Genomic DNA, 72,089 nt, shown 5'->3' on the forward strand with positions numbered 1-72,089 from the left:
AAGAAGTGTATTTGTAGATGGGTATATGACAACCCAAACTAATAATATGTGAAGTCACAAGATTCATCTAGAACATTCAGAAAGGTAGTGTGAATGAAAAATTTAGAATTTAACCTTGGGAAATGCCCAGAATCATATCAAATGAACTAATGATGGACATAGCAGAGAGAGTTGAAATTGTTTAATCTCTCAATTCTCATATAATCCACAATACCATAAATTAATCTCTAAAAATCTACAAAGGTAGACCTCCAGTCCACTATTAAGAACCTGAAGACACAGTATTTCATTTAAGCCAAAGCAAGAGAGAGAGAGTGGAAAAATAACAACTTTGATAGTTTACATTTTATGACATTGCAGAGGCTTGCCTAGACTGTATCTTTACTTCTGCAACAACTCAGTGAAACGACTGTTACTGTCCCCTCTGTACTGATGAGGAACCGAAAGATGAGCTAATTGTATACATTTCTTTAAAAATGAAAACAGAGTGGGGAAAAGTTAATTTGGACAAGGAAGTCATTTCAGAGAACCCTGAGTTTCTCAAATTTTACATTATGACTGGGAAAATTACTTCCATAAGCTATTTGAAGATGAGAACTTCTGCTCTCTTAAGTCTTATTGGTGTAAAACTCCTTAGTTTGTCATGGAACAATCTCTCATAATACAGAACAGTAATAAGCAAATCAAGATATCTACTCCATTCAAATTCTGCCAAGTTTATTATAAAAAAATATTTATGGTTTCAGTGGTGAATAAACTATCTTAATATTTTATTAATAATAAATGTATGTGTTTAACTAGAGATATTTCATTTTGATATAACTTTATATGTCTATGTCTGTAATTCTTGAGGAACTCCTTTTTCCACAAACTACTAACTGTAGATAGGGACTGTTTATAGAACATGCCAGGGAGAATTTTTATAATAGGGAAAATACAACTATCCTCATTTTGTAGATTCGAAGAAACACATGCTAATCCTCAGTGAAAGCTAAAATGTGTTTAGTCGCTCAGTCATGTCCGACTCTTTGTTAGCCCACTGACTATAGCCAGCCAGGCTCCTCTGTCCATGGCGTTCTTCAGGTAAGAATACTGGAGTGGGTAGCCATTCCCTTTGCCAGAGGATCTTCTCGACCCAGGGACTGAACCCGGGTGTCCTGCATTGCAGACAGATTCTTTATCATCTGAGCCACCAGGGAAGCCCACTAACCCTTAACCCCTTCTCTTTCTTCTATACTCTCCTTAACATTGTTTTCCATCCATTGTATTTGTCTTTCCCAGTTCACAGTATTTTTTTCTTCTCCCTCTCTCTCATTCATTCATTTAAACGTTTCCCAGAGTGGAAATTTTCTTACCATGGTCTACTCAGTCTACAAGGAATAGCTACTCAGATAATCACCTCAGTATGTGACCACAAGCAGCTTTCAGAGTTGGAAGATGGGATGTGAGCTGAGAGAGGCTTATTTTGTAAATTAAATGCAGCTTTTTACAAACAATTAAAAATGTTTTCCTTGTTATATTGCACTGACATATATATATATATACATATATATATATATATATATATATATATTCATCTATTTCTATTCAGTTCAATTCAGTTCAGTTCAGTTGCCACAGTCATGTCTGACTCTTTGCAACCCCATGGACTGCAGCTCGCCAGGCTTCCCTGTCCATCACCAGCTCCTGGAGCTTACTCAAACTCATGTCTATTGAGTCGGTGATGCTATTTCTATTATGGTATACTTAATCTAAACTTCAAAATACATTTGTGGATGCCTATTTAATCATACCATTCACTACTAGCCTGCCCCCAAATTATTTGTAATCTTTTTGAATTCTTAAAACCTACTTTTTTCTTGGTGTCCTCTATGTTTTCCATTAGTCACTCCTAAAAGCTACTCCTAACACTGGGAATATAAAATACTCTTTTGTGCTGATTTGCCAGTCGCTTTGTTTTTTAAATGCCAAAGACTCTAGATCCATGAATGTCAAACTGTACACCGAGGCACCCATGGCACTACAGTTAATTCACAGGTGCACTGCAGAGTATTTCGAATTTTTGAGAGAAAAACAGCGACATCTGTTGGGCATGACCTGAATTACCACTATTAAATTCTTGAGATATTTCTTCTAGCCTAGGTGAATAAGGAAGAAAACACTGCAACACTAAGGGCCCTGTAGCTGAGAAAGTTTGGAAATCTCTGCTCTAGGCTAAGATTTGTTATGTATTAAATATTTTTAGCATCACAATTATTTTTCTACACGGTTAATCAAAACGAATATATTACCCAAACTTCAATAGTTACTAGCTGCTGGGAGGGATTGGGGGCAGGAGAAGAAGGGGACGACAGAGGATGAGATGTCTGGATGGCATCACCAACTCGATGGACATGACTTTGAGTGAACTCCGGGAGATGGTGATGGACAGGGAGGCCTGGCGTGCTGCGATTCATGGGGTCGCAAAGAGTCGGACACGACTGAGCGACTGAACTGAACTGAACTGAAGCAAATTTGGAAAACTCAGCAGTGGCCACAGGACTGGAAAAGGTCAGTTTTCATTCCAATCCCAAAGAAAGGCAATGCCAATGAATGCTCAAACTATCGCACAATTGCACTCATCTCACACACTAATAAAGTAATGCTCAAAATTCTTCAAGCCAGACTTCAGCAACACATGAACCATGAACTTCCAGATATTCAAGCTGGTTTTAGAAAAGGCAGAGAAACCAGAGATCAAATTGCCAACATCTGCTGGATCATCGAAAAAGCAAGAGAGTTCCAGAAAAACATCTATTTCTGCTTTATTGACTATACCAAAGCCTTTGACAGTGTGGATCACAATAAACTGTGGAAAAATCTGAAAGAGATGGGAATACCAGACCACCTGACCTGCCTCTTGAGAAACCTATATGCAGGTCAGGAAGCAACAGTTAGAACTGGACATGGAACGACAGACTGGTTCCAAATAGGAAAAGAAGTACGTCAGGGCTGTATATTGTCACCCTGCTTATTTAACGTATATGCAGAGTACATCATGAGAAACGCTGGGCTGGAGGAAGCAAAGCTGGAATCAAGATTGCCGGGAGAAATATTAATAAGCTCAGATATGCAGATGACACCACCCTTATGACAGAAAGTGAAGAGGAACTAAAAAGCCTCTTCATGAAAGTGAAAGAGAAAACATTGGCTTAAAGCTCAACATTCAGAAAATGAAGATCATGGCATCTGGTCCCATCACTTCATGGGAAATAGATGGGGAAACAGTGGAAACAGTATCACAACTTATTTGGGGGGAGCTCCAAAATCAGTGCAGATAGTGATTGCAGCCATGAAATTAAAAGATGCTTACTCCTTGGAAGGAAAGTTATGACCAACCTAGATAGCATATTGAAAAGCAGAGACATTACTTTGCCAACAAAGGTCCGTCTAGTCAAGGCTATGGTTTTTCCAGTGGTCATGTATGGATGTGAGAGTTGGACTGTGAAGAAAGCTGAGCACCGAAGAATTGAAGCTTTTGACCTGTGGTGTTGGAGAAGACTCTTGAGAGTCCCATGGACTGCAAGGAGATCCAACCAGTCCATCCTAAAGGAGATCAGTCCTGGGTGTTCATTGGAAAGACTGATGCTGAAGCTGAAACTCCAATACTTTGGCCACCTCATGCAAAGAGTTGACTCATTGGAAAAGACCCTAATGCTGGGAGGGGTTGGGGGCAGGAGAAGGGGACGACAGAGAATGAGATGGCTGGATGGCATCACCGACTCGATGGACATGAGTCTGAGTGAACTCTGGGAGTTGGTAATGGACAGGAAGGCCTGGCATGCTGCGATTCATGGGTCACAAAGAGCTGTACACAGCTGAGCAACTGAACTGACTGACTGAAGCAAAAACGTACATTTTAATCAAAACCCATCTGTTAATGAGGTGCCTGGGACATTTTTCCCCCAATTAATTCACGTGTCTATATATGAATTTTACTGACTGACTGAGTCAATGTTTATTTGTATTTTTGTTTTGCTATTGTAAGCCCTGAGAAAACTTGTTTACAAAAGTAAATAGACAGAAATAGTAAGAGATTTATTATAGCAATGGCATTATGCTTTAAACTCCTTTTGAGTTATGTGCCAAGTATATAAGCAAGGAATTGAAAAACTACAATATTTATAACAAGATGTGTTGTCTAGACCTGTATTGACCAATAGGCATTAGACACATGTGGCTATTTAAATTTCGATTAATTAAAAGTAAATGTAATTTAAATTTCAGTCCCTCAGTTATACTGTCTTTTATTTCAAGTGCTCAAAAGCCATTTATTTAGTGGCTACTGTATTAGACAGTGCAAATGTCTAGACTAGCACTGTCCTATAGAATATTTCCATTATTCCAAAAACTTGTGTTGGACAGTGCTGGTCCAGACATTAAAGCCATCCTCTTTCTTAACACACCAGTATTTTAAGTAATTTCTGTTTTTGCTACCCCAGAGGCTTTTGCACCCCAGGGTGAATGCAACATAGTTATTTAATATACATGTTGTCATGTGCTGTGCTTAGTCACTCAGTCATGTTTGACTCTTTGCGACCCCATGGACTGCAGCCAACCAGGCTCCTCTGTCCATGGGGATTCTCCAGGCAAGGATACTGAAGTGTTATAATGCTAATTTTTTTTTTTAGTAAGTTGTCTCTTTTTTAGTGCATGTTAAGTGTTTATTATGTGTCATTATTTGTGTATGCATTATGCACATCATATTTAATCTTAAATGAAATCCTTTTTAAAAAAATTGAAATACAATATTACTTCAATTAACTTACAGTTAATTTTATTAGTTTCATATGTGCAACATAGTGATCAATATTTTTATAGATTACATACCATAAAAAGTTGTTGTAATATTATTGACTATGTTTCCTATGCCATACATTACATCCTTGTGACTTTTTTATTTTATAACTGGTAGTTTGTACCTCTTAATCCCCTTCATCTATTTTGCCCATCCCCCAACCCAACCCCCATTCTGGCAACCACTGGTTTGTTCTCTGTATCTATTAGTCTATTTTTTTTTTTTTTGCTGTGTTTTGTAGATTCCATATATAAGTGAAAACATACAGTATTTGTCTTTCTCTGTCTGACTTATTTCACTTAGCATAACACCTTCAGGTCCATCCATGTTGTGTCAAACGGCTAGATTTCATTCTTTTTATGGCTGACTAATATTCCTTTGCATGTATATACCTTTGCATGTATATACATTTTCTTTATCCGTTAGTAGACTTTTAGGTTGTTTCCATATCGTTGCTTTTGTGAACAATGCTACAGTGAACACTGGCTGCTTATATCTTTTTGAATTAGAAGTTTTTGTTCTCTTCAAATAAAATACCCAGGAGGGGAATTGCTGGATCACATAGGAGTTATATTTTTAATTTTTTAGGGAAACTCCATGCTGTTTTCCACAGCGGCTGTGCCAATTTACATTCCTACCAACATTGCACAAAGGATCCTTTTTCTCCATATCCTCATCAACACTTGTCATTTCTGTTCTTTTTGATAATAGTTGTTCTAACAGGTGTGAAGTTTTTATTTACATTTCCTTGATGATAAGCTATGTTGAGCATCTTTTCATATCTGTTGACCATGGACATCTCCATGTCTTCTTTAGAAAAATGTTCATTTGTTTCCTCTGCCCCTTATTTAATCAGATATTTTCACACTGAGTCTTAGGACTACTTTATGTTTTGGACATTAGCCTCTAATCAGATATATTGTTTGAAAATAAATGTCTTTTTCCATTTGGTAAGCTGCCTTTTCATTGTGTTGATGGTTTCCTTCACTATGCAATTGTTCTTAAGTTTGACTGGAGGTTTTTTTTTTGTTTATTTTTGTTTCCTTTAACTGAGGAGACATACAAAAAATATTGCTGAGACCAGTGTCAAAGAACATACTGCCTATGTCTTCTAGGAGTTTTATGGTTTCAGGTCTTACATGTAAGTCTTTAATCCATTTTGAGTTTATTTTTATATGTAGTGTTTAATGCCATATGTTAAATTCTAGTCTTCCACCTTTCCATAATTGAAACTCCCTTCTTCAACAATGAGAAATCTAGCTTGTATTATCCTTACTATTTACTCATTTGTTCTAGCCTAGAATTCACAAGAGTTCGTTTCAAATTACTAACTTGTATCATGGCAAAGAGCAAGCCTACCAGCTGGAATTTAATACTTTATAGCTCTTTTTTTTAAGCTAAAATTAACATACAGTGAAATGTGTATGTCTTAAGTATACAATTTGATGAGTTTTTCACTTGATAATTTTCACTTTTAGATTTATGTCTATAAATGAGTCTGTCTGCTATTTTCTACCTTTCTATCTGTCTTCCAGAATTTATAATTGTTTTCAGCTGAAAGATTTGCTTGATATCATTTATTCCACTACTGCCTGAAGCAGAAACCTAATTTTATCATTTGATAAGGCAGTGTTGATTTAGACATACCCATATCTAATGTTTACCTTTTTTGATTGTTCAGTTTTTTTGCTTGCTATTTCTTATTGCACCATATACTTTCTTTCTAGGATCATTTTTTTTAACTTCTTGAGGTATGTGTGTATATGTGCTCACTCACTTATATCCGACTCATTGTGACCTGCCAGGCTCCTCTGTCCATGGAATTTTCCAGGCATGAATACTAGAGCAGGCTGCCATTTCCTATTCCAGAAGATCTTCCTGACCCACGGATCGAAACTGCATCTCTTGTGTCTCCTGCATTGGCAGGCAGATTCTTTACTACTGTGCCACCTGGGAAGCCCCCCTTAAGGTACAGCCCTGAATAATTAATTCTCCAGTGAGAGTCAGCTCATAAACTCTCAGTTTTTGTCTAAAATGTCCTTATTTTAGCCTCATCCTTTAAACATAATTTCCTCAGAATATAATTATGGGTTGCAAATTATTTTATCTCAATAATTTAAATATATTGTGTCTTTGGTTTCTAGTTTCCATTGTTGCAGTTAGGAAGTCAGATATCAGTATTGTTTCTTCCATGGTAAATTGTCCCTTTGTTTGCTCTTAAGACCCTCTTTTCATATTTGGTGCTTTGTAGATTCACTCAGATGAGGTAAAATGTGCATGTAGATTTCTTTATTCTTCTCAGGATCACTATACTTTCTTATTCTAAAAATTCATGTAGTCCAACATTCCTGGAAAATTCTCAGTTATTATCTCTTTAACTTAAAGACAGTTAAAGAGATGTCTTTCTTACCTTATTTATTATCACACTTAAAACTGTGAATTTTAGGTTATTAAACCTCATTCTCCACATATCATAATTTCTTTTTCATATTTTCCACCTCTGTGTCTTGCTATGTTTTATTCTAGCTAACTTCTTTAGTTTTATCTTCTAGTTCACTAATTCTCCTTTTATCTACGTCAAATCTGATGGTTTACTTGTTCATTGCATTTTAAATTTTAATTATTTTTTCCATAAAAAATATTGTCTCTTTTAAAAAAACTCTCTTTAGTCTTTGGTCATATTTTGTATTCTCTTACATCTGGCTTATATTTCTGTTCTCTCCTTTATTTCTTTACAAATATTAAATGTACTTATTTTATAATCTGAATTATACAATTCCATTATTTGAAATACAGTATTTTTTCATCAGCTTTCTCTAATTGTTATTTATGTTGCGTCTTGCTTGTAGTATCTTGTTTCCTCATGAGTTTTGTGATTTTTCTTTTTGTTTTCCATCACAAGATCATGTAAACTGGGATTTTGAGCAAATTCTGTGAGGCCAGGGTTAAGGACACATTTTCCTAGAATGGATATACATTTCTTCCTGCTGGGTGCCTGGAAATAATTATCAACCAAGAATTACTCAGCTTGGTTATTTTTCAACCAATATAAATAGTGTGATTTCAGTCCCAATACTCATGTGACAACTAACCTGTAGTTATAATTAGGATGCTCATACATTCTGGTTTGCCCCAAACAATCCCAATTAAAATGTCCTTTGTCCTGATATAATTATTAATACAGTAATACCTTCTTCCACTCCCAAAAGATTCCCTGTTTGAATTATAAATTATATGTCATTCTATTAAAAAATACCAAGAGAGACTTTTTATCCCTTCCAACCATACCCAAGGCAAAACAGAAGTTTTATTATTTCTCTTTTGCAGGGAAAAATTTCTGCTTCACTCTTTCACTGAAGGTATATCTCCCAGAATCCTGATTTTACGTTGGGGTTTCCATTCCAACTTCTCAAATAAAAAGCTCTGGGTTACTGGGGATTGGCAGATGCCCTCAGGGCAGCCGCTGGCTTTAGCATGTTTACCTCTCTGGATTCATGCTTCTGCTTAGTTCTTTGCCTCTAAGGATGTTTCTTACTTTATTGTGAGCTCGGCTATATATTTAAAAGGATGTTGTAAATCTTTTATCCAGAATATTTAGTTGTTTGGTTGCAGGACACTTTTTCCTCCTAGTACAAAATCCCTGGACTCATCATAAATACTGACTTAACTGCATGTGGTATTGGAAGAGCCAATATTTCTAGTGTTGAGGTAGCCCAGAAATTTCAAAGAGCAGTTTTCCTACTTGAGAGCTCTGACTTGTCCCACTTTGTTGAAAATATGGGGACATTTTACTTGAAGGGAAAGATGTCCCCCCAAAATTATCTCTTAATGTTTTATATTCTACAGATAGAAACTGAAAACATAAAATCACTTCTGTTTTCTTTCCTTTTTAATTTTATTTTTTTAACGTTTATTTTTATTTTTTATTTTTTTTACTTCACAATTTGTATTGGTTTTGCCATACATTAACATGAATCCACCACGAGTGTACACATGTTCCCCATCCTGAACTCTCCTCCACCTCCGTCCCCATACCATCCCTCTGGGTCATCCCAGTGCACCAGCCCCGAGCATCCTATATTAGGCAGCGAACCTGGACTGGCAATTCGTTTCACATATGATAATATACATGTCTCAATGCCATTCTCCCAAAAAATCCCACCCTTGCCCTCTCCCACAGAGTCCAGAAGACTCTTCTATACATGCGTCTCTTTTGCTGTCTCGCATACAGGATTATCGTTACTATCTTTCTAAATTCCATATATATGTGTTAGTATACTATATTGGTATTTTTCTTTCTGGCTTACTTCACTCTGTATAATAGGCTCCAGTTTCATCCACCTCATTAGAACTGATTCAAATATATTCCTTTTTAATGGCTAAGTAACTGGAAGAAGCACAAACTGGAATCAAGATTACCAGGAGAAATATCAATAAGCTCAGATATGCAGATGACACTACCCTTATGGCAGAAAGTGAAGAGGAACTAAAAAGCCTCTTGATGAAAGTGAAAGTGGAGACTGAAAAAGTGGTCTTAAAGCTCAACATTCAGAAAACGAAGATCATGCCATCTGGTCCCATCACTTCATGGGAAATAGATGGGGAAACAGTGGAAACAGTGTCAGACCTTATTTTGGGGGGCTCCAAAATCAGTGCAGATGGTGACTGCAGCCATGAGATTAAAAGACACTTACTCCTTGGAAGAAAAGTTATTACCAACCTAGATAGCATATTGAAAAGCAGAGACATTACTTTGCCGACTAAGGTCCGTCTAGTCAAGGCTGTGGTTTCTCCAGTGGTCATATCTGGATGTGAGAGTTGGACTGTGAAGAAAGCTGAGCACCGAAGAATTGAAGCTTTTGAACTGTGGTGTTGGAGAAGACTCTTGAGAGTCCCTTGGACTGCAAGGAGATCCAACCAGTCCATTCTACAGGAGATCAGCCCTAGGATTTCTTTGAAAAGAGTGATGCTAAGGCTGAAACTCCAGTACTTTGGCCACCTCATGCAAAGAGTTGACTCATTGGAAAAGACTCTGATGCTGGGAGGGATTGAGGGCAGGAGGAGAAGGGGACGACAGAGGATGAGATGGCTGGATGGCATCACTGACTCGATGGATGTGAGTCTGAGTGAACTCAAGAAGTTGGTGATGGACAGGGAGGCCTGGCGTGCTGCGGTTCATGGGGTCGCAGAGAGTTGGACACGACTGAGCGACTGAACTGAACTGAACTGAGTGCTCCATTGTGTATATGTACGAAAGCTTTCTTATCGATTCATCTGCTGATGGACATCTAGGTTGCTTCCTTGTCCTGGCTATTATAAATAGTGCTGCAATGAACATTGAGGTACATGTGTCTCTTTCAATTCTGGTATCTTTGGTGTGCATGCCCAGCAGTGGAATTGCTGGGTCGTATGGCAGTTTTATTTCCAGTTTTTTAAGGACTCTCCACACTGTTCTCCATAGTGGCTGTGCTAGTTTGCATTCCCACCAACAGTGTAAGAGGGTTCCCTTTTCTCCACACCCTCTCCAGCATTCATTGCTTGTAGACTTTTGGATCGCAGCCATTCTGACTGGCGTGAAATGGTACCTCATTGTGGTTTTGATTTGCATTTCTCTGATAATGAATGATGTTGAGCATCTTTTCATGTATTTTTTAGCCATCTATATGTCTTCTTTGGAGAAATGTCTGTTTAGTTCTTTGGCCCATTTTTGATTGGGTCGTTTATTTTTCTGGAATTGAGCTGCAGGAGTTACTTGTATATTTTTGAGATTAGTTGTTTGTCAGTTGCTTCATTTGCTTTTATTTTCTCCCATTCTGAAGGCTGTCTTTTCACCTTGCTTATAGTTTCCTTTGTTGTACAGAAGCTTTTAAGTTTAACTAGGTCTCATTTGTTTACTTTTGCTTTTATTTCCAATATTCTGGGAGGTGGGTCATAGAGGATCCTACTGTGATTTATGTCAGAGAATGTTTTGCTTATGTTCTCCTCTAGGAGTTTAATCGTTTCTGGTCTTACGTTTACATCTTTAATCCATTTTGAGTTTATTTTTGTGTATGGTGTTAGAAAGTGTTCTAGTTTCATTCTTTTACAAGTGGTTGACCAGTTTTCCCAGCACCACTTGTCAAAGAGATTGTCTCTTCTCCATTGTATATTCTTGCCTCCTTTGTCAAAGATAAGGTGTCCATAGGTGTGTGGATTTATCTCTGGGCTTTCTATTTTGTTCCATTGATCTATATTCCTGTCTTTGTGCCAGTACCATACTGTCTTGATGACTGTGGCTTTGTAGTAGAGCCTGAAGTCAGGCAGGTTGATTCCTCCAGTTCCATTCTTCCTTCTCAAGATTGCTTTGGCTATTTGAGGTTTTTTGTATTTCCATACAAATTGTGAAATTATTTGTTCTAGCTCTGTGAAAAGTACCGTTGGTAGCTTGATAGGGATTGCATTGAATCTATAGATTGCTTTGGGTAGTATACTCATTTTGACTATATTCATTCTTCTGATCCGTGAACACGGTATATTTTTCCATCTATTAGTGTCCTCTTTGATTTCTTTCACCAGTGTTTTATAGTTTTCTATACATAGGTCTTTTGTTTCTTTAGGTAGATATATTTCTAAGTATTTTATTTTTTTCGTTGCAATGGTGAATGGAATTGTTTCCTTAATTTCTCTTTCTGTTTTCTCATTGTTATTGTATAGAAATGCAAGGGATTTCTGTGTGTTGATTTTATATCCTGAAACTTTACTATATTCATTGATTAGCTCTAGTAATTTTCTGATGGAGTCTTTAGGGTTTTCTGTGTAGAGGATCATGTCATCTGCACACAGTGAGAGTTTTACTTCTTCTTTTCCAATTTGAATTCCTTTTGTTTCTTTTTCTGCTCTGAAAAAGAGAAGCAAAAGAGTTTTGCTGTGGCCAAAACTTCCAAAACTATATTGAATAGTAGTGGTGAGAGTGGGCACCCTTGTCTTGTTCCTGACTTTTGGGGAAATCCTTTCAGTATTTCACCTTTGAGGATGTTTGCTGTGGGTTTGTCATATATAGCTTTTATTATGTTGAGGTATGTTCCCTCTATTCCTGCTTTCTGGAGGGTTTTTATCATACATGGATGTTGAACTTTGTCGAAGGCTTTCTCTGCATCTATTGAGATAATCATATGGCTTTTATATTTCAATTTGTTAATGTGGTGGATTACATTGATTGATTTGCAGATATTGAAGAATCCTTGCATCCTTGGGATAAAGCCCTCATGGTCATGATGTATGATCTTTTTAATGTGTTTTTGGATTCTGTTTGCTAGAATTTTGTTAAGGATTTTTGTATCTATGTTCATCAGTGATATTGGCCTGTAGTTTTCTTTTTTTGTGGCATCTTTGTCAGGTTTTGGTATTAGGGTGATGGTCGCCACATAGAATGAGTTTGGAAGTTTACCTTCCGCTGCAATTTTCTGGAAGAGTTTGAGTAGGATAGGTGTTAGCTCTTCTCTAAATTTTTGGTAGAATTCAGCTGTGACACTGTTTGATCCTGGGCTTTTGTTTGCTGGAAGATTTCTGATTACAGTTTCAATTTCTGTGCTTGTGATATGTCTGTTAAGATTTTCTATTTCTTCCTGGTTCAGTTTTGGAAAGTTGTACTTTTCTAAGAATTTGTCCATTTCTTCTTCAAGTTGTCCATTTTATTGGCATATAGTTGCTGATAGTAGTCTCTTATGATCCTTTGCATTTCTGTGTTGTCTGTGTAATCTCTCCATTTTCATTTCTAATTTTGTTGATTTGATTTTTCTCCCTTTGTTTCCTGATGAGTCTGGCTAATGGTTTGTCAATCTTATTTATCCTCTCAAAGAACCAGCTTTTGGCTTTGTTGATTTTTGCTATGGTCTCTTTTGTTTCTTTTGCATTTATTTTTGCCCTAATGTTTAAGATTTCTTTCCTTCTACTAACCCTGGGGTTCTTCATTTCTTCCTTTTCTAGTTGCTTTAGGTGTAGAGTTAGGTTATTTATTTGACTTTTTCTTGTTTCTTGAGGTAAGCCTGTATTGCTATGAACCTTCCCCTTAGCACTGCTTTTACAGTGTCCCACAGGTTTTGGGTTGTTGTGTTTTCATTTTCATTCGTTTCTATGCATATTTTTATTTCTTCTGTGATTTGTTAGTTATTCAGAGTGTGTTGTTCAGCCTCCATAGGTTGGAATTTTTAATAGTTTTTCTCCTGTTATAGAGATCTAATCTTACTGCATTGTGGTCAGAGAAGATGCTCGGAATGATTTCAACTTTTTTTAATTTACCAAGGTTAGATTTATGGCCCAGGATGTGATCTGTCTTGGAGAAGGTTCTGTGTGTGCCTGCGAAAAAGGTGAAATTCATTGTTTTGGGGTGAAATGCCCTATAGATATCAATTATGTCTACTGGTCTCTTGTATCATTTAAAGTTTGTGTTTCCTTGTTAATTTTCTGTTTAGTTGATCTATAAGTGTGAGTGGGGTATTAAAGTCTCCCACTATTATTGTGTTATTGTTAATTTCCCCTTTCATACTTGTTAGCATTTGTCTTACATATTGTGGTGCTCCTATGTTGGGTGCATATATATTTTATTTATAATTGTTATATCTTCTTCTTGGATTGATCCTTTGATCATTATGTAGTGTCATTCTTTGTCTCTTTTCACAGCCTTTGTTTTAAAGTATATTTTATCTGATATGAGTATTGCTACTCCTGCTTTCTTTTGGTCTCTGTTTGCATGGAATATCTTTTTCCAGCCCTTCACTTTCAGTCTGTGTGTGTCCCTTGTTACGAGGTGGGTCTCTTGTAGACAACATATTAGGGGTCTTGTTTTTGTATCCATTCAGCCAGTCTTTGTCTTTTGGTTGCAGCATTCAACCCATTTACATTTAAGGTAATTATTCATAAGTATGATCCCATTGCCATTTACTTTATTATTTTGGGTTCAAGTTTATACACCCTTTCTGTGTTTCCTGTCTAGAGAAGATCCTTTAGCATTTGTTGGAGAGCTGGTTTGGTGGTGCTGAATTCTCTCAGCTTTTGCTTGTCTGTAAAGCTTCTGATTTCTCCTTCATATTTGAATGAGATCCTTGCTGGGTACACTAATCTGGGCTGTAGGTAATTTTCTTTCATCACTTTAAGTATGTCCTGCCATTCCCTCCTGGCCTGAAGAGTTTCTATTGAAAGATCAGCTGTTATCCTTGTGGGAATGCCCTTGTGTGTTATTTCTTGTTTTACCCTTGCTGCTTTTAATATTTGTTCTTTGTGTTTGATCTTTGTTAATTTGATTAATATGTGTCTTGGGGTGTTTCACCTTGAGTTTATCCTGTTTGGGACTCTGTGGGTTTCTTTGACTTGGGTGATTATTTCCTTACCCATTTTAGGGAAGTTTTCAACTATTATCTCCTCAAGTATTTTCTCATGGTCTTTCTTTTTGTCTTTTTCTTCTGGGACTCCTATAATTCGAATGTTGGAGCGTTTCATATCGTCCTGGAGGTCTCTGAGAATGTCCTCATTTCTTTTAATTCGTTTTTCTTGTTTCCTCTCTGATTCATTTATTTCTACCATTCTATCTTCTATTTCACTAATCCTATGTTCTGCCTCTCTTATTCTACTATTTGTTGCCTCCAGAGTGTTTCTGATCTCATTTATTGCATTATTCATTATATATTGACTCTTTTTTATTTCTTCTAGGTCCTTGTTAAACCTTTCTTGCATCTTCTCAATCCTTGTCTCTAGGCTATTAATCTGTGATTCCATTTTGATTTCAAGATTTTGGATCATTTTCACTATCAATATTCGGAATTCTTTCTCAGGTAGATTCCCTACCTCTTCCTCTTTTGTTTGGTTTGGTGGGCAACTCTCCTGTTCCTTTACCTGCTGGGTATTTCTCTTCCTCTTCATCTTGTTTATATTGCTGTGTTTGGGGTGGCCTTTCTGTATTCTGGCAGTTTGTGGAGTTCTCTTTATTGTGGAGTTTCTCACTGTGGGTGGGTTTGGACGGGTGTCTTGTCAAGGTTTCCTGGTTAGGGAAGCTTGTGTCGGTGTTCTGCTGAGTGGAGCTGGATTTATTCTCTCTGGAGTGCAATGAAGTGTCCAGTAATGAGTTATGAGATGTCAGTGGGTTTGAAGTGACTTTGGGCAGCCTGTATATTGAAGCTCAGGGCTCTGTTCCTATGTTGGTAGAGAATTTGTGTTGTATGTCTTGCTCTGGAACTTGTTGGCCCTTGAGTGGTGCTTGGTCTCAGTGTAGGTATGGAGGCGTTTGATGAGCTCCTACCAATTAATGTTCCCTGGAGTCAGGAGTTCTCTGATGTTCCCAGGATTTGGACTTAAGCCTCCTGCCTCTGGTTTTCAGTCTTATTCTCAAAGTAGCATCAAGACTTCTCCATCTATATAGCACCGATGATAAAACATCTAGGTTAAAGATGAAAAATTTCTCCACAGTGAGGGACACCAAGAGAGGTTCACAGAGTTACATGGAGAAGAGAAGAGGGAGGAGGGTGATAGAGGTGACCAGAAGGAGAAGAGGGGAAATCAAAAGAGGAGAGAGCAAGCTAGCCAGTAATCACTTCCCTGTGTGCTCTCCACAGTCTGGACTGCTAAGAGATGTTCACGGAGTTTCACAGAGAAGAGAGAGGGAGGAAGGAGACAGAGGTGGCCAGGAGCATAAAGGGGGGAATCAAAAGGAGAGAGGCAGGTCCAGCCAGTAATCAGTTCCCTAAGTGTTCTCCACAGTCCGGAACACAGAGATTCACAGAGTTGGGTAGAGAAGAGGAGGGGGTGGGAGGAGATAGAGGCGATCTGGTGGAGAAAAAGGAGAGTCCAAAGGGGGAAAGAGCAGTCAAGCCAGTAATCTCCCAAGTAAAAATGGGTACTGAAGATTGGGTTCTTAAAGGTACAAATTTGATAACAAATACCAAAAAGCAAAGATTAAAAATCTAGAGTAGAGGTTGGATTCTCAAAAATACAATATTAAAGGAAAAAAAGTCACAAAATTATAAAATATATATGAGGTTTGCTTTAAAAAATAGGGTCTTTTTCTTTTTCAAAGTAATAGTTGGTTATAAAAATGAAAATTAAAGGAGTAATAGAGGACTTAAAAATAAAAAATTTTAATTTAAAGAATGATAATAGTAAAAAATATCTAGGACTTTCTCTGGTGGTGTTGTGGTCAGTGTGGAGTCAGTTCATTTTCAGATAGTTCCTTGATCCAGCTTATACTTCTCATGTAATCGGTGCCAACTGCAGAGTTTTAATCTGTTGCACCTGTCACTTCCAGAGTGGTTCCCTCTGTTCTAGCTTCTTCTGTTTGCTGGCCTCTTCAGTGTCTAATTTCCGCCCTGACCCAAGGGGGCGGTGGTGGACACTTTTTTGGGCTCACTTGTTCAGTCGTGCTGTGGGGAGAGAGGAACGCTGCAAATAACACTGGTGTGTGTTCACAGTGTCTCAGCCACCCTGGGCTTGCCCCTGCTCACAGCGTGTGTGCTTTCCCTGTCTACCCTGCTTAGGCTCTAGGTTGCTCTGCCAGGAACTGTCTGAGGCCGGCCCTGGGCTGCATGCACCTCCCAGGTCTAAGCCATTCAGGTTCAGGTACTGGGGTAGTCCTCAGAGGTGCAGATTTGGTTGGGTCTGCATTTTGTGCCCTTCCCAGGTCCAAGCTGCTCAGGTGACCAGGTGTTTGGCGAGCACAGTCGTTGCGACTTATCGCCTCCCCTGTCCCTGCCACTCAGTTTTCTGGGTGTACAACCGGCGCACCTTCTCAGGGGATGTCGACCATCCAGAATCCCAAGAAGTCTTGGTTAGCAATGAAGCCTGCTTGCAGTTTGGTAGATGATGCCTCTCTGGGACCACAATTGCCCCCTTCCGGCTCTGGCTGCCTTTGCCATCCTGTCTCTGGCAGAGATGGGCCGGTCCGTAGCTGGCTAGCTGTGCTCAGTCCTTTGGTCTGTGAGCGGGCCTGGCGGTGTCTTAATTTAGAGCTTTTCTCTGCGGTAGCTCTCCCACGGTCTGGTTTGCTATCTCAAGTTAGTTTCCTCAGATTGCCCTCGGGGCATTCAGGCCTGTCCTTACTCTAAGCAATGGAGCCCATGTCTCCCTGCCCATCTCCCGCTTACTAGTGGCGGATGCAGGCATCTGTGCTGCTTCTCCGCTGGGAGTTACCGTTGGGCACGTAATCTGTGGGTTTTAATTATTTATTTATTTTTCCTCCTGGTGAAGAGGAACTAAAAAGCCTCTTGATGAAAGTGAAAGAGGAGAGTGAAAAAGTTGGCTTAAAGCTCAACATTCAGAAAACGAAGATCATGGCATCCAGTCCCATCACTTCATGGGAAATAGATGGGGAAACAGTGGAAACAGTGTCAGACTTTATTTTTCGGGGCTCCAAAATCACTGCAGATGGTGACTGCAGCCATGAAATTAAAAGACGCTTACTCCTTGGAAGAAAAGTTATGACCAACCTAGATAGCATATTCAAAAGCAGAGACATTACTTTGCCGACTAAGGTTCGTCTAGTCAAGGCTATGGTTTTTCCGGTAGTCATGTATGGATGTGAGAGTTGGACTGTTAAGAAAGCTGAGCGCCGAATAATTGATGCTTTTGAACTGTGGTGTTGGAGAAGACCCTTGAGAGTCCCTTGGACTGCAAGGAGATCCAACCAGTCCATTCTGAAGGAGATCAGCCCTGGGATTTCTTTGAAAAGAATGATGCTAAAGCTGAAACTCCAGTACTTTGGCCACCTCATGTGAAGTGTTGACTCATTGGAAAAGACTCTGATGCTAGGAGGGATTGGGGGCAGGAGGAGAAGGGAACGACAGAGGATGAGATGGCTCAATGGCATCACTGACTTGATGGACGTGAGTCTGAGTGAACTCGGGGAGTTGGTGATGGACAGGGAGCACTGGCATGCTGCGATTAATGGGGTCGCAAAGAGTCGGACACGACTGAGCGACTAAACTGATCATAGAAGGTAGAATATAATATTATTATATATATAATAAAAATGAGGAAAATGAGGCAAAGAGAAGTTAAATAACTTATCCATGGCCCACTAAGAGTAAGTAATGGAGCTGGAATCCACAGCCAGCCTGTCTGTAATACTCATGACATCAACCACTACTTCTTATACTCCTTGATCCATTCATTTGCTTTCTTCTTATCATCTTATCATCATAAAATGAATGCTCATGGAGGAAGGTACTGCTATATTAATACCTATTATAGCCTTCCTAGTACTTGGCGAATGGAAAAAATATCCAAAATCCACTCAAGATATAAAGGATTCAAAAGCATAGGGAAAAAAAATGCCAATCTTGTTACATACAGATAAGCACTGTGGGAAAACACCAACTTTTTAAACCTAAGTCATAAATGCTTCTCATTTCTCCATCCCTTTTCTTATTCTGTTCTATTTACCTCATAGATGCTTTCCTTTGTTAAGTGACTATTTCTTGCTTATATTTTTAATACCACTCAAATATTATCTCCATTAAAAAAAAATCTCCAGTGAACTCATCCTCCGCATAGGCTTGGTCACTCATGGGTGCTATCACAGCATTTTTTGCTTACCTTTATAGCAACACTTAACTGTATTATGCTGAACCATATCAAATCATCATTTTTATAGGTCAAGGTTGAATGTCAGCAAAATCATATGGTTCAACCTAAATGTATTGTGCATATGTATACTCCACGAGATTCACAGCTAGAAACCGTGTGTACTTTTCTTCTTTAATTTAGTCCTAGATGTATGTTCAAAAAATGACTGCTGAGTTAAGTTAATGTCAACATACAAGTTCAGTTCAGTCACTCAGTCGTGTCCGACTCTTTGCGACCCCATGAATTGCAGCACGCCAGGCCTCCCTGTCCATCACCAACTCCCCGAGTTGACTCAGACTCATGTCCATCAAGTCAGTGATGCCATCCAGCCATCTCATCCTCTGTCGTCCCTTTCTCCTCCTGCCCTCAATCCCTCCCAGCATCAGAGTCTTTTCCAATGAGTCAACTCTTCGCATGAGGTGGCCAAAGTACTGGAGTTTCAGCTTTAGCATCATTCTTTTCAAAGAAATCCCAGGGCTGATCTCCTTCAGAATGGACTGGTTGGATCTCCTTGCAGTCCAAGGGACTCTCAAGAGTCTTCTCCAACACCACAGTTCAAAAGCATCAATTCTTCGGCACTCAGCCTTCTTCACAGTCCAACTCTCACATCCATACATGACTACTGGAAAAACCATAGCCTTGACTATACAGACCTTAGTCAGCAAAGTAATGTCTCTGCTTTTGAATATACTATCTAGGTTGGTCATAACTTTCCTTCCAAGGAGTAAGCGTCTTTTAATTTCATGGCTGCAGTCACCATCTGCAGTGATTTTGGGGCCCCAAAAAATAAAGTCTGACACTGTTTCCACTGTTTCCCTATCTATTTCCCATGAAGTGATGGGACTGGATGCCATGATCTTCGTTTTCTGAATGTTGAGCTTTAAGCCAACTTTTTAGTCTCCTCTTTCACTTTCATCAAGAGGCTCTTTATTTCTTCTTCACTTTCTGCCATAAGGGTGGTGTCATCTGCATATCTGAGGTTATTGATATTTCTCCCAGCAATCTTGATTCCAGCTTGTGTTTCTTCCAGTCCAGCGTTTCTCATGATGTACTCTGCATAGAAGTTAAAGAAGCAGTGTGACAATATACAGTCTTGACGTACTCCTTTTCATATTTGAAACCAGTCTGTTGCTCCATGTCCAGTTGTAACTGTTGCTTCCTGACCTGCATACAGATTTCTCAAGAGGCAGGTCAGGTGGTCTGGTATTCCCATCTCTTTCAGAATTTTCCACAGTTTATTGTGATCCACACATTCAAAGGCTTTGGCATAGTCAGTAAAGCAGAAGTAGATGTTTTCTGGAACTCTCTTGCTTTTTTGATGATTCAGTGGATGTTGGCAATTTGATCTCTGGTTCCTCTGCCTTTTCTAAAACCAGCTTGAACATCAGGGAGTTCACAGTTCACGTATTGCTGAAGCCTGGCTTGGAGAATTTAGAGCATGACTTTACTAGCATGTGAGATGAGTGCAATTGTGTGGTAGTTTGAGCATTCTTTTGCATTGCCTTTCTTAGGGATTGGAATGAAAACTGACCTTTTCCAGTCCTGTGGCCACTGCTGAGTTCTCCAAATTTGCTGGCATATTGAGTGCAGCACTTTCACAGCATCATCTTTCAGGATTTGAAATAGCTCAGCTGGAATTCCATCACACACTAGGGGCTATATTAAAAAAACCAATACAGTATTGTAAAGTAAAATAAAGCAAAATTTTAAAATTTTTTTAAATATCCAAAAAAAAAATATCTTAATCATTGACATCTATTGCATGGACATCAACCAGTCAGAAGAGATACTGGCCATAAACAGCTGCTAAAACTGCCCCCATTCTCTCATCTGCATATCTACCAAGCCTATGCCAAGGATACGTACAAGAATAAGACTTTGGGGTTGTAGAGAACCCCCAAATTGGATTCTAATCAACTGTATTTAATGTTTAAACCTTCTCTTTAACAGTGTCTTTCTCAAGCAAGAATTCTTAATTCCTAATTCCCTCCTTTCCCATGAGATTAGCACCATGTTGACCCCACAAGTGGTCATTAGCAGGACACAACAGCTACTGAGACAACACTTCTCCCTTTCCCCTGCTGCACTCACAGAATGCTCTGGATCTGTGCTTCTTACACCCTCAGATCTTACAAGCTACTTTGAAAAGTGGGAACATCAGAACTTCCCTAGTGGTCCAGTGGTTAAGAATCCACTTTCCAAAGCAGGAGATGTGGGTTTGATCCCTGGTCAGAAAACTAAGATCCCACATGCTATGGGGCAATTAAGCCTGTGCACCACAACTAGAGAGCCCATGCACCGCCACAAAGATCCCGTATGCTGCAAGTAAGACTCAACGCAGCCGAAATAAATAAATATTTTTAAAGAATGGGAACATAGATTTGCCAACCTTTCACATTACTAAGAGCATTCAAAAATTAAATCACATCTAGTATCATCATGAAAGAAAAAAAAATTGAAACACTAAAGAAGTACTATCAGGATAAATAATGCTACTATAATTAAGTTAAATCAATGACCTCTGTCTTTGTCTTTAACTGTAGTTTGTTTAATTGCATATTTTTATTAGCTACAAATCTATCTTTAGGAAATTTTATCATTAGTAAACATCACGTTTTTTGCCTGAAATTTCACTTGCAATTATAATTATAGCATATGCATAGAGAGACTTTAAAAATGGTAAATGATGCCTGAATTTTTTTTAATGCTACTTTTGATTTACAGCTAAGTTTTGACATATTTATAGGTCTGTGACTTTTATTTACCAAGTTGTATTTTGTTTTGATAATCTATTTTAGTAGAAAATTCAAGTAGCTGTAATTGCATGAAAAATAACATATTTTCCTATACGGATTTTTCTCATTTTAGCTAATGAAAATTCTGCCGATTAGGCACTGGGAAAGTATCTGTCAGTAGTTAATTCTAATAGAGACACCAGAGCATTCTCTCCACTATTAATCTGTGGATAATGGAAAGCCTATTTCTTAAGTACACACAGAAGAAAGAATAGAAAAAATACTGGCTATGACACCAAATGAATTGCCTTCCTCCTACACTACTGTGCCCTTGTAACCTAGGGCATGTAGAGCAGGCTGGCAGCCATTGCATTACAGATTTAAAAGCGCTGGAATCTCTCGGTCCTGTAGTAGGTTGCCTGATGGATTGGTGAGTAATGTACTTGAAGAGTGCATTACTGAGCTCTAGACTAATGGCCACCTCTTGCCCATGGCCTTTATGGTAGATCATTCATTGTGCTGCCTCATCAGCTTCCTGCCAGTCTGTATCTGGCATGAGCACTGGCTGTTCAAAAGCTTATTAATCCCCTAGGAATGGGTCCAACTGCAAATGTCACTGTGGATTACGCAAAAGTGGGGATGTTCTAGTACTATGGGGACAACACAGTTGTTCTTTGAATTCAAGAATCCTCATTTTAGAAGATGAAATTAGTTCACCAGTCAAGTATATTACCATCCATAGCAAATCTTATAAAAAGTAAGAAATTTCCAATAAAATGAATGCAATGAATGATGATTTCCAGGTTTTAAGTTTTACAGGGATGAAAATATCTTAAAGGGGATCTCTACAATGTTAACTAACAACATATAAGTCATCTAAGAAGACATCACATCACAAAATAACTTTATATTGCATTTTTATTTAGCTTTTCTCTTTCTCAGATGTTTTGCTGGTTCCACAATTTTTAAAAGGTGAAAGGTCTGTAATTTCCACCTGTAAAGTAATGTAGACTTTCCTCTGAAAGGCATATAATATTACCATAAAGAGTAAAATTAAATAATCACAAATGGTATTTGATGGCAGAATTTTATTCACTGAAAATGTGTGAAATATTTACTGTTGATTTAGTACAGAAAATTATTATTTTTTAACAAAAAAGATCATTTCTATATTGTCAAAGTAGAGGTCTACACAAATTACAGTTTTGCTACATTGTTATGAATTATAATTAGCATGTGAAAAGAACAATAACTTAATAAATATCTTAGGTCATTGGTGCTTTAATATCCACAACATCATCATGTTTCTTCAAATTCAGTGTCTGGAAATTGAGTGTGTAAAATAAGACAAAAGAAACCAAGCAAATAATAGATCACATGTTCTGCTTTATTGACTATGCCAAAGCCTTTGACTGTGTGGATCATAATAAACTGTGGAACATTCTGAAAGAGGTGGGAATACCAGACCACCTGACCTGCCTCTTGAGAAACCTGTATACAGGTCAGGAAGCAACAGTTAGAACTGGACATGGAACAACAGACTGGTTCCAAATAGGAAAAGGAGTACGTCAAGGCTGTATATTGTCACCCTGCTTATTTAATTATATGCAAAGTATATCATGAGAAACACTGGACTGGAGGAAGCACAAGCTGTAATCAAGATTGCCAGGAAAAATATCAATAACCTCAGATATGCAGATGACACCACCCTTATGCCAGAAAGTGAAGAGAAACTAAAAAGCCTCCTGATGAAAGTGAAAGAAAGAGGAGAGTGAAGAAGTTGGCCTAAAGCTCAACATTCAGAAAACGAAGATCATGGCATCCGGTCCCCTCACTTCATGGGAAATAGATGGGGAAACAGTGGAAACAGTGTCAGACTTTATTTTTTGGGCTCCAAAATCACTGCAGATGGTGATTGCAGCCATGAAATTAAAAGACACTTACTCCTTGGAAGGAAAGTTATGACCAACCTAGATAGCATATTAAAAAGCAGAGACATTGCCAACAAAGGTCCGTCTAGTCAAAGCTATGGTTTTTCCTGTGGTCATGTATGGATGTGAGAGTTGGACGGTGAAGAAAGCTGCGTGCCGAAGAATTGATGCTTTTGAACTGTGGTGTTGGAGAAGACTCTTGAGAGTCCCTTGGACTGCAAGGAGATCCAACCTGTCCATTCTAAAGATCAGTCCTGGGTGTTCTTTGGAAGGAATGATGCTAAAGCTGAAACTCCAGTACTTTGGCCACCTCATGTGAAGAGTTGACTCATTGGAAAAGACTCTGATGCTGGGAGGGATTGAGGCCAGAAGGGGACGACAGAGGATGAGATGGCCGGAAGGCGTCACCGACTCAATGGACGTGTGTTTGAGTGAACTCCGGGAGTTGGTGATGGACAGGGAGGCCTGGCATGCCGCAATTCATGGGGTCGCAAAGAGTCAGACACGACTGAGCAACTGAACTAAACTGAACTGTGATTCAGAACTAAGAACAGCCTATAATTCTAGGAGAATTTGGAGGAGAGGGAAGTCAATGATGACTTGAGAAAAAAGAAAGTTAACGGAGGAGCTGACTCTTAAGTGGACTAGAATTTGGGTAAGCAATGGGGAGAGTGAGTATTCAGGTTAGTAAAATAACAGGAGCAAAAGCACAGAAATGTTAAATTAGTATTAAATAAATATTGGGCTTCCCAGTTGGCGCTAGTGGTAAAGAACTTGCCGATGCAGGAGACATAAGAAATGCAGGTTTGATATCTGGGTCTCGAAGATCCCGTGGAGGAGGGCATGACCACCCACTCCAGTATTCTTGCCTGGAGAATCCCTTGGAAAGAGGAACCTGGCAGGCTACAGTCCAAAGGGTCACAAAAAGTCAGAAACGACTGAAGTGACTTAGCACACACAAGTAAATATTAAGGACTAGAAAGAAGTAAAGCCTGACCAGGGCAGAGGATTTGGGTTTGGAAGTAGTAGAAAACAGAGTACATGCTGAGGGGACTTATGAATCTGGCAATGTGGTAGACTAAATTGTCTAGAAATCCTCCTGGTACAATCATCTAGAAATGCTAAACAGAATAGAATGTATTTCTTCTGGCATATATATCTTACTTTCTAGAAAAATGACAAAAATATTCAGGATTCAGAGATGAGCTAGACACTTACAACCAGAGTGATAAACATGTGAATTGAGGTTGTGGTTGCCCCAAGAAGTTGGATATGGTGGGATGTGGAAGTTGTTGGCCTTGGAAATCTAGAAGCTTGAGTTAACAACCTTGAGTAGACGGAAAATGAGACCTTAAGCCAAGGAGTTGGAACTAAACACCACTTGCTTTACACCTTGTCCTTTAAAAGCTAGGACCTTTAAATCCATAAATGATACATCATTTTGAAAGGATAGATTAAGGGGAAAATATACCAACTGCACAGGGAAATGACAAGGAAGCTTGTCAGTCTTGGACTGAATTTTTTTAAGATTTTTTTATTTAGAATAATAACAATGATGTGCCATGTATGAGTTTGGGAATACATAATAAATAGTACCTGCATGATCTGGTAATTCCCAAAGGCAGAAATTAATAGAAAAATTTGCTGCAGAACAGTAAAACACCTAGAGAAAACTAACACAAAACTCTTTGGAAGTAAATTTTACAGATAAAAGCCATTAGCTCTTGATTCAATAATATATAATGCCTAAAGAAACTATCTACAATAAGTAGCAGTCATTAAACATAGTGTTGCTACATAGCAGGATTAAACTCCCTATGTAGTCAATCCAACTTCTTTAGGAAAAGATTAGTGCCAACGGAGAGAGGTAATAATCAAAGAGATAATGATTCAAAATTTTCCAGTACAGATGTAAGGCATGAATCATCAGGTAATATAATAAAACCTTAGTTTTATTTACTTCTTCCAAGATACTCTGTAGTAAAACTGCAGAATACCAAAGACTAAGAGGAAAAATTTTAAGCAATTAAAAAATTAGATCACTAATATCTACAGCAGATTTCACAATAGTAGCAGCAGAAAATAGAGGGCTTAATGCTACAGGAAAAAAACCCTGTCAATTTGAAATTCTCTGTCCTTATAAATGTTTATTCAAGAGTGATGATTTTTTAAATGACATTTTCAGACAAATGAAAACTTGGAGTTTACATTTATATACCTTCACTGGAAAAAAAATTAAAGAATGTTCTTCAGAAGGAAGGGCTTTAAAGCTAGAAGCAAGATGAAGACAGGAAGAAGCAATGCTGAAGAAAGAAAATGACCAACATATAGGTAAATCTAAATAATTTCTACTTATATAAGAAAATAATAAAAATAATATGTATTTTGGAGGGTACAAAAAAAGGAACTAAAATACTAAGGAACTAAAAATAGTAATATTAAAATAAAAAAAAGAAACCGAGTCCTTTTATTTGTGGAGAGTGATTAGTTACAGACTCTCTTAATTCAAATGTATGTGTTCAAAAGATGAGAAGACAAGCAAACAAGTGAAAGGTATGGATTGGAAATAAGTAAGTAGCAAACAATATAACTATTCATATAGAAATGCCAAACGAATCTAACAAAGTATTAAACCTAATAAAAGAGTACAATCAGATTATTTGACACATGTTTGATAAGCAAAAAGTCAATCACATTTCCATATATCAGCAACAAACTGTCATAAAATGTAATTTTAGGAAAAAATATCAATTTACAATAACATAAATCACAGTCATCTTGGCATAAGTCTAACAAATATTAGAGGAACTTCAGGGAGATTATTGGGGTTTTCCAGGTGGCATTAGTGGTACAGAACCTGCCTGCCTTTGCGGAAGACATAAGAGAAGCAGGTTCCATCCCTGGGGGAAGATCCCCTGGAAGAGGGTATGGCAACTCTGCTCCAGTATTCTTACCTGGAGAATCCCATGGACAGAGGAGCCTGGCAGGTTACAGTCCATAGGGTCGCAAGGAGTTGGACATGACTGAAGCAAGTTAGCACACACGCATGCAGGGAGAATATTGATCTCCTAATTACTGTCTGAAGCATCTGTCAACCTACTTCTTATTGTTTTTTTCTCTTGATTGTACATCATGTTTTCTTGCTTCTTTACATGTCTCGTAATATTTTATTATATGACAAACATTGTGTGTAGGAAAATGGATAGAGAGAGACTGAAGTATATTTTCTTCTGTTTAATTTGGGTTTTTCCCCAAGAGGGTAAACTCTATGTGTGGCATCTAAGGTGAAGAAGTGATCATTCAAACTTCAAAAGAAGTCAAAGCTTAATCTGTAACAGATACAACTTTAATAAAGATTAATCTCATTTTGTATAGCCCAATGTTCAATCCCCCTAGGCTGCCTCCTACCCACTCCAGTGTTCTTGCCTGGAGAATCCCAGTGACGAGGGAACATGGTAGGCTGCCGTCTATGGGATCGCACAGAGTCAGACACGATTGAAGCGACTTAGCAGCAGCAGCAGCAGGCTGCCTCCACCTAGAAGCTAATCCTTTTTATCTTATCAGTATAAAGTTTAGAGGGGTTTGGCCTGCAGTTGCAGCTAATTTCCATTCATCTTTGTTTTTAGCTACACCAAAGTCCTAAATTCCAGGATCTCAAGAATGTAAAAGATTACTCAAATTCTTTATTATTTTAAGCCCTGCCTTCACTGATGCTCTATCAACAAAATTTGAGGTGGAGAAAGAATTATTATGCCAAGTGAACTAATAGTGTGTATGGGGTTCCTACAGACTCCAATCTGCCCCCATTAGCCCTCATTATTCCTGATAGCTTCATTGGTTTCCTCTTGACCCTATAAAATCTCTCCATTTTTCACAGATTTTTTTTTTTTTTTACTAACCATTGAAGGGTTCCTTTCTTCGTTCTTCCTTTTGCTGCTTATCTTCTAAACGAATTCATCATGACTACCTAGCTTGTACCAGTTTGTATGATTTTAATTTTATCTGTCTCGTTGTTGTTGTTACCATGGGACAAAGTGTAACAAGATTTATAATTTAGGAAAATTTTCTAGCAATTTTTTGGCCCCTAGATTAAAGTGGTAAGTGAGTAGAGACAGTGAAACTTGTTGGAAGGTGATTGTTTTAGTGTGGACTAAAGATAATAACCTTAATCAAATCTTTCAAGAAAGAATGTAGAAGAGTGAGCCAATCTAAGAAATCAGAACTTATAGCAATGTGTAAATGCTGTGGAATGGAAAATAAGATTATAAGATTGTCTAGGACCAGTTTATGACTCTAAGCATTTTTTAAAATTCAGCAGACCTTGAGAAATTTCAAGGAGTGGATTTTAAAGGGCTTCCCGTGTAGCTCAGTAGGGAAAGAATCCGCCTGCAATGTGGGAGACCTGGATTCAATCCCTGGGTTGGGAAGATCTCCTGGAAAAGGGAAAGGCTATCCACTCCAGTATTCTGGCCTGGAGAATCCGATGGAGTATATAGTCCATGGGGTCACAAAGAGTCGGACACGACTGAGCAACTTTCACTTAAATATTAGTCTAGAAATGACAAGGAGAACAAATTCAGTTCAGATCATTCAGTTGTGTCTGACTCTTTGTGACCACATGGACTGCAGCATGCCAGGCTTCCTTGTCCATCACTAACTCCTGGAGATTGCTCAAACTCATGTCCATTGAGTCAGTGATGCCATCCAACCATCTCATCTTCTGTCATCCCCTTCTCTTCCTGCATTCAATCTTTCCCAGCATCAGAGTCTTTTCTAATGAGTCTGCTCTTCATATCAGGTGGCGAAAGTATTGGAGCTTCAGCTTCAGCATCAGTCCTTCCAATGAATATTCAGGGTTGATTTCCTTTAGGATTGACTGGTTTAATCTCCTTTTAGTCCAAAGAACTCTCAAGAGTCTTCTCCAGTACCACAGTTCAAAGCACCAATTGTTTGGCACTCAGCTTTCTTTATGGTCCAACTCTCACATCCATACATGTCTACTGGAAAAACCATAGCTTTGACTACCTTGTCAGCAACGTAAAGTCTCTGCTTTTTAATATGCTGTGTAAGTTTGTCATAGCTTTTCTATGAGAACAGATTAGAAAGGGAAATAAACTTTAGAAAGGGAAAGTCAAATGGGAAGAATGTTGACATAATGCACAGAACTTATTAAAGTTCCAAACTAGAGTGTTATAGCAGGAATGGAAATGAAAGAATAATGATGGCAAGAAATAATAATCTTAATAAGTTTATTCCTTTTCGTATTATGAAGGGGTACATCATTACCTCTCAAAGGATTAATTTGAATCTATATCACATTTCATCATTTTCAAAGTTTTTACTATGTACTTCCAGCACTTGGTACCATCTTACTAAGTGATTTCTCAATAGATAATAGGAGAATAAAAGGAAAATTAACCAATTTAAATGATTAAAAGCGTCATAGCATCTGGCTACAGTTAGAATCCAAGCTAATAAATAAAGCCTCATAAATTCTAAAAAGTGTGTTCTATTAAAAATACTTTACATGGGAACAGAATTATTGTTTCAATAATGTAAATGAATAGTGTGGTTAAATACACAATTATAAAAGGTAAAGGATTCTAATCCTGATTTTCAGCTATCAAAAGAATATTTTTCTAGATATGGTCAAACTGTAAACAAAGGCTTTCTCCAGTCTGACTATGAGTTCTAAATTATCCTGAAATAGAAAACAGACCTTAGCATCTTCCCTCTACAGCAGGGTTCGGCAAACCTTTTTCAAAAAGAGCCAGATAATAAAAGTTTTAGGCTTTATGAGTCATACAGTCTCTGCCATAATTACTCCATTCTGTCATTGCACCATGAAAGTAGCCATGGACAATGTAAAAAGAACAAACATGGCTGTATTCCAATAAATATTTTTTTTTATAAAAACAGGTAGTGGGCCAGGTTTGGCTGGTGGACCATAATTTCCCAGCCCCTGCCACACAGAATATGTCTGTATAGGAATATCCTGGAGACTTTATTAGTATAATCTGGAGCAGCGCTCTCCAATAGAAATGTAATATAAGCCACATAAGAATACTAATTTTCTAATAATTATATTTTTAAAATTAATTTGACCATATGTTTTTAACCCAATCTATCTAGCATGTTATCATTTCAGCATATTATCAACATTTTAAATTTATTAATGATATATTTTACATTCCTTTTTTCAAAGGAAGTCTTCAAAACCTGTTTTGTATCTTATGCTTACAGTACATCTCAATTCAGAGTAGCCACAATTCAATTGCAGATAACATATTAGACATTTCATATCCAGAGACTTCATAGTTATCTAAGCTCTAACTGCTTCTTTTCCATCTTGGAAATTACCCACTGGTAAGACTATTTCTCACCTAGCAAGGTCTTCCCAGAACCCTCTTCCTTCTCTAGCTTCAACTTCATCAGCCTTACCACTAGAAACTATCTCAAGCATTGCTTCTCAAACTTTAATATACATAAAACATACTGGGAATCTTATTAAATTGTGGATTCCGTTTCAGTAGGTATGGGACAGAATCTGAGATTTTGCATTTCTAACAAGTTCCTAGGTGGTGCCACTGCCACAGATCCAAGGACTGTACTCTAAGTAGCAAGGACAGAAAAGACCACTCCCAAAAGGATAGCCGTAACTGGAATTAATGTCCTAAATTCCCCTAAGAAGCTATCAGATCTAATCCCAGCATGCCCAACATCCCTGTTCAGGTCACCACCAGAAATGGAAGTTTCTAAAGCAGTACCACCCAATGAGAATATAGTACATGTTATATATATAATTTACATTATATTACATTATGAAGAGCTAACTAATTGGATAAGACCCTGATGCTGGCAAAGACTGAAGGCAAAAAGAGAAGAGGGCAGTAGAAGATAAGATGGTTAGACAGTATCACCGACTCAATGGACATGCTGCTGCTGCTGCTAAGTCGTTTCAGTCGTGTCCGACTCTGTGCGACCCCATAGACGGCAGCCCACTAGGCTCCCCCATCCCTGGGATTCTCCAGGCAAGAACACTGGAGTGGGTTGCCATTTGCTTCTCCAATGCATGAAAGTGAAAACTGAAAGTGAAGTCACTCAGTCGTGTCCGACCCTTAGCGACCCCATGAGCTGCAGTCCACCAGGCTCCTCCATCCATGGGATTTCCCAGGCAAGAGTGCTGGAGTGGGGTGCCGTTGCCTTCTCCGCAATGGGCATGACCTTAAGCAAACTCCGGGAGATAGTGAAGGACAGGGAAACCTGGTATGCTGCAGTCCATGGGGTCGCTCAGAGTCGGACATGACTTAGCGACTGAACAGCAACAACATATATGTAATTTACGGTTTTCTAGTAGCCACATTTAAGTTTTTAAAAAGTGAAATTAAATTTTAATAATGTATTCTCTTTAACACAATATGTCCAGAATACTATTTTAACAGTTAAATCAATACAAATATATTAATGATATATTAAAAAAAATTTTTTTTGGTACTAAGTCTTCAAAATCCAGTGTGTGTTTTATATTTCAGCACATCTTAATTCTGACTAGACACATATAGCTAGTGGCAACTGCACTGGACGCTATAAGGTCGTCATCATGGTTATCTCTGTGTGGCTCTTTATCTCCCCAAGCCTGACCCAGCTTCCCTTCCCTTTCTATTTCCATCAAACCCTCCTACTATATTTTTTGGAACACCTGGTCTGTCATCAGGTTAGAAAAAGAAAAACCCTCTATTACTAACCTCATCTCAAAAATGTTCATTTCAATCTCTTGCTATGACAATAACCTGGTTATTCCGTGTGTGCTCAGTTACTCAGTCATGTCCAACTCTTTGTGACCCTTTGGGCTGTAGCTCGCCAGGCTCCTCTGTCCCTCAGATTCCCCAGGCAAGAATATTGAAGCAGAGTTGCCACGCCCTCCTCCAGGGGATCCTACAGATCCAGGGATTGAACCAGAGTCTTTTGAATCTCCTGGATTGGCAGGCAGATTCTTTACCACTAGCGCCACCTGGGAAGCTCTAGATACCTACTATATCACTTCTAAAATCTAGATTTAATAATCACATTTAAAAAAATGTTTGTTTCCAGCTCACTCAAACTTCAGTACCCATATGCCAACAATTTTTCAGACCATTGTACCCACCCATCAATTGATTTAGCTGCATACTTTTCTCATACAATCAATCCTCATATCATCAATATAATATCCCATGGTCCATCACTGTAATCATTGTACTATATATTGCCTTGCCCTTATTTTCCTTATTTAGCTTGCTGATAAACCCAATATTGGTAAATCCATCATACCACCTACTTTCAACCCTAACTGAAACAGATAAATGTGGTTAGGGGAAAACATATGATCATGCTGACTAATCACATTTAAATTGTTTCACTATGAATGTCAAATCATCTTGTATATTACTGTTAGTTGACAATTTCAGTCATTTCATTGAAAAATTAAAAGCTATCAGAAGAGATAGTTTCCTCCTATAACCAAATCCACTACCTATAACCACTACCTTCCCCTTCTATTAATCATATAACCAATTCTCAGTTCTTATTTCACTCAAATAACTGGTGGCATTTTCTATTATTGGTTATTCCCTCCTTTTTCAAATTTATTTTTGTTGTTGTTTGATGATGTTTTCTGGGTTGTTCTGCTACAACACTGGTTACTCCTTTTCAGTCTCCTTTGATGCCACATTCTCTTCTTTGTGACCTCTGTCTTTTGGAATGTCCCAAAGCCATCTTTGGGCCTTTTCTCTGTCCAAATTTAATCCTATAATGATCTCATCCAGTTACATGGCTTGAAATGATATTTATAAGTTTGCAGTTACAAAATGTTTCTCTCTCAACTCCAGATTTCTTTGTGAGTCCCACACTGTCTACTCATGGATATTTAATGGTCATCTCAAATTTAACCTGACCAGAATGAAGTTTTTATTTCATTTTCAGTCTATTCCACTTTACTCTTCTGCCACTCAGTTAAAGTCATCATCACCCTTCTCTTCCTCATCCAATTCCTTAACAAGTTCTACTGCTCTGTCTCCAAAATAGATCCTGAGTCCCACCATGTCTCATCTCCACTGCTATGGTTCAGATACCTTCTATCTGGTTTCATTGCTTTCATTCTGCTTCCCTATCTTTCCCCTCGAGTTTATTCTTTACAAAGCAGCAGGAGTCACCTTAAAGCATAAACACATAACCTTCAATTGCTTCCATCATGTTTAGGATAAAATTCAAGCTCCTTATTATGACCTTTCAGAGTTTACTCCTGGTCACTACTTATTTGTCCCAGTACTTTCTCCTCTGTCACTCCACTCCAGCCACAAAAGCTACATTTAAATTTTAATATGCCAATATGTTCTGGTCTCCAGGCCTTTACATTTCATCTGGAACATTCATCCCCAGAATCTTCAGCGGGCTTGCTTCTTTACATCATTAATGCCCCAGCTTGAAGGTCAACTCTATAACAGATCACCCTGTATCAAATAATTCCCCCTGACACTCTCTAATCTTTTAAATGGCTTCATTTTTCTTCATAGCACTTATAGCTACCTGAAGTTGTATGTGTGTGTGTGTGTATTTATTGTCCCTGCTGGGTCTTCGTTGCTTCATGGGCTTCTCTCTAGTTGTGGCAAGTGGGGCCTTCTCTTTGTTGCAGTATGGGGGCTTCTCGTTTCAGTGGCTCTCTTGTTGCTGAGCACAGGCTCTAGGGCACATGGACTTCAGTAGTTGCAGTGCATGAGCTCAATCGTTACAGTTCCTGGGCTCAAGAGCACAGGCTCAATCAACAGTTATAGCTCACGGGCTTAGTTGCTCTGTGGCATGTGGGATCTTCCTGGACCAGGGATCAAACCTGGGTCCTGCATTGGCAGGCAGATTCTTTACAACTGAGCCACCAGAGAAGCCCTGAAGTTATATTTTTAATTGTCTCTTTCCTTTCTGTTGTTTCACTCCCTTAGTAAAAAATAAGTTCATCCAATGAAGGGATGTCATGCTACTCACTATTGTATCTCCTGCATTTAGAATAATATCTGGCACACAGTGAGTACTGAGTAAATGAGTCTACAAGATTTCAGGAGACAATTCAGTTGTTCTACCAAATCAGAATTAGCTACTTCACTTGTCTTCTAATGCTGACCTGGGTCATACTAAGTCAAAGAGACATCTGAGAATGAAAGGTTCTAGTATAAACAAATCCTGTAATCTGTTCCATACCAGGGAGCTTGTTCCAATGCTTGTTAGTAGTTGGATGCAGAAATTCTCAGTGATCCCTGCTAATCACCTAATTTGCCTATTTCTATCAATACTTACTAGCTATTAGTTTCTGCTGGCCAGTCTCCACCTAACTTCCCTTACAAGAGCTTGCTTTTAAGTCAGGAATTTTCTTTGCTGGCTTTGCCATCTCCTTGCTTGGCTTTTCTTTCTTTAACAAGCACAACAGCATGCTGCTGCATCTTCAAAGAGTAAATTAATTCCGTCCGCAAAAGGGTCAAGTGCTAGAAAGTGCATAGCCATGCAGTTTGCATGGCAGGATACAGAAGATATGATGCTAATAAGATTCTAAGATGAGAACAGCAGACTGTCTCTGGGGATTCAGATGAAGGGGTCTGTAAATTTTAAAAGAAATGGTCTCCGAAAACTAATGATGTCTGCTTTCCAATTCATTAATAATGTGGAGCAGGGAGATGGGAGTGAGATCCTGGCCATGCTTTGAAATATCAAAATGTAACGAGGAAGAAAACAGTAAGAGCGATCTCAATGGGGTCATAAAGCTGGGAGAAGGAGGCAAACTGTAAGAAGATGCGGTGGTGCTGGATGGAGGGGAGGGAATCAGTCTACCCCATGTGTGTATATTTATGTGCATATAGTACCTTTATCTATACACGAGTAGATAAAAAGTTCTTCTGCTAGGAGAAAAAAAACACTGAAACATTGATAAGGCTTTTGCAATTTTCATATTTAAGGCGACTCAGAGAGAATATTTCAAGTATTGTAAAAACACATCTAAGCTGTCTGCCTTTCTGTATTTACAAACCCTGCCCTTCACCTCTTTGTATTGCATACAAGAAACGGAGTAACAAGAACCTCAACCTTGTTTGTAGTTAATCGTGGAAGAAAAAAAACCCTCAGGCAAAGCCTAATGAACCAAGAGCAATTCTGAGCTCTCCTCTGTAATATCTGCCGAGGCAGTGTCTTTCCAAGGGCTGCCTGGACATATCGTGTGACCTTGCTGCTTTACATCATTAAAATTTCCCATTACTGGAATGGTGTTTGCATGGAGGGGCCGTTGTGCAGATATTATGGCTGAGTTTCTCCCTGCTGCATTCGGAGTTTGTGCTAATAGAAAATGCTTCTCTGCTTGAACAGTTCCCTTGAGCTGGGAGGTATGCAGCAGCAGGAGAGTTTAGCTTTGGCTTTTATTTTGACAAAGCTATTATATTTTGCAGATTGAGGTTATGGTCTTTTCTCCTATCTCTGTATTTTATCTGCATGATATTTTCTGATCTCCCTTTTAAAACCCCCATTAGATACGATTGAGGCTCTGGGGTGGCAGCCTGCCTTGAAGCCTTAATATCGTCAGCTATTCTTACAAGCCCACTAAATAGACTGACTGATTCAGTAGTGTTTAGTCATGTGTAACCTTTCCAAGGGGGGCTAGCTTCAGAAGGAGGACATATGTGCCAGACAGACACTTGTGTGTATATGTGTGTATGAGGACCACAACCCGAAGGTACCAACAATCTTAAAAGAGCAATCTCATTTTCCAGGCCCACAGTTTCTGTCTGCCATGTCTTCCTTCTGAGCTTCCTTCTCCCGCAGGTGGCCGACTGCACCATGAAACTGTGCAGGCTGACAGCACTGGTGGCATTTCTGAACTCCAGGACACTCTCAGCCTGTTTTACTACCCTCTTAAGAAGCTTCTGTTCTGGCTATTCTGTTCTACACTTTGTTTCATCCACAGTCATAGTGTTACATGTTTGTGCAACTCTAATCTTACAGTTTTAGCAGAAAGTTCACAATAATGAATGATGTTTGCCTAGAGGGAGTGGAAATACTTCACAGCACTGGTTATACAGTCATAAACTGTTTGAAACTGACTGAAGGGGTGAGATTCCTTGGTCAGCCTTCCTAAATCTCTAAGCAAACCATAGCTGATTGAGAGACTGAATCCGTAGTGCGCAGATTTCTAAAGTAAAAGAATGTGACCGTTTCTTTCTCTATGGCTTTCCTGTTTTAAGTAAGCACAGTGAACTCTTCCCAATAAATCCTTCTGAATCTGGGAGCGTAGCACAGCCACATGCCTTAAACACTTCACTTTGTCCACCTTCTGTTGACAGTGTGGGACGTCGTGGTCTAGAGTGAGGAGAGTCACGGAGAGCGGTGGTAGAGGTGAGGAATTTATTTCCCCAGGAAATCTCATTAGCGATGCAGTGCCTGTTTTTCATTGAAGTTTCTGCTCTTCGGCTTTGTTTTCGGCTGAGTAACAGAGCCTGAAAGCAGTCTGGTGACTCACAAAAGGTCACACTGAGAGTTGGGGGCACAGACCGGAGCACGCTGCCTACCTGTGATTGATGTGTATTAAAGCTGTCTTGAGCCACTCATAAACACAGCAAGAATCCTGTTCTCTTTTCATCAGTGCTCTTGACCAAGACTTGATTTACTGTTTTGAAATCAGCTGCTCCTTCAGTCCTCTACAATAGCTTCTTTAATAGCTTGTCATAACGGTTGATGACAATTTGGGAAAGCTCATATATTCAATATATTTTTTAAATTGACTTCACACTATTCCAGGTACCAAGGCTTTATAAACAGTCTAATTGTTCCCTGAGTGTTTGCTGACCTAAAGGAAAGTGTTGATGAATCAGACCCTCCTTTTCTATCTATGAACGTATTGAGATGTGTATTCAATATCATAGCAAATTGCTACTGAAAATTGGTTCCATGTCCCTGAGGCTACTTACCTCAAAAGGTGAAACAGCAGAAGTACCTGCTAGACAAGACTGACCAGCTTTGCTATTTCTTTCTCTTTTTTTGAGATTTCTTGATATTCTTTTAAAGTTTATCCTGACAAGGGATTGAAATTGGATCCAAGTGTTATAAGAGACTGTACAGTTCTTATTCTAGTAAAGAATTATAATAAAGAATTTATACCCATTGAGTGTGTTTGTCAGTTCGATATCTATGATTGTATAATAATGAAGTTTAAGACTGATGTCAATTCGATTAATTCTTTCTCTATGACTTTCCTGTTGTGTAATCTCAGAAGAAAAGGTGTACACAGCATATATGACTTTACTGAACACAGCAACAATTTAAAGCAAATCTCCAGTTCTGATCATTTTGTTACCTTTTGATAGCTTGGGAAAGTTGAACTAATCCCTGACCACCGGATAACCACTTCCACAGCTATGTCCAGGAATGCCTACTGGGGCGATCTTAAGAATGTCTAACCTCCAATTTGCCAAGTACAGCGACCACTGAGAATGGATTACCAGTCACAGAGAATAGATGCTGGTGCTGCTATACTAGAACATCTCACTGAACATCAGTTCTGTTCCGTATTCCTCTCCACATGTACGACTTCTCCCTATCCTTAAATTTCACTTCTTACGTGAATCCTTTCATATTCCATACAGTTCTATTTCTTGATTCTGAGTTCCTACAGTATGTATAGCCTGTACCTTCCAACTGTCCCTATACCATGAGCTATCTTCTATTATTATTCTACTTTTTTACTTCCCCACAGCACAGTGTTATGGTACATATATTTCAAAAATATTTTTGAACATAGAATATTCTGATGAAAATACTCAGAGATAATGTTTGAAAGTGCTACATTTAGCATAGACCTAATTAGAATTTCCTTTGTGGACTTGAACTTGGTATCCAACTCCCATTTTCTTTTAGAGGGGCCGCCTGAAACAACTACATTTCAGCAAAGAACTATAGCATCAAGACACTTATCAGTATCTTTTCCACAGTAAGTTTTATTTTCTCATATTCTCTGTTTTCCAGATGTTGAGGCACTTTGCACTATTACCTTGAATTTGGAGTAGAATTGTGTGTGCAACTGCTATAGCAATGGAAGAGTTTAATTTCCCCCGAAACCTATGGAGAGCTGTGCACAGAATAGTTGAATTTATATATATATATATATGGTCATAGTTTCAGATTCAAGAGGCATATATCATTCCTTTTCAGAACATTAAAAAATTACATAATCAGATAAATTTATAGAAAGTCCCCAAGTATTTGGCTTTTTGTTGAAAGTTGAGTTTGATTATTTGGAACTAGGAACATTTTTTTCCCACATACATGATATCAAGAGAGTCAAGGTTTCCATCTAGCCCTACAGTAAATCATTATTAAAGCCTCTGGTGAAGAAGAGAGCCTGAACTCTGCCAAGAGGGTTTTGGAAAAGAAAGGTGAAGGATTCTCTGAGAAAGACTGTGAGGGCAGCACCTCTGAGGTCTTGGGTATGTCCCCAGGTGATGCTAATGTATTTCTTTTGTAAAGCTAGAGTAGGATATAAGGGGTCATAAAGCAAGTGTGAGTAAGTGGAAAATTGCAGGTTGCTTTCTGAAAGCAACTTGGGTAAGCCATGGAGGACAGTAAAATGAGCATCAGAACAGAATTAGGAGAACTAGTTCTAGTCCTAGCTTTTTTACAGTTTCTCTGGTTACCTTCAGTAAGTCACTGCACCCCTCTGGACCTGTTTCGTCATCTACAAAATGAATAGCTCCTTTGTACAAGGCTTCTTTAAGCTAGAGCAAACCATAACAACCATCTTCCCTATAAGTCTATCGAAATTTTTGTTCTGTCCTCTTCACGCTGCCTCTGTATCTTCTTATATTTATTTCATTCTACGGAATCCAGCCAGTCCTTCCATTTAACCCACTTCTTTTCACCTCCTCTTTCCCACAGGCTAGCCATAATAAAATAGAAGGGGAGGAGGGAAACACCTCCTGGTTATCATAGACCGTATACTATTTATGATAAATATATTCATACTTTTTCTCTCTCTTAATCTAAAAACCCCTTGTGTTTTTAAAACAAAGAATATATCTTCTTTTGTTTATTTCTATAATATATCTTAAAAAACCTCATAGATGTAGAAAATTTAATGATGACAATGATGTTGAACCCAGGTCTCCTGCATTACAGGCAGATTCTTTACTAGCTGAACCGTAAGGGAAGCAATGATGTTGACACATTGAGTAAAAAAGAAGTATTCCCCACAGTTTTTAAAAAGTGTATTTACAAAGAAAAAGGAACTATGATGCCTTGCTAAAATCATTTAGACCAATGAAGCTCTTGGGGAAAACAACTGGGATTTAAGAGGGCAGGAAAAATATATGATAGTTGGCTGGTTCACATTTGATGTCTTCATGGCGTTCTCCCAAGTGAAAAAACCTGGCTTACTGAGTGAGACATATTAGCTGGAATTTGGATTCACTTCCAGAATGTTGTATTTGGGGATTACTAAGGTGCATAACGAAACTTTTTAGGGGCTGGAGAAGGGATAGAAATATTGGATACCTTGACTCTAGCAGCTGCTATACAACTATATAAATTTACACCTCAAAAGAACAATGTTATTGATGTAAGTTATGTTTTAGTAACTCAACATAAAAAGATCATAAAATATTATCTCATGATGTGCTCTGCATATAAGTTAAATAAGCAGGGTGACAATATATGCCAAGGAGCCTTGGCTTACTCCTTTTCCTATTTGGAACCAGTCTGTTGTTCCATGTGCAGTTCTAACTGTTGCTTCCTGACCGGCATACAGATTTCTCAAGAGACAGGTCAAGTGGTCTGGTATTCCCATCTCTTGAAGAATTTGCCACAGTTTATTGTGATCCTCACAGTCAGAGGCTTTGGCATATCAATAAAGCAGACATAGATGTTTTTCTAGAACTCTCTTGCTTTTCTCATTATCCAGTGGATGTTGGCAATTTGATCTCTGGTTCCTATGCCTTTTCTAAAACCAGCTTGAACATCAGGAAGTTCACGGTTCACATATTGCTGAAGCCTAGCTTGGAGAATTTTGAGCATGACTTTACTAGCATATGAGATGAGTGCAATTGTGCGGTAGTTTGAGCATTCTTTGGCATTGCCTTTCTTAGAGATTGGAATGAAAATGGACCTTTTCCAGTTCTGTATCCACTGCTGAGTTTTCCAAATTTGCTGGCACATTGAGTGTAGCACTTTCACAGCATCATCTTTCAGGATTTGAAATAGCTCAACTGGAATTCCATCACCTCCACTAGCTTTGTTCATAATGATGCTTTCTAAGGCCCACTTGACTTCACATTCCAGGATGTCTGTCTCTAGGTGAGTGATCACACCATCGTGATTATCTGGGTCATGAAGCTCTTTTTTGTATAGTTCTGTGTATTCTTGCCACCTCTTCTTAATATCTTCTGCTTCTGTTATGTCCAGACCATTTCTGTCCTTTATCAAGCCTATCTTTGCATGAAATGTTCCCTTGCTATTTCTAATTTTCTTGAAGAGATCCCTAGTCTTTCCCATTCTGTTGTTTTCCTCTATTTCTTTGCACTGATCGCTAAAGAAGGCTTTTTTATCTCTCCTTGCTATTCTTTGGAACTCTCCATTCAAATGTTTATATCTTTCCTTTTCTCCTTTGCTTTTCACTTCTCTTCTTTTCACAGCTATTTGTAAGGCCTCCTCAGACAACAATTTTGCTTTTTTACATTTCTTTTCCATGGGGATGGTCTTGATCCCTGTCTCCTGTACAGTGTCATGAACCTCTGTCCATAGTTCATCAGGCACTCTGTCTATCATATCTAGTCCCTTAAATCTATTTTTCACTTCCACTGTATAATCATAAGGGATTTGATTTAGGTCATACTTGAATGGTCTAGTGGTTTTCCCTTACTTTCTTCAATTTGAGTCTGAATTTGGCAATAAGGAGTTCATGATCTGAGCCACAGTCAGCTCCCAGTCTTGTTTTTTCTGAGTGTATAGAGCTTCTCCATTTTTTCCTGCAAAGAATATCATCAATCTGATTTCGGTGTTGACCACCTGGTGATGTCCATGTGTAGAGTCTTCTCTTGCGTTGTTGGGAGAGGGTGTTTGCTATGACCAGTGTATTCTCTTGGCAAAACTCTATTAGCCTTTGACCTGCTTCATTCTGTACTGCAAGGCCAAATTTGCCTCTTAGTCCAGCTGTTTCTTGATTTCCTACTTTTGCATTCCAGTCCCCTATAATGAAAAGGACATCTTTTTTGGGTGTTAGTTCTAAAAGGTCTTATAGGTCTTCATAGAAGTGTTCAACTTCACCTTCTTCAGTCAGAGCATAGACTTGGATTACCGTGATATTGAATGGTTAACATCATGAGAAACGCTGGGCTGGATGAAGCACAAGCTGGAATCAAGATTGCCGGGAGAAATATCAATAACCTCAGATATGCAGATGACACCACCCATATAGCAGAAAGTGAAGAAGAACTAAAGAGCCTCTTGATGAAAGTGAAAGAGGAGAGTGAAAAAGTTGGCTTAAAGCTCAACATTCAGAAAATGAAGATCATGGCATCTGGTCCCATCACTTCATGGCAAATAGATGGGGAAACAGTGGAAACAGTGGCTGACTTTATTTTTCTGAGCTCCAAAATCACTGCAGATGGTGATTGCAGCCATGAAATTAAAAGATGCTTACTCCTTGGAAGGAACGTTATGACCAACCTAGACAGCATATTAAAAAGCAGAGACATTACTTTGTCAACTAAGGTCCGTCTAGTCAAGGCTATGATTTTTCCAGTAGACAGGTATGGATGTGACAGTTGGACTATAAAGAAAGCTGAGTGCTGAAGAATTGATGCTTTTGAACTGTGGTGTTGGAGAAGACTCTTGAGAGTTCCTTGGACTGCAAGGAGATCCAACCAATCCATCCTAAAGGAGATCAGTCCTGAGTCTTCATTGGAAGGACTGATGTTGAAGCTGAAACTCCAGTACTTTGGCCACCTGATATGAAGAGCTGACTCATTTGAAAAGACCTTGATGCTGGGAAAGATTGAGGGCAGGAGGAGAAGGGGCTGACAGAGGATGAGATAGTTGGATGGTATCACCAACTCAATGGACATGGGTTTGGGTGAACTCCAGGAGTTGTTGATGGACAGGGAGGCCTGGTGTGCTGCAGTGCATGGGGTTGCAAAGAGTTGGACATGACTGAGCAACTGAACTAAAAATATTATTTATGCTAGAACAAAGATAATCAAGTAAAGTGATTTGTAGACTTATTTTAAACTTATAAGAGGAAACTACAAGAAAATATAAGAAATTACATTTTAAAATTTAAACAAATTGACTAGGTAAAAAGTAGTATCCCCTTTTCTATTCTTTTAACATTTCTGAAAGCATATCAGAATATTGCTACTTGTGCATACACTTGTCATTAACTCTGTGCTAGTTCTAGTAGATGGGCTTCCCAGGTGGTTCAGTGGTAAAAGAATCTGCCTGCCAATACAGATTCAGTCCTGATTTGGAAAGATCCCTTGGAGGAGGAAATGGCAACCCACTCCAGTATTCTTGCCTGAAAAATCCCATGGACAGAGAAGCCTGGCAAGCTACATACAATACATGGGGTCACAAAGAGTTAGACATGACTTAGAGACTGAACAACAGCAACACATACAGTTCACGTGGATATAGTTGATATGAACCAATGCTAATTGTTTTCATAACACTGCTAATTAAAGCCAACTGTAACTATCAATTTGGTTTGAGTTATATGATTTCATAGTGAATTGAGAAGCCACTGAGTTGTATGCCAGTGTATGTATGTGATTACCCCTCCCTTATGGAAATCTAAATAGCCTTATTGATTCAAGTTGGCTGCTTAGACTTTCCATCAGTGGTTGCTTACGTTTGATTGTTGTAGCTCAGCTTTTTGTCCTTTTTTCAGATAAGAATGCTGGTGACATCATCTAATATTTGGATGAGTTCAACTTTTTTTCATTTAGTTCTCTTAAGGATTATAGAACAACTTACCAGTTTGTGCTTTCATGAGTAACTGATATTCTTAACTTCTCTGTCATTGTATGTGTGAAAGGTTGCAAGTAATGGCTAATCTATTTTCCAGATCTGTTCTTTTCTTCCATCATAATAGAGTTACAAGTGACATGCCTAGTCACATTTCCCAGCCCCCTTTGCAGTTAGTATGATTAAATGAGTAAGTTCTCTCCAATGGGCATGATGTATACAACTTTTAGGGTGGGGCTTTTAAGAAACCAGATATGCCATTTCTGTGCTGTCTTTTTCCTTCTACTAGTTAGAAAGAAAGAGAGAGGGTTGATGTGTGTTTCTCTGTTTTAGGGAGCAGTGGGAGAAAATCTTTCCCATTGTGCCCCTAGAAAACTTCCTCGTACATCTGGAAGACATGGGATACCTAGCTCCAAGACTGTCTGGAAATGGTTATCTAACTATTTCAGTCTTTAGGAAAGGGATAAGGGGATTAGATATGGGTAGCCAATAAACAATGTCTCAAATAATGGCCTAAACAGATAGTGCAATACATTAGAAGAAGAAAAACCAGTTTGGATGAAGAATATGAAAAAGTTAAAAAGCAGAAAATAATGAAATAAGCAGAAAACCCAAAAAGACTACTTCGTTCTTTAAAATTCCAGCATAGTTGTGCAATCTCTGGCAATTCTGATCAAGGAAAAAATAGAGGAGACAAAAATAAACCACAGAAGATAGGTAAGATAAATATAGACATGGAAAAAATTTTTGAAGTGTGAGAGAAAGGTAGGTTTCAATTAATGCTAACAAATTTGAAATCTAAATTAAAAGGTTGATTTCTCTAGAAAAATATGTATAACAAAAATATGTATAAGGAAAAATAGAATAGGGTCATAGAAGAAATTTTTAAAGTAGTCAAAGATACATCCCTTAAAAAAAACAGATCAAATGACATTATGGTTAACATATTAAAATCTAAACAGATAATTCTTAGGTTAAAAAAAAATTCCAAAATATAAAAAGACAGAAAGCTTCCCCAGTAACTCCAATTGGTATATGGTTAGCATAATCTTGATTATAAATCCAAATAATATCAAATAATAAGTGAACAAGCCAATTTAATCTATGAATGTATCTTTAAATCCTAAATAAGTGAAACTCTACACAGCTTTAAAAGAAAATAATGTATTTCTAACAGGTATAAGATTCATATTTTGATTAAAATTTAATGTCTGGAATGCAAGGATAGTTTAACATTAATAAACCTATTAATACATTACATTATCAGATTAAAGTAGAAAATCACACAATCATATCAAAAAGATGCCAAAGAATAGTTTAACAACTATCCCTAATTAAAAGCAATTAAAAAAATCCTTTTGCAAGCTGAGGAAGATAAAAACAAACACCTTATCCAATAAAGGTATATTTCAGAAACCTATAACAAAAATTATAATTAAAAGTGTTTGGCAGAGATGGCTTCCTGTACCCTACTACCAGTTCTACTCTTCTTCCTTAGTAATATAACCTGAATTTTTAGTCAGGCTTATGGTTACCTGGAATAAAAAACCACATTTCTCAGTTGCCCTGGCCACTAGATATAGCCATGTGACTAGACTGGCTATGTTTAACCAATGGATATAAATAAAAATACTGTGAGCAACTGTCCTTGTCAACAGGATGAATTTCAAAAGCCTGCAGTATTAAGTTACAAAAGACTACAAATGTTTTGATACTATGTAAATGTTAAGAAACACACCAGATAATGAGTATAACTTATAGCTGCACATTAAAATCATAAAGTATTTAAACTGTGCATAAAAGTGAAACAAACAAATGTCAGAGTGAATGAGAATGAAGGAGTTGGTGCTTTATCTTTATTTATAATATTTTATTTCCTTAAGATTAATAACAGAAGCAAAAAAGTCCTGAACCAAATATGGCAAGAAAACAGCTATTAAACTTGAGTCATATTAAATGACTTGGCTATTAAATTAAGGTTGTATTATTTTATGTGCTTTTCTATGTGCATAATTTTTAAGTTTTAGTTGTATAAAATAAAGACTTGAAACAAAAGGAAGTCAAAATAACAGCAGGGGTGAATATGGAAAGAGGAAGGAGAAGTCCCAGCCCCATTGTTTTGTTCTTTCTCCGATTCCAGGATGATTGACCATACAGGAGCTCCAGGGCTTAGCCTAATTGCCTCCTCCCTGAGTAAATAAATGTCCCAAAGCAAAGGCTAAAGGTAGCCTCTTTGATTTGTCATATCCCAGACATAGTTCTGATGCAGGAATCAATTCAGATGCTCTATTGGTAGCAGAAGATTATTAAATGACTACAATCAGTGTAAAACTACCCTTATATTTACTGCAAGGCTTGGTTTTTTTTTTTTCTTCTAAATTTATCTAATAAAGTTAAATCAAGATATTAGAAAATAAAATGTAATACAAAATCCCTTCATAAACAGAAACACAAAGCAGAAAAAGCCTAAAAATAAACTTAACAAGAAATATGCAAGACTTGTGTGGGACAAAACTGTAAAAATGTACTGAAAATCATGACAGGAAATCTAAACAAATGAAAAGATCTATTCCCTAAATAAGAACACTCAATAATTTACCGATGTTAATTCTCCTCAAGTTACCCTCTACATTTAAATAAAATCTCAGTAAAATGGACCTTGATAACCTAACCCTCAGATTCATCTGAAATAGAATCTCCAGGAATATTTTTCAAAAGACACTGAGAAAAAGTGACCCATAAAAATATCTAAATAAACTATAAAACTTTAATACTTGAAACAATGTGGTATTACAGGTAAATAGAAAAATGTGACTGAGTGGACAGTCCAGAAACAGATTAATATAGATGAGATTTTAATATAATAAATTTTGTATTTCAAATCAGAAAAGGAAAATACGTATATCTTAACTGTGACATTCACAAATACAAATCCCAAATGGATTAAAGTGTTAAACTTAATGAACACCAAGTTTATAAAACCATCAGAAGGAAATATAGGAAACTTTATTTTATGATGGAAGAGAGTGTCCCTAAACTAAAAATAGCATCAAGAATTCATAAGTATAATGTAGAAGTTGGGTTTCATAAAAATTGAGACAAATTGTGAGAACATATTTGCAAAGATGTATAACTGAAACAGGGTTAATAATCAGAATATATAAAGAGATCCTAAAAATCAATAAGAAAAATCTAACTGAAAGTGAGAAAAAGATATAAAAAGACAAATGTAGAATAAGAACGAAAACAGCCAACATACATGTGAAAAGATTCTCCATCTCAAAATAATCAGACAGAATGCAATTTTAAAAAAGAAAGATTTGCCAGTAGGTTGGCCAGCACTTTAAAGATGAATGTTTCTTGGTAATAGTAAGAGGCTGAGAAGATGGATACTCTTGTACATCCATTACCTCTCTCTTCCCCTTGCTAACTCCAGTCCTGCCGTACTGCCTCCTTTTTTTCTTAGTACACACTATATACTGCCTCCTTTTTTTCTTAGTCCACACTAACTTTTGGTCCTCTTCAGTTACTTTTACTTGCTGTTCCCTCTACCTTTATCCTTTTCCCTCAGATATGTTAGTATGTGTGACTTGCTCCAGTTCTTCAGTTCAGTCGCTCAGTCGTGTCTGACTCTTTTCAACCCCGTGGACTGCAGCACGCCAGGCTTCCCTGTCCATCACCAACTCCTGGAGCTTGCTGAAATTCATGTCCATCGAGTCAGTGATGCCATCCAACCATCTTATCCTCTGTCGTCCCATTATCCTGCATTCAATCTTTCCCAGCGTCAAGGTCTTATCCAATGAGTCACCTGTTTGTATCAGGTGGCCACAGTATTGGAGCTTCAGCATCAGTCCTTCTAATTCTTAAGCTCCAGTTCTTAGTTCAAGTTTTTCTCAGAGATGACCTATTTTTTAGCCAGATAAATGTATGACTTTCCTATCACTCCTAAAACCTTTCAGTCCATTTCGGTTCAGTCACTCAGTCATGTCCGACTCTTTGCAATCTCATGAACTATGGCACACCAGGCCTCCCTGTCCATCACCAACTCCCGGAGTTTACCCAAACCCATGCCCATTGAGTTGGTGATGCCATACAGCCATCTCATCCTCGATCATCCCCTTCGCCTCCTGCCTTCAATCTTTCCCAACATCAGGGTCTTTTCAAATGATTCAGCTCTTTACATCAGGTGGCCAAAATATTGGAGTTTCAGCTTCAACATCAGTCCTTCCAATGACAGGACTGATTTCCTTTAGTATGGACTGGTTGGATCTCCTTGCAGTCCAAGGGACTCTCAAGAGTCTTCTCCAACACCACAGTTCCAAAGCATCAATTCTGTGCTCAGCTTTCTTTACAGTCCAACTCTCACATCCATACATGACTACTGGAAAAACCATAGCCTTTACTAGACAGACCTTTGTTGGCAAAGTAATGTCTCTGCTTTTAAATACACTGTCTAGGTTGGTCATAACGTTCCTTCCAAGGAGTAAGCATCTTTTAATTTCATGGCTGCAATCACCATCTGCAGTGATTTTAGAGCCCCCAAAAATAAAGTCAGCCACTGTTTCCGCTTTTTCCCCATCTATTTGCCATGAAGTGATGGGACCAGATACCTTTAGCCCTGCTTTTCTTCCCCCCAACATGTTAGATAGGTGGTGGGTAGGTAGGTAAGTAAGTAGGTAAACAGACAGGTAAGTAGATAGGTAAGTAAGTAGCCACTGTGTAAATCTTTTTTGAATGACTGAAAAAATACTACCTTTGGAGAAAGTATGCTGCTGCTGCTGCTGCTGCTAAGTCACTTCAGTCGTGTCTGACTATGCGACCCCATAGACGGCAGCCTACCAGGCTCCCTCATCCCTGGGATTCTCCAGGCAAGAACACTAGAATGGGTTGCCATTTCCTTTTCCAATGCGTGAAAGTGAAAAGTGAAAGTGAAGTCGCTCAGTCATGTCCAACTCTTAGCAACCCCATGGACTGCAGCCCACCAGGCTCGTCCGTCCATGGGATTTTCCAGGCAAGAGTACTGGAGTGGGGTGCCATTGCCTTCTCTGGAAAAAGTATAAATTGGTACAAATTTTCAGAATATTTTGTATTTAATTAAATACTAAAACGAATAAAATGTGGGTACTCTTTAATCTAGCAATTCTACTTCTACATATCTGCTCTTAGTAAATACATCCGTGCGCAAAGAAACATGAACAAAGATAAACAAATATGTTCAGCACAACACTGTTTTTCATAATAAAAAAGAAATAACACAAGTTGCCACCAATTGAAAACAGGTTAAATAAGATGTTAGATATTTATGCAACACAATACTATGCAGCTGTTATAAAGAACAAGATGGGTCTGTATTGTACCCATATGTAAAGATATTCCAGTGTTTTGATGTTCTGTGGAAAATAAATCACAGAAAAATAGCTAAAATATAATCTTACTTATGGAAAAATATCCAATATGTGTGGCTATATAAAGATATAGATAAACACATGCATACATATGAACATATAAATGCAAATTTAAGATATAAAGGATGCACACCAAATTGTTAATAGTTTATTCACTTCTCTCTGTGGAGAAAAGGAGCTTGGGTATAGGAGAGCTGGTACAGGAGTATATCCTATGTATTTCCATATTGTTTTAGTCTTTCACAATGAGAATATATTCATGTATCACATTTTTAATTAAAAAATAGAATGTCTTCAAGGTTATCCTCTTTCAATGTCAGTCTCATTCATTTGTATCCTGAAATGCTCTCTTGGGTGGCAGTAATGGCCAGTGTGTTGGGAATTACGTTTAGAAGCGCATTGTGCTAGGGAACATTAGTCAGTGCCCCCGTAGAAAAAAAGGTTGAGAACTATGTTCATGCCCCATTGTTTCATTTCCTCCAGCAGCATCTAGAAACAAAAGAAGCTTCATTTTTCCTTTACTGTGGTCACATGTCAAAAGTGCAGGAGACGGGTTTTTTGTTTTTTGCAGTTTGGACATATTTCATACCTGCAGAATAGTTCTTTGTGCTATATTCCGAGTAATTTTAAATAAATAAATCCTTCCCTGCTAACATCAAATACAGTGAAATAAATTGCATGGTTCAGGGTGCATAAATGAGTACGCTGGCAGTCCCTTCTTTTAACTCTCATATGCGGATTAGAAAATACAATATATAGCACTCTGACTCACCTTTGCAGGAATTTTTAAATATTTCTTTATGTGCGTTCATTCTTAGTTTTATTGTTTCTTTCCAATTTATAAACAAGCCTGTATGTGCTAACACATGAGAACACATACGCACACCCATGCATGCACACACCCTCACATAGCCAGAACTGCCTGTCTGAATCCCAAGCTTTTTTCTGGATAAGCATTGCTTGACCTTGTGTCTTTTCGCCATCAACATCCTTTAATGACTACCTGGGGTTACAACTCACTGACCCATGGGCCAGTGACAACCTTGCATGGCAGCTCTGTTTAAATGAGATCCTCTCTCTTCCTCCTTTTCTGCTTGGTTTGACAGGCTAGAACTGAGCTGATAGGGTATGAGAAGGAGGAAGGTGATTTCCATAGAGATATATTAATAATGATAGAAATAACCAAAATAATGATAATAATGACTAATATTATTGAGGACTTGCTATTTGCTAAGCACTATTCTAAGCACTTTACAGGTTTCATTTCATCTTCATAATAACCTACAATCTAGATATTATCATTGTTATTACTAAGGCCATTTTATAAATGAGGAAAATAAGGTATAGAGAGATTAAGTAACTTGCTCGAAGGTCACACAGCTAGTAAGTGACCTATATCTCTATCTCCACACATAGTGGATTATTTCTCCTTAATAAGATTATATTTTAGATATTTTTCCTTGACTTGCTTTTTTCCAATTGGGATAGCTTTCTGTATGTGTACATACAAACACATCCTGTTCTTCATAACAGCTTCACTGTATTATTAATACATTGCATAAATACACTGTATTATATTTAGCTTCTGGCCACATCCCTCCACTACCATCTCCCCGATGAAACCTGGGGTATATCTTTCCATGACTTTTTCCTTATTCTTGTCAACATAGAGGTATAACCGGTGCTTCCCCAGTAGCTCAGCAGTAAAGAATCTGCCTGCAGTGAGGGAGACATAAGCTATATGGGTTCGATCCTTGGGTCAGGAAGATTCCCTGGAGGAAGGCATGGCAACCCACTCCAGAATTCTTGCCTGGAGAATCTCATGGACAGAGGAGCCTGGCAGGCTGCTGTCCATAGGGTCATGAAGAGTCAGACATGACTTTGCATGCACACAGAGTATACACATATTTACATGGGCTTCTTACTTGTTTGTGTATGAATTCCCTTTTGTGTATGGTTTTGAGCTAAGATTGGCCACATAGAAATTTTCATGAGATGTGAAAGCCTAAAAATGAAACAGCAAGAATGATTAGATTGAGAAGGTTGGTATAGGATCAGGTACTGTAGCAGTTTGTATACTTTCTTTATGGATCTGGTCTCTCACCTTGTTAACATGAGGTAGCAACTGAGCCCACAGAGTCTGTCTCTCATAGGATCTCCTCCTTTAGCTTCTCCTGCTCTTAGGTCACCTGTATGCTCTACTCTATGACTGAGGTTACCCAGCAGGTCACCAACATCATCAAAGTTGGAAGTTTGAAGGAAGTGAAAGAGCCATTTGATTTTCAGTTCATCTTCCTGGGTTCCAGTTTATCCTTGGAATGGCAGACCACTTCATGTACATATTTCCCTTCCAACTTCATGCACATCTTTCCCTTCCAACTTCATGCACATCTTTCCCTTCCCTTCCCTATCCTGAAGACTTCAGGTCCAATGCTGGGCACAGAAGCAAGTCATATATAAACTGTTTAACTAGCTTTAACATTGACCTTCTGTGCACGCTCAGTTGCTTCAGTTGTGTCCGACTCTTTGAGAGTCACCACTGTGGACTGTCGCCCCACCCCATGGATGGTCGCCATGGACTGTCGCCCACCAGGCTCCTTAATATATGAGGATTCTCCAGGCAAGAATACTGGAGTGGATTGCCATGTCTTCCTCCAGGGGATCTTCCCGACCCAGGGATCAAACCCATGTCTCCTGCATTGCAGGAGGTTTCTTTACCACTGAGCCACCTGGGAAGCCCCAACATTGACCTTGCATGAGGTCAAATCCCTATGATAAATTCCTTATTCTACAACAAGGGTCCTCAACCTTCAGGATCTAATTCCTGAGGATCATCTGAGGTGGAGCTGATGTAATAATAGAAATGAAGTGCTCAATAAATGTAATGTGCTTGAGTCATCCCAAAGCCATCCCCCCACCACCACCATTCTGTGAAAAAATTGTCTTCTGTGAAATTGGTCCCTGGTGCTGAAAAGGTGGGGGACCATTGTTCTATATAACACCTAGAAGTTTTCCTTCTCTGATCAAATCTTGATTAATACACTGTGTCTGTTTGTTTTTATCTGTTAATAAAAAGAATCAAATTATCCCCCTTGGTCTTTAACTTGCTTTCTTCACCGATAGACCATAGAGATTCTTACAAGTTGTCACATCTCTCCTCCACTCCCATACATTTCTCCGTATATTCACATGATCACACTAAAATATTATATTTTTTATTCTGAGAATCTGATTCTAGAAATAAGATTCTAGAATATAACTCTGGAAATCAAACATTTTAAGTTTGCTTGATAATTTGTTATTTTTCTCTTTGTCTCTTCTCATTCATTCCTGCCTTAAGTCCCATAGCCATCCACTAGACAACTTGCATAACAACTGTATGTATCCTGAATTTTTCTTTGTGCTCTTAGACCAATATATGAACTAATACAAACACTCTTGCTTATGTATACTTTCCCCACCAAATTGAGCTATAAATTTTTCATATGTTAAATTCTCATATATATTATGATCTATTTCTGGATTTTCTATTCTGTCAACTTACCTATCTGTTCTCATGCTGATATGATATTGACTGATTACAAAAGCTGTGCAATATTTTCTTATATATAGTAAAGAACCCCACATACATACACTGTTCTTTTGCATCTGTGTCTGTGCTTAGTCGCTCAGTCATGTCCCAATCTTTGTGATCCCCAGCACTGTTGCCTTCCAGGCTCCTCTGTCCATGGGGATTCGCCAGGCAAAAATACTGGAGTGGGTTATCATGCCCTCCTCCAGGGACTCTTCCCAACCCAGGGATCAAACCCAGGTCTGCTGCATTGCAGGCAGATTCTTTACCATCTGAGCACCAAGGAAGCCCCTTTCTCAATTATTCTAGGATATTTATTCTTACATATGAATTTTAAAATAATAGGAGCTATTTTTTAAGATTCTTCTAGGATCCTAATTGGAAATATACTTTATATTAATTTGGGAGAATCACCACTTTATTGCCTACTTTTCCTACTCAAGAATGTGAAATGTTTTTCCAGTTGCTAAAATCTTGTTTCATATCCTTCAGTAAGATATTATAGTGTTCATATAATGCTGTGCCTTTCTTGTAATTTTATTCCTAGTGGGTTTTTTTTTTTTTTTGGTGTTGTGAACAAAATGCTATTATTTTTTGTTTTTATTCCTAAGTCTATATTGCTAAAACACGAAAACATTTTTAGCATTTATCTTTTATTCAGCCCCCTTAACAGATTATTTTATTAATTTCATCAGTCAGAATTTAGTCAGAGAAGCAGAAAAACTAGTATCATGAAAAGGGGTTTAATTATAGGAACAAGACCTTAAGTAATTGTGGGAGATGGGAGATGTTAGGAAATAAAGGTCCAATAAAGGCTGTATTCATGGAAATCTGGAAAGCTGGACACATCCAGGTGTCAGAGAGGGAACATGAAAGCAAGGTGGCAGAGAAGTTTCTGGAGAGCTGCACCTCTGCCTGGCACCCAATTCCAAAGTCTGCAATTCAGAATCTGTTGGAGGGCTTGGGGCTACTTTTGATCAGTGGGTCTAGCCACCTGGAGGTAGAATTGAACACGGAGTAGAGGAAACAATGAGAAACCGGAAATCACTGGGCATCTCTGCATCTGTCCTTCATCATTGACTCAAAAGAACCTCAGAAATAGTGGATGCTACTCCACTTCCGCATTCCAAGTCTCATGTGACTTTTGATTCTGGCCAACTGTTGCACAGAACCACAAAGTGAAACGTTTCTGAAAAACATAGTCCCTTTTGTAATCTCAGTAATATTAGAACAATCCAGCATATCACTTGGTGGTTCCAAAGCCTATGCATATTACTTACTTTTTCTGGCTCCTTGCAGTCACTAGAACTTCCAAGGCAATGTCACAGTAAGAATTTCTATCCAAGTGCCTTCCTAAATAGCTCCTAATTTTACTTTAAATTGTTTTAGAGTTTTTGTTATTTTAGAATACCATTTTCTTTTGGTTTTTATAAAATCAATTTTATCATACCTAAGTAGATTCTTCCTGCTTATTACTTACTAGGGCTGACTTTTGTATTAAAAGTCTTTCAACGTCTACATATTGATATAGTAATTTTGCTTTACCTTTTTGATTTGGTGACATAATGAATTATGTTGATAGATTTTCTGATATAAAATACTTTTATTCCTGAGGAATTTATAGGTGACAGTCAGGATAGGGAAAGAGGAGGAGATTCAGTTCTCACCCTCATGACAGCTTTCTCTCTGGTTGACCTCAGGGTTTTGAGATAAATTACTCAGTGCACAACTCATACACCACCTCTCATGTCTTTCTCTTCAGAATGTTTGCTATATTATTATATACTCATTAATGGAAACAACTACCTGTTATGATATTTTCATAATTAATAACATTTAATTAGTCATTCATTTGGTGCTGAGAAGATAGAGGAAGTCATTCAATACAAAATGCTTTTCTAACTATTTTCTTTGATTTCAGTAGGAAATAAGCACTATTTACTGGCCATCCCCTCAATATAATTGACATGTGTACACTGTTAAAAACATAACTCTGATTCCGTAGAGACCTCACTACGAATCCAAGTTTTTTCATACATATTTATCACAGTGATTTCAGTAAATTTGTGTTAAGTTCATTCCCTAAGCCTGATGTTATCATTCAATAAAAAATCCAAATACTTCACATGTCCTCAAAACATGTTCCCTACTTAAACTACTTAAGAAAAGCAGGGGTCTTAGTACATTTATAATGAGTACAGTCTGTTTGATATGAGGGGAAAGGAATAGCTTGCCTTAGTTCTTCTTTCTTGCCTTTGTATAGGGAACAAGTAGATACAGGCTCCTGGGGCAAAAGCCAGGTTCATGTTAGAAGGGCTCAGAAACAGAACAAGGACTTTAGGGGTCAAATAAATCCATAAAGGCAAATTGGTCTGCACCTGCCTCAAGCTGTGCTGTTAATATTAGTAGACAAGATGCTATAGAAATGAGAAGGAGAAAACTATAAAAAGTGATATTTAAATGGCTGTGAAGCTTGAATTTGAGCTCTTTTCCCTTATTCCAAAATCACTACTAATATGAGGGAAGCAGAGAGACCGAAGCCAATGAAAACCCATAGGAAGCTGCAGAACACATGAAAATCCCAGCTGGTGAATAAAATCTTTCACATTGGCAAAACAGTGTGAGTGAGAAATCTTTTAAACATGCATCAGCTGCAGGGGCTGGATGTTGAGAAATATAAGATTAAGATGATGCTAGGGAAAACTGAGGGTCATTCATGCTCACCCCTCTAAGAAAACCCTGCCTGTGCTGTATTAAGTCACACACCATTAGGGTGAAAAGGCAAGCTCAGCTGCTCCACGTCTTTCCTATAATGTATATATCAAAAAACAGCAGAGACGTTACGGCTCTCTTTCTTCCTACATTTTATTCTCCACTACTTTCTTGCTGCATCACTCATTTATCCTCTCCCCAAAAGTTGTATTTTCTTCTTTCACAGTAGTCCTTGATAGACAGAAAGACTGTCAGAAATACAGCTTGAACAGTCATATTTCTACAGTACAACTGGTTTCCCTTTCCTTGAGGATAATAAGGAACTTTTCAGGAACAAAACTGCCTGATCTCCATTCCCTGGGGAGGAGTGTTTTAACACTCATTTACAGGATAGTCTAAGTAACTTCAATTCACAAAAGAGAAGACCAAACCAAAACACAACAGAAACTTGACAAATAGTTTTCACATAAAAAATAGCTTGGGGCTTCCCTGTGAAGAGTCAAGGTGAAGAGTCTGCCTGTCAGTGCAGGAGACACGGGTTCAACCCCTCATCCAGGAGGATCCCACTTGCCATGGAGCAGCTGGGCCCTTGCACCACAACTACTAAACCTGTGCTCTAAAGCCCAGGAGCCACTACAGAAGCCTGTGTTCTGCAAGAAAAGCCATCACAATGAGAAGCCTGTGCACAACAACAAAAAGTAGCCCCTGCTCACTGCAGCTAGAGAAAGCCTGTGAGCAGCAATGAAGACCCACCACAGCTATAAGAGTTAAAATATTAAAATATACAAAGCAACATGAAGGAAAATACTTTTGAAATAAGAATTATGAAACCAGGGGAAAAAATTAATATGAGTAAGAAAAATAAAGTCCTTTTTGCATATGATAAAGACAGATATTTTATTATCCAAAGACCTTCTATGAGATAATTACTCAAGGACATACAACAGTAAAACAAAATGAATATGAGAATGAGAAAGACATGAAATGCAAGAGACTTGTGAGCAAAAATTATTCAATCCCAACCATAAGTAATTAATTTTGTTCACAGGAAATTAACAAATCTTTTATCAGAGTGGGAGGGTTTTTTTTAACACTTCTCTCAGAGATCTATAGCTAACATAGTCAAAAACAAATGAAAACACATGAGTTTGAATCAACTTGACCCCAAAAGAATTTTTGAGATGACAGCTTTGTGGCAACTAGCCCAAATTGGAGCAAAAAGGCCAGAGGGCTCCAGAAGGGATACCTCCACAAAAAGGAACAAATTGGTCAACTGACATATTTGACCCATTTGGGAGGAAAATTACAGCTCTGTCCAAGTTTGAGAGACTAAGTCATTGAAAAGTAAGCAGATGAAAAAATCATATAATTAGTGACTCTAGGAAAAACAAAAAGTTGTAGAGGCAAGAAAATATACCCATCATAAACTACATAACTTGGTGAAGAATATTCTCATAGTTGTAAAAATGGAAGCAGTAAGTGAATGATTTAGTAAGAAAATGTTTTATAACCATATTGAGAGGATGGATGGAGAAGGGGGTGTGTGCACATGCACATGTAGGGGAAGTATAAGAGGTAAATCCTGACCCTCCATTCTACAAAGGCAGGATGCCTATAATAGGAAAAAAAAAAAAAATCAAGATGTTGCAAATACCACCATGTGTTATTCGAAAGGGTGGAAACAGCTAAAATATTTGAAAGTCATTAACTCAGAAGAGTAGAACTTGGAGATAGAGGTGGAGAGGAAGGAAGGCTGCTGTTTTTTATCATAATTTATATAAGATTTTATTTTCAAAAACATCTACTTAAAAATATTGATAAGAACAAAAACAAATACATCAATAAATTTGAAAAAGCATAGGATATGATGTGTAATAAAATTAATTGAAGATCATTGATGTACAAAGGACTCAGCACGCACAAGTGTAGTGAGAAATACAGACCCATAAAGCACCAGACTTTATGTAACTTGGCATGCCCGTGATATTTTTCCATTATGCCAAATATTTTTTAAATGTCTTCTTGGTGTCAATTAAATTTTACATAAATTGTCAGTGAACTGCTAATGTCAGTTAATACATTTGGTTGTCATTTAATTTCTCTAAGTCTCTGTTTCTTGTAAAATGAGAATAACGGTTTTACCTTTCTCATAAGATCATTGGAAAAATGAAATAAGATGATGCATATGCCGCTATTACTCAGCCTGGCATTCAGAAAGGGCTTGATGAACCTTTCATAATAATATGATATAACTACAATTGCACTCATCTCACATGCTAGTAAAGTAATGCTCAAAATTCTCCAAGCCAGGCTTCAGCAATATGTGAACCATGAACTTCCAGATATTCAAGCTGGTTTTAGAAAAGGCAGAGGAACCAGAGATCAAATTGCCAACATCCACTGGATCATCGAAAAAGCAAGAGAGTTCCAGAAAAATATCTATTTCTGCTTTATTGACTATGCCAAAGCCTTTGACTGTGTGGATCACAATAAACTGTGGAAAATTCTGAAAGAGATGGGAATACCAGACCACCTGACCTGCCTCTTGAGAAACCTATATGCAGGTCAGGAAGCAACAGTTAGAACAGGACATGGAACAACAGACCAGTTCCAAATAGGAAAAAGAGTATGTCAAGGCTGTATATTGTCACCCTGCTTATTTAACGTATATGCAGAGTACATCATGAGAAATGCTGGGCTGGAAGAAGCACAAGCTGGAATCAAGATTGCCAGGAGAAAGATCAATAACCTCAGATATGCAGATGACCACCCTTATGGCAGAAAGTGAAGAGGAACTAAAAAGCCTCTTGATGAAAGAGGACAGTGAAAAAGTTGGCTTAAAGCTCAACATTCAGAAAATGAAGATCATGGCATCTGGTCCCATCACTTCGCGGGAAAAAGATGGGGAAACAGTGTCAGACTTTATTTTGGGGGGCTCTAAATCACTGCAGATGGTGATTGCAGCCATGAAATTAAAAGATGCTTACTCCTTGGAAGGAAAGTTATGACCAACCTAGATAGCATATTCAAAAGCAGAGACATTACTTTGCTGACTAAGGTCCATCTAGTCAAGGCTATGGTTTTTCCAGTGATGTATGGATGTGAGAATTGGAATGTGAAGAAAGCTGAGCACCGAAGAATTGATGCTTTTGAACTGTGGTGTTGGAGAAGACCCTTGAGAGTCCCTTGGACTGCAAGGAGATCCAGCCAGTCCATTCTAAAGGAGACCAGTCATGGGTGTTCATTGGAAGGAATGATGCTGAAGCTGAAACTCCAATACTTTGGCCACCTCATGCGAAGAGTTGACTCATTGGAAAAGACTCTGATGCTGGGAGGGATTGAGGGCAGGAGGAGATGGGGATGACAGAGGATGAGATGGCTGGATGGCATCACCGACTCTATGGACATGAGTCTGAGTAAACTCTGGGAGTTGGTGATGGACAGGGAGGCCTGGCATGCTGCGATTCATGGGGTCGCAAAGAGTCAGACATGACTGAGCGACTGAACTAACTGAGTATTAATATTGGGCTTCCCTGGTGGCTTAAATGGTAAAGAATCTGCTTGCAATGCAGGAGACCAGGGTAAATCCCTGGGTCAGGAAGTACCCTAGAGGAGGGCATGGCTACCCACTCTATGATTCTTGCTTGGAGAATGCCATGGGCACAGGAGCCTGGCAAGCTATAGTCCATGATATCGCAAAGAGTAGAATACAACTGAGTAACTAACACACTTTCACTTTTTCAGCATTAATATTATTTCACTGTTTTCAATATAAATTATATTTTTAATATTTCCAAGAAACAAAAATGATTTATTGAATATATGTCAAGTTACTTTAGACCATGTCTTCAGTTGTTTGTTGACTTCATTGGCAGTTATTAATATTGAGTAATATAATTTGATCATTATGGTTGATATTGACACAAAACCAGTAACTTTAAGTGTTTTTGATGGTTGGTATTGATCTAATCATGTGAACAACACTGATAATAACATGTCAGTATGAGTCCTGGATGGATATTTTAACCTGTACTTAAGTAGGGACAAATAATTTCTGCTTCCCTTTTATGTATGGCATTCTTTTCTGTGTTTTTTAGGATCTATAAGAGAGGCAAAGATTTTGACGTATATTGTAGACATTCACAATGGCATCTTCATAAAGGATTTGGAGGCTCTTTATCAACCAAATGAAAACCACAGGGAGAGTTAGGAAGCGATTCCAGACAGGTGCCACTTCTTACTTGAAATGTGGCAAGGTAAGGTGATTATATACATTCAGATCTGTCTATAACATTTAATCCTGATAACCCTGTAAGGCAAGGCTTGTTAGGCCCAATAAATGGCAGAAATATGGGTCAAATACAGGTTTAAAGTTGATACTCTTTCAGCAATACATACTCCCTCTCAACAAGTATACCAATAAGTGCCTTCCTGGGGGTGTGGTTGCTGTATGACCTATTCTATTAGGCCTGTCAGATTTTCAACTATATCCATTTTATTTCTCACCAAAATAAACATGATTTACAGAGAACTGAGCCTAAGTAATTTTTCTCAGTTACTCTGTATCAAGAGTCAGCAAACTTTCTAGAATGGGACAGATAGTCAATATGTTTAACTTGGGGACCAAACACTCCCTACTGCAACCACTGACAGCCATATATAATATGTAAATGACTGGGTGGGGAGTGAAGTTCCATAAAACTTCACTTACAAAAACTGACAGTAAGCCATACTTGGCAACCAGGCTATAGTTTGGTCAATCCTTGCTCTATACCCGTCCATCACAATTCTCCAAACAAGCCTTCAACAGTACATGAACCAAGAGCTTCTAAATGTTCAAGCTAGATTTAGAAAAGGCAGAGGAACCAGAGATCACATTGCCAACATCCGCTGGATCATAAAAAAAGCAAGAGAGTTCCAGTAAAACATCTACTTCCGCTTTATTGACTATGCCAAAGCCTTTGACTATGTGAATCACAACAAACTGTGGAAAATTCTTAAAGAAATGGGGATACCAGACCACCTGACCTGACATCTGAGAAATCTATATGCACGTCAAGAAACAACAGTTAGAACTGGACATGGAACAATGGACTGGTTTCAAATTGGTAAAGGAGTATGTCAAGATCATATACTGTCACCCTGCTTATTTAACTTATATGCAAAGTACATAATGCAAAATGCCAGGCTGGAGGAAGCACAGCTGGAATCAAGATTGCCAGGAGAAGTATCAATAACCTCACATATGCAGATGAAATCACCCTTATGGCAGAAAGCGAAGAGGAACTAAAGAATCTCTTAATCAAGGTGAAAGAGAAGAGTGAAAAACCTGACTTAAAACTCAGCATTCAAAAAACAAAGATCATGGCATCTGGTCCCATCACTTCATGGCAAATCCGGTCCCCACTTCATAGTTGGGGAAACAATGGAAACAGTGACAGACTTTTTTTGGGGGGGGCTCCAAAATCACTGCAGATGGTGACTGCAGCCATGAAATTAAAAGACACTTGCTCCTTGGAAGAAAAGCTATGACCAACCTAGACAGCATATTAAAAATCAGAGACATAACTTGGCTGACAAAGGTCCATCTAGTCAAAGCTATGGTTTTTCCAGTAGTCATGTATGGATGTGAGAGTTGTACCATAAAGAAAGCTGAACGCAAAAGAATTGATGCTTTGAACTGTGGTGTTGGAGAAGGCTCTTGAGAGTCCCTTGGACTGCAAGGAGATCAAACCAGTCAATTTTAAAGGAAATATCAGTCCTGAGTATTCATTGGAAGGACTGATGCTGAAGCTGAGACTCTAATACTTTGGCCACTTGATACAAAGAACTGACTCATTAGAAAAGACCTTGACACCGGGAAGGATTGAAGGCAGGAGGAGAAGGGGACAATAAAGGATGAGATGGTTGGATGGTATCACCAACTCGATGTACATAATTTTTAGCAAGCTCTGGGAGTTGGTGATGGACAAGGAAGCCTGGCGTGCTGCAGTCTGTGGGGTTGCAAAGAATCAGACATGACTGAGTGACTGAACTGAACTGCTCTGTACCAGAGATAATCAGTTTTTGCATCATTCAGTCTATATTGTTTGGGAGGATCAGAGTGTTCTGTGTCTTGTAATTCTCAAAATTTCTGTGTCCAGCAGTGATTACTCAGTGTCCCTCACCATAGAAGCCCTCATGTTTTATTACAGTTTATATTTGGAGAAAAGGGTGTGAGACAAGAACCCAAGCATGTGCCCATCACAGTGAAATTTGTGTCAGTACAAGAATATTTACAAAGGGTCTCAGAAAACTCAGACTTGGTGCCCCACTGCCAGTATCAGAGCTGACCCCATGGTAGGAAATCTCATATAGAGGGCGGGCTCTAATTTCAGAGGATAAAAATCCGGCCTCCCATGGATGACTCTGTTGGAACTATTGATTATATAGTAGAACCAGGTGAGATTGACAGCACTTGAGCCACCAGAATCTAAATTCTGTGTAGGAAATTGTGTGCTAGTCAACTACACTGATATAACCTGCCATGCTAGCATATGTCTTGGTTTTAAACCCCCCACAAATCTACCAAATTATTCATGTTGTCCTGATTTTTCTACTCTTCATCCTTTCCTAGCACTTTTTTTGTTTTATATGCATGCACAGTTGCTGTAGAGATATGTTTCTGAACTTGGCTTGATCGGGGGAGTAGGCAGTTTGTGATTGGAATCTTAATAACCTGTCAAAACACAGCATTTAAATCCTGTTCCTGTGATTTTTTTTCCTTCCTGTGGAACACAGATAGCCAGAAAGACAAATAGGAGAGGCCCCTTGGTATTTTTCTCTTGTTTGTATGATCCTAAAGGTTTTGATGAACTGGCCTTTGCAAGTTTTGTTGAGACTATTCAAGCCAGCTTCAGATGGATGTGACTGGCTTAATGATTTGGCAAGGATCCAAGGCACTGGAAATCAAAACAGAGCAGAAAAGAAAAAAAAAACTCAGATCAGCATACATCATAATGATATAATCATTCAGCATCTTATCTGGTTACTTATTATAGCTTGTGCAGTGATAGAAATGGAAATAATTTACTCTGGCCACTCTGTGTTACTGTTAAATCATTTATGTGCTATGAAAGGGTTTGCAAACTGTCAGGACTCAAAGATTTCCTAACTGCATTTTCTCCCGAGGAGTTCTCCAACACCATCCCTGGTTCTATTTCATATTTTAAACATTTTCTAAGAATGTGAGCTTTATCATCCATGTTCAAGTTCAGCAACCCTCACTTTTCTAGCTAGATCACCATCAAGAAATATGGTACTATAAAATAAAGCTACTTCTGACATTTTTATAGTGTATGATATATAATGTGATATATTGTGTTCCTTGTAATAGTTTTTAAATCAGGTGATTCTTTGGGGGCTGTTTAATACATAATTTCATAGATCTTAGTGATATCAGGTATCTTTCAAGTATCATTTTAATTGAGCTCTGGGGCTTTTTGTCCCCATCAACTGTGAATCAAACAGGAGTCCACCAAATCCTATTGGGTGACAAATCATAAGCCAAGGAAAAATTGGTGCACCAGTCATGTCTGAAGACAAATAAGATTCAATCCCTGCCTTCAAGGAGTGTATGGTTAAATAGAGAGAGAGAGAGAGAGAATGTATACAGAAAACTACAAAGTAAAAATATTATTAATTTAGTAAGAGGCAAAATGTCACAGGAGTTGGAGAGAGTGAATAATAACAATTAGTATTACAGCAGCTATGTTTACTGAGTCATATTTACTTACTACATGCTAAGCACTCTTTTTTAAACATATATTTATTTATTTATATATTTATATATGTTTATATTTGTAAACATATATATGTTTAACTTTGAGATACAATCCATCATACAGATGACAAAAAGAGGTCCAGAGAAGTTAAACAACTTGGGCAAGGTTTGCAGTTATTAGGTAGTAGACCTGGGTTCTCTAAGCACACTAATGAAATCATGAAGATGCATTCCAATACCAGAAAGATTGTATCAGGAGAGATTTAAACAAGGAATCTAGTTAATGGAATATTAAAACAATCCATGAAAAGTGTAGAAAGACTGGACAAGAGTAGTGACAATGGGGACAGCAGGGGATGGAGGATAAAAAAAGAATAGGATTTCTATGAGATTTTTGGAAGAAAGTACCACAAATGGGATTTGGTAACTAATTTGACAATATGTAATATAGGAAAAGTGAGTCAAAGATAACTAAAGTCTTTTGAGCTCCAATGAATAGAAGTAGGGAGGGAGATTTTAGGGGATTAACCAGAGCAAATTGTGAACATTTCTCTTTGCCCAGCCCTCTTCATATTGTATCTATAACTGTTTGTTTATGAATCTCTCTCCTCCATTTTTGAACTCCTTATGTCTCATGATTTCTCTTGAGAAATCTGTATGCAGGTCAGGAAGCAACAGTTAGAACTGGACATGGACAACAGACTGGTTCCAAATAGGAAAAGGAGTACGTCAAGGCTGTATATTGTCACCCTGCTTATTTAACTTATATAACTTATATGCAGAGTACATCATGAGAAACACTGGACTGGAAGAAACAAGCTGGAATCAAGATTGCCGGGAGAAATATCCATAACCTCAGATATGCAGATGACACCACCCTTACGGCAGAAAGTGAAGAGGAGCTAAAAAGCCTCTTGATGAAAGTGAAAGAGGAGAGTGAAGAAGTTGGCTTAAAGCTCAACATTCAGAAAACGAAGATCATGGCATCTGGTCCCATCGTTTCATGGGAAATAGATAGGGAAACAGTAGAAACAGTGTCAGACTTTATTTTGAGGGGCTCCAAAATCACTGCAGATGGTGACTGCAGCCATGAAATTAAAAGACGCTTACTCCTTGGAAGAAAAGTTATGACCAACCTAGATAGTATATTCTAAAGCAGAGACATTACTTTGCCGACTAAGGTCCGTCTAGTCAAGGCTATGGTTTTTCCTGTGGTCATGTATGGATGTGAGAGTTGGACTGTGAAGAAGGCTGAACACCAAAGAATTGATGCTTTTGAACTGTGCTGTTGGAGAAGACTCTTGAGAGTTCCTTGGACTGCAAGGAGATCCAACCAGTCCATTCTGAAGGAGATCAGCCCTGGGATTTCTTTGGAAGGAATGATGCTAAAGCTGAAGGTCCAGTACTTTGGCCACCTCATGTGAAGAGTTGACTCATTGGAAAAGACTCTGATGCTGGGAGGGGTTGGGAGCAGGAGGAGAAGGGGACGACAGAGGATGAGATGGCTGGATGGCATCACGGACTTGATGGACGTGAGTCTGAGTGAACTTCGGGAGATGGTGATGGACAGGGAGGCCTGGCGTGCTGCGATTCATGGGGTCACAAAGAGTCGGACACGACTGAGCAACTGAACTGAACTATGTCTCATGATTTACATAGGCCCAGTACAGTGCTCCAGACATAGTTAAGTCTTCCATAAACATTCCTTTGGAATAAACTTTAAACATGAGTCTTCATTGAATAGACAAATATGAGTGTTTAGTAAGAAAAACATTTGCATAGATAATAAGTCAGGTAAAAAATGATTAATATATTAAATGAGTTCATTATAAGCTATCCCATTTCAAACCACCCTCATTTAATCACCCAATAGAGAATCATCATTAACTTAAAATTACTTGAAGTTTACATATAAAAGTATGTAACTTTCATACTAGCTAATATATTCAATGCCAGACATTCTCCATTAAAGATTTCTGTTTCTAATCTCTTAGTATTCCCTGTACATTTTCCCTTTTAAACAAAAAGATTATATATTTTGGATAAGTTCTAAAGTCCTTTGTTTGGGAGAAATTGAGCAGAGTGCCTATTAAACAGTTTTGTATTTGCATTTGAAATATTATCCAGCCCTCCTTAATATACTGAATTATGAAAACTGACTCCAAATATCCTTACGTAGGTTGTTTTGAAAATACGGTTGTTTTGTTCCATTCTTGTCAAACAACCACAAAATACCTCATCTCCTTAGATAGCTATGAACTCAGACCATTAATGAAAAAGAATAACTAAAGTTATTAGCATTATAAGTGTATTATTCTTATAATGTATCATAAAATAAACAGTAGAGGACTTTATTGTGTAAGATATGACATACCCACTGAGTTATAACATAATTGATACATAAAAGAAATTATCCGTGTCTCCTGGAGTATACATTTCTCCTCAGACTCAGAATAGAAATCCTAGAATGATTATCTTTAAAAAACCTAGGATTTCCCTAGTGACTCAGTGGTAAAGAATCCACCTGCCAATGCAGCAGACATGGGTCTGATCCCTGGTTTGGGAAGACCCCACGTGTAGAACAACTAAGCTTGTGCACCACAACTACTGAGCCCACGCTCTAGAGCCTGTGAGCCCAAAACTATTTAAGTCCACGAGCTGCAACTAGTAAAGCCCATGTGCCTAGGCCCTGTGCTCCTCAACAATAGAAGTCTGAAATAAGAAGCCTGTGCACCACAACTAGAGAGTAGCCTCCACTTGCTGGACTAGAGAAAGACCACACACAGCAATGAAGACCAAGCCTAGCCAAGAATAAACAAATAAATTTTTAAAATTTATTTAGTTTAATTGGAGGCTAATTATTTTACAATATTGTAGTGGTTTTTGCCATACATTGACATGAATCAGTCATGGGTATACCTGTAAATTCTACATAATAACTAAAATAACACATTAATAGCTATAGATATAAATTTTTAAAACTCAATAGGTAAACTAGAATCTAGGTAACACACTGCAAAGAAATAATTAGTGATGTGGAAAACAGTTGTGAGAAATCCACAGAAAGACAAGGAAATAACATGTAGGTAAAAGCACACAGAACTGTACAAAAAAGATCTTCACAACCCAGATAATCACAATGGTGGGATCACTCACCTAGAGTCAGACATCCTGGAATGTGTAGTCAAGTGGGCCTTAGAAAATATTACTATGAACAAAGCTAGTGGAGGTGATAGAATCAGTTGAGCTATTTCAAATCCTAAAAGATGATGCTGTGGAAGTGCTGCACTCAATATGCCAGCAAATTTGGAAAACTCAGCAGTGGCCACAGGACTGGAAAAGGTCAGTTTGTTTTCATTCCAGTCGCAAAGAAAGGCAATGCCAAATAATCCTCAAACTACTGCACAGTTGTACTCATCTTGCATGCTAGTAAAGTAATGCTCGAAATTCTCCAAACCAGGCTTCAGCAACACGTGAACCGTGAACTTCCAGATGTTCAAGCTGGTTTTAGAAAAGGCAGAGGAACCAGAGATCAAATTGCCAACATCCGCTGGATCATCGAAAAAGCAAGAGAGTTCCAGAAAACATCTATTTCTGCTTTATTGACTATGCCAAAGCCTTTGACTGTGTGGATCACAATAAACTGTGGAAAATTCTGAAAGAGATGGGAATACCAGACCACCTGACCTGCCTCTTGAGAAACCTGTATGCAGGTCAGGAAGCAACAGTTACAACTGGACATGAAACAACAGACTGGTTCCAAATAGGAAAAGGAGTACGTCAAGGCTGTATATTGTCACCCTGCTTATTTAATTATATGCAAAGTATATCATGAGAAACACTGGACTGGAGGAATACAAGCTGTAATCAAGATTGCCAGGAAAAATATCAATAACCTCAGATATGCAGATGACACCACCCTTATGGCAGAAAGTGAAGAAGAAATAAAGAGCCTCTTGATGAAAGTGAAAGAGGAGAGTGAAGAAGTTGGCTTAAAGCTCAACATTCAGAAAACGAAGATCATGGCATCTGGTCCCATCGTTTCATGGGAAATAGATGGGGAAACAGTGGAAACAGTGGCTGACTTTATTTTTCTGGGCTCCAAAATCACTGCAGTTGGTGACTGCAGCCATGAAATTAAAAGATGCTTACTCCTTGGAAGGAAAGTTATGACCAACCTAGACAGCATATTAAAAAGCAGAGACATTACTTTGCTGACTAAGGTCTGTCTAGTCAAGGCTATGGTTTTTCCAGTAGTCATGTATGGATGTGAGAGTTGGACTGTAAAGATAGCTGAGTGCCGAAGAATTGATGCTTTTGAACTGTGGTGTTGGAGAAGACTCTTGAGAGTCCTTTGGACTGCAAGGAGATCCAACCAGCCCATCCTAAAGGAGATCAGTCCTGGGTGTTCATTGGAAGGACTGATGTTGAAGCTGAAACTCCAGTACTTTGCCCACCTGATGCAAAGAGCTGACTCATTTAAAAAGACCCTGATGCTGGGAAAGATTGAGGGTAGGAGGATAAGGGGACGACAGAGGATGAGATGGTTGAATGGTATCACCTACTCAATGGACATGAGTTTGAGTAAACTCTGGGAGTTGGTGATGGACAGGGAGGCCTGGCTTGTTGCCGTTCATGGGGTCACAAAGAGTCGGACACAACTGAGCAACTGAACTGAACTGAAAAGCAGTTAAGATATAGAGGATTTACTGAGAGACTCTAAGTCACATCTAAAAATAGATCCACTGGGAATGAATAGAAGGAAGGAAGGAAAAACTGTATTGAGCAGGTGATAACTTGTAAATTTCTAGAATTCAAACATCAGTGGCCTTCACATTTAAATGTACCTTGAATAGAGAGCAGAATAAATGAGTGTAAAATCACATGAAGTTACAGTATAATGGATCTGTAGACACTAAAGGATAAAAAAAAAATCTTAAAGCTACCACAGAGAAAAGGTAAATTACCTTAAAAAGGAAAGACAATTTAGACTTTGAGAAATCTTCTCAACAGAAACAATAAATTCTAGAATATAATGGTATTGTGGAGAAATAATGATCAATTTAGAATTTTACACTCATCTCTTTGGACTGTAGCCCACCAGGCTTCTCTGTCCAACAACATTCTTTCAGGCAAGAATACTGGAGTGAGTAACCATTCCCTTCTCCAGGAAATCTTTCCAACCCAGGGATTGAACCTGGGTCTCCTACATTACAGGCAGATTCTTTACCATCTGAGCCACCAGGGAAGTCCCAGCAACATTCAAAAAGGAGAGCAAAACTATAGACATTCACTACACAATCAGAAAAACATATAAGCATATTAAAAACAAAATTAACCCAGATGGAGACATGGGATATACAAAAGTACAGTAAGGGGAAAAATTGATAAATATGTTATTAATGGCCAATTATAGAAAGGCTTAGTAACTTTTTAGTTTCAAAAAGCTTAATCCTAACATATAGACAATCATAACAAGATGGTGGATGGTATTGTTTAATAGGTAATTAAAGTACACAAAGACCTATGTCATATGCAAGAGGAAGAGAAACATATCTAATAGCTTGATAGTTTAGTCCTTAAGAAAAATTATTTATAAATTAATGTTAAGGTTTTCAAATCTAAAATGGAAAAAGAAAATGGGGGAAAATGTATCAATATTCTATACAGACAAAAAGGAAAGAAAAGCAATGAAATAGAAAACACAAAATAACTATTTAGAAATGAAGTCTGATATGTCAGTAATCACAGTAAATATGTGACAAGTTTATTGAACATGCTGGACTTAGAAAAATGCAATCAAGAAATAGCCTTTTTCCTCTCGGTAATTCATTTCAGACATCTGTCTGATCTGCTTTCTTCTAGGTAGATGCCATAGCTTTTTGTCACTTTCAAGTATTAATAAACTTGAAAGCTTCATTTTCAGTAGTAAAAAGCCTAATCCATTCTAAATACAAACTTCAATCTTTGTATCTATCAACACTGGTGACCAGTCACCTTTTAAAACAGACCTCCTCCATCCCTGGTGATGGAACCAAAGAGCCTCTCTATAAGGGTGAAAGAGGACAATGAAAAGGTTGGCTTAAAACTCAACATTCAAAAAAACTGAGATCACGGCATCCAGTTCATTTCATGTCAAACAGATGGGGAAAAAGTAGAAGCAGTGACAGATTTTATTTTCTTGGGCTCCAAGATCACTGTGGATGGGACTGTAGCCATGAAATTAGAAGACGCTTGCTTCTTGGAAGGAGAGCTATGACAAACCTAGACAGCATATTAAAGAGAAAAGACATCACTTTGCCAACAAAGGTCTGTACAGTCAAAGCTATGGTTTGCTGGTAGTCATGTACAGATGTGAGAGTTAGACCATAAAAAAAGGCTGAGCACCAAAGAATTGATGCTTTCAAATTGTGATGCTGAAGAAGACTCTTGAGAGTCCCTTGAACAGCAAGGAGATCAAACCAGTCAGTCCTAAAAGAAATTAGCCCTGAATATTGATTGGAAGGACTGATGCAAAAGCTGAAGCTTCAATATTTTGGTCACCTGATGCAAAGGGCTGACTCATTGGAAAATATTGAAGGAAAAAGGGGAAGAGGGTGACAGAGGATGAAACGGTTGAATAACATCACCAACTCAATGGACATGAACTTGAGCAAACTCCAGGAGATAGAGGAGGACAGGGAAGCCTGGTGTGCAGCAGTCCATGGGGTCTCAAAGAGTCAGACATGACATAGCAACTGAACAACAACAGTGGGAAATAAAATCTGATCTCTACCTCATATGACCAAAAAAATCCAGAAAGATTGATGACCTACATGTGGGAAGTAGGGTAAGTAAAAGCATTAAAATTTGTGAAGAAAATATAGGAAAGTAGAGTGGTAAGGGAGAACTAATTACTAAAATGCAAAAGGCACAAACCAAAAAAGATGTTGATAAACTTGTTCACATTGAAAATTTTAAATGCCCTGTTCTACAAAAGGTACCACAAACAAAATTCAAAGATAAGACAGAGGGTGGCATTTATGTATACCATTGATATACAGTCACAAAATACACAAAGGATTCATAACTACTGTGTCTAAAATGTAATGAATTGTTTTTAAAGATAAATAAAGAAAAGACTAATAACAGAAAAGTAAAAAAAGGATAGGAACAGACGTTTCACAGAAGACTAGATTTAACCAAAGACTAAACTCAAATAGCCGCTTTAAAATGTTCAGCTTCAACAAGTAACCCCAGAATTGCAAATTAAGATAATAACAATACACAATTTTTATTAGATTTTATATATATATAATTTGATAATCACAAGTGTTGGCAAGGATGTGGAGTTAAGAAATAGTGAGTTTATAAATTGGTTAAATCAAGTGGAAGAGCCATCTGGTAACATCTAATAAAGATGAGGATTTGCATATCCTATGATACAGCTTTGTTACAAAGAGGGTTATATTTAGACTGGAGTTTGTAGCAGTGTAATTATTTGATTTGGGATGGAACAATTTTTTCTGTGTTACCACCCAACACATTGAAGGACATTGAGCATCTGTCATCCCCAGGACTATAGCTGGTAATACTCTTCCTTGTCATTTGACAATCCAAAATGTTCCTACACATTTCCAAGCACTTTTTAGGGTGAGAGGAATACAACATTCTACCTAAGCTGAGAGTCACTGCTCCATCAAAACTGTTTCTCACATGCAGAGAGGAACCTGTACAAGACTATTTTTCTCAGCATTGTTTACAATGGTAAAAATAGGGGAATAAATCAACCAGTTGACAACAGAATAAGAGGAAAATATGGTTTATTCATACAATTAAAAACTTTTCAACTACAAATATCTATGAGGATAAATCTCAAAAACATCATGTTGCATGAAAAAAGAAAGTTGCATAATTTTATATCTACTGTTATTCCATTCACCTGAAAGTCATAAATGCATAATAGCCCTGTACATAATTTATATATATATGCACACATGTGGACTACATATATGTGTAAAAGTATAAAAACATGCATTGAATGATGGGGAATGGTCACCAGTGGAGATGGAAGAGGAGATGAATGAGGTCATGGAAGGGTACACAGAAGGCCCCAACAGTATCTGTAACATATTGTTTCTGTAACAGAAAAGAAGGAATGAAATATGATAAAATGTTAAGATTTGTTATTGTTGAGTGCAAGTGGGCTACAGTTTTCCTCTGATTTCCTTGAGAAGTTATTTTTCTGTGAACACTCTTCCCACTTAGCCACACCCCTTTATTCTCCCTCAGAAGAAAAGTTACCTGATTGGTGTGTTTGGAGAGGAACTGACATTCCCAACTTAGCATCTCTCTCCTCCTCTCTACAGAGAGCTTGTCCTCTGGTCTGATGCTGGCCACAAGGTAGGCAGAGTGTTGGAAACCAGGGAAAACTGTGTCCAGGTGGCTACAGGGGCCTAAGCCAATTGTTACTCCACACCCAAGCCATGCGTTCCAAACTTCCTGGAAAGAAACTGCTATTAAGAGCCCTATCTGCCTGTCTTTGTCTCTCTTATTTGACATTTAGAAGTTGGAAGGGAAGATGGGTTGTGTGTTGCTGAACATACCTAGGCCATATCCTCCAACGTAGACTTTATTGTTTATACAGCATTTCCATTTGCCCAACTTTGTCTCTCTCAATTGACTCAGAACTTGGGTAGGGGGGATGAGGGATGAAATTTACTGGCCCTCTCAATCCTCAACAATATTTTACGAAGATATTTGTTATATTATTCTGTATATTTTAAAATAATGAACAGGTTTTAAAAAAACATGTATGTCAAGGTTCTAAATAATTGTGGAGTTATATACATATGTGTGGAGAGACACAGACTCCCTAATACACACACACAGCTCTCAATAGCTCTCCTTTTTGCAATAAATTTCTCACAGTTATTTAAAATCAAGTTAATGAATTGGAAAGACCTGCCTGAACAAGTACTATATTTAAAGCAAAGTCAGAAATTCCATACTAGAGAAATAAGCAACTTCTGCTTTTCTACCCACCTGATCAAATAGAATCCTCTGGAAGCAGAGACACCCATGTTTTGAGCCAATGAGGACTATCTTTGTATCATTTCTATTGTAAAAAAAATTTTTTTTAATGGTAAATGAGTTTTAGAGGTGAAGATTTTAGTTTTTTACACAGCAGAATCATGGAATGTAAGAAATTAGTAAAATAGTTATCAAAAGAGATTCTTGGTTAATATAACATTATACTGGTTAAATTCACCAAACTTATCATTCATTCAGGTTTCCTAACTCCTTCCCTTCAAGTTTCCTACTTTGTTGTTTTCCTTTTGACCATATTCCTGTACTTTCCGGACAAGGGCTTGCCCTACAGAAAAAGAATTTAGCTGAAATGAGAAGGTTTAATCAAAGCTTTTCTAGCCAGCATGAACAATCAGCAAACCCTGAACCCAGCAAAATGAAATGCCATTCAAATGGAAACAGCTAGAGCTTGCAGATTTCCCCAACAAAAAACATGATTCCAATGCTTACTGCCCTCATCTCTTCCCTATGTATTTTATTTCAGTCTTAAATGTGAATGAAATCTGGAATGCTGGTAGAAAGAGAGTAGTGAAGGGTGGGGGCTGAACAGGGAAGAGTCACATAACCTTGCTTCCTGGTTGCTGCACAGAATGCAAGTCATTATTTTTCAGTGACAGTATACAGAGACAATTTGAATTTGTAGAAGTGCCGCTCTCTTGTCTTTGGTTTGTTTTTTTTTTTTTTTTTTGGCAAAGGTTTTCAGTTCCTAGAAATTGGCTCATACTTCAGCCTGTAGACATGTCCCAGTGTGTCATGAGCAACAAAATATGCTTCTGACTTTAGAAAGGAGGTCAGAGAAGTAAGAGCGTATGTCAGACGGACCTCGACATCTAGATGAAGAGATGAACACAAACAGGTTTCTTTCTCAGCAGGCTGGTGTATTGTGTCATGTTCTCAGCACTGTGGGTTTATTAATTATGAGTCATAGGTAGGCGTTCTGTAGATTAAAAATGCTGAAATATGACCAATTAACATGGCCCAATTACATTGCTCCTAGAATAGACTACTTTCTAATAGATTCCCAAATTTTATAGCCAATAAAGGGAAATCCAACAGGAATGTAAGACATGTCAGAAAAAAACAATAAAAAAAATAGTAATACCACTAATTCTTCTTTTGCAGCTGAATTTTGAAGAATAAATCCATATCCTTCCACCTGGACTGTAACTTCCAAATGCTCATTAAAACAGAAAATAATCTTTACTCCTGAAAAGATAGGATATTGTATTTTTAGGGTTTTTTAAATACAAACTTAAACTCATATTAGCTTATTTCTCAGTCAAATATTTTATACTTACCATCTTTACTTTTTTTCTTAAAGGCAGAGCCATTAAGATCTGCTGACTTTCCTGTTCTTTTTCTTTTTTTTCTTTATTTTACTTTTGTCTCTGCTGGGTCTTTGTTGCTGTGAGGGGTCTCTCTAGTTGCTGAGAGTGGGGAATACTCTCTTGTTGCAGAGCATA

Source organism: Budorcas taxicolor, chromosome 18 (assembly GCF_023091745.1).
Source record: "Budorcas taxicolor isolate Tak-1 chromosome 18, Takin1.1, whole genome shotgun sequence".
In the NCBI taxonomy this organism is placed as follows: domain Eukaryota; kingdom Metazoa; phylum Chordata; class Mammalia; order Artiodactyla; family Bovidae; genus Budorcas; species Budorcas taxicolor.